This window comes from Coffea eugenioides, chromosome 8, assembly GCF_003713205.1.
Source record: "Coffea eugenioides isolate CCC68of chromosome 8, Ceug_1.0, whole genome shotgun sequence".
Lineage (NCBI taxonomy): Eukaryota > Viridiplantae > Streptophyta > Magnoliopsida > Gentianales > Rubiaceae > Coffea > Coffea eugenioides.
The window spans coordinates 33,184,744-33,256,832 of NC_040042.1; positions in this window are offsets into that span (position 1 = coordinate 33,184,744).

The window sequence follows — 72,089 nt, forward strand, 5'->3', positions numbered from 1 at the left end:
TTTCAAAACCAAGTAGGGTAAACATGCAATCAGGTAAGCCAAGCATGAATCAAGTCCATAGAGTTCAAGTAGCCATACACTTGACACTCACCAAGTAGAAGTAGTCTCAACCGAAATTTAAGCGTTCACCGTGGGATCCTCTCGAGGGTCCTCGTGTGCGCCTGAGCACATGATAGTGAAGTATCACTCATATATCCCAATTATCAAGGAAGATTGTACACTAGTACAATCTAAGGAAATTTCATGAAAACGAATCTCAATTACTCGTAAATCGAGGTTTAAATGGAGTTTCTTAAAGTACACGGTAATCGAGTTTTCATTTTGGGAAATCAAGTATAAAACGTTCAAGAAATATTGAAGGAATAAGGAGTACTTGAAAACTCCCTCCCCTTGGAATTTGGGAAAAAAATTCAGGTTTGATACGATACTTTGAAAAATCGTATCTCCCATTCTACAAGTCAGAAATTGGAAAACTGGGTGCCGTTGGAAACCTCTTTGAAAGTACTAAAAGTTCTTAGAATACATTTTTCTAAGATTCCAAATGGAAAACATTCAAAAATGAGCTCAAAGTTGCTGTTTTGGTTAATAAGGCAGATTTAAGTTGGTTTTTGGCCAACTTTGAAAATTCGTAAAATTCACTTGAGTGAAACTAGACTTTGAAATTTGCAACTCTAATAGTGTTGTAATCCAAGTTTACAACAAAACAAGCGGAACAAGAAACGGAGTTTCGAGCACCGAGATACAGCAGCTCAAAATTTGGGAAAATTCGAAACTGCTGAACAAATTTCCAGATTTGAGTTTCCGACTTTGGGACCTTAGTTGGGTATCGAAATGGACTTGGATTGGTACAAAATTTGGCAGTATAATACTCCTATATAAAGGGTATTTCTCTATCAACTTTCATGGAAAAATACCTTCGGGAAGGTAGTCGACCAAACACCCAAATTTTCGAAAATCCTAAGGCAGAACTGCCTTGAGCTTTTTGGTTTTCCATTCCAAACATTTGGTCAAGGAAAATCCTCCAAACATAGTTCATTAGTGTAGGAAAAGCCTAAGGAACATTCATGGTACATTTGGTAAGTGTTTAACACCCAAAAAATTCAATTAGCAAGTCTACACCAAGCCTTGCATCAAATCTGTCCAAAAGTTAGGGTTTTCAAGAGTAGGGCAGGTTCCATAATTTGATCACAAATCACTCAAATTAACTCAGAATTGAGCATGGTTTATAGCGTTGGAAAATAAATTCATAGAGCTATAATTTCACAGAAGAAATCATTTTGAAATTCGGCACACAACTAGCTCGAATTCGAGCCACAAGTTGCAGCCTCAGCATTTCGTTCCCGGAAAACAGAGAAACAGAACAGCCCAATTTAAATGGTTGGTTCGGCTCACATACAAGGAATCAGAACATTCATTTTATACCGTTGGAAAGGTGGGAATTTCTAGTTTCAAATGCCGCTGACGGCACTTGATTTTGACGTCGGAGCACAGAGTTATGGACGAAACAAGAAAGCTGGTCTGAGCATTACTGGAACAGTTTCCAGGTCTGCTACCTGCACGAAAATAATTCATTTAACCAACCAAAACTCAATATTTTTCAATGAAATTTTGTACACCATCTATACAACATATAAACATCATATACAAGCCATTAAACCCTCAAAATTCCGCAGAAATAGGTACGTTCAAAGTAGGGGCAGAATCGGAACTTTTTACTCCATGCACCCCTTGAAGTTTCTACTAATAATACACCATTAATCTACCATTTTGAGCACTAAACCAACATTAAATCCATCATCAAGCAAGAGATCAGTCCCCAAGACAAAGGTGGGAGTTCATAGAGCCCACCCATTTTATTTTACACCAAAAACAAGCTAACCAAAGGCATGCTAGAGCTTAATCATGCTATATGACTTCCAAAAGACAAGATTCTATGAGTTGATCATCACTTACTTTGGTTTGATGTTCAAGCAGAATTTCATCCCCCTTTACTCCAGCAAAACCGTGATTTTCAGCTCCCCTTTGCAGCTCAAAATGATCCTTAAGTGTAGAGCTAAGTGTGGGTTTAAGTTTGGTGTGAAATTGGATGAAAGATTTGTGCAAGATTTGAGATGGAGAAAATTGAGAAGTCTTGGGTTGTTTTTTGTAGCTTTGATGGCTGGGCTGAAATGGAGCAAATGAGAGAGGGAAGTGTGTTCAAATTTGGCTTCCTAAAGGAAGCTTTAACTTGTGTGGCTAAGAAATGGTGCATAAGTCACTCTTCTACGCGCGCACTCGCGCGCGTTTCGTGTCGATTCCTCTGCATTTGTTTCACTAGTGCACTACCTCTAGTACAACTTATATTCATACAAAATTATTCACTTCTTAATTGTTCCCAAAATAAGGGTCCTAAAGTCCTCAATTAAAATCGCGTGGCGTATGAACGCGGTAACCACCAATTTAGCCGGCGGATAACGCGAAAAACCTCCAAGAAATCCTTATAACGATAATACTAATAACTATCACTTGAGTATTTAATCGTTAAAATACCTAAATTAGGTCCATTGTATAAGTCTTTAATATTCCAAGCCTATTGTACTCTCAATCGGGTAAAATTTCCAAGCACTATTCACTGTTCTCACTAAACGCGCTCCCAGAAATTAATTTTTGAAACAAGTCACTTTAAAAATATAATGAAGCTATATTTCCACGTAATTAGGTTCAATAGGTCTAGAAAATAATACTCGGAATAAATGAACAAGTAAATAATTAAATAAGCTCAAAATAGGGCTTTAATAGGAGTTTTACGAGTCCTCACATGAGTCGAGTATTAACTCCTCAAATCTCCAATAAATTTGTATCCATGCGTCTTTTGGAAAACTATCCACGCGTGAGTAGTATATGCTCACTTAGAACTTATTCACCTTTAATTCTCGATTAACTTTTCTTAATCTGCTATTGTCCGTTCTTAATTTCCCCTGGATAATCATACTCTCGAATATAATATCACCTTGAAACACTCGTGTTCATTATTTCTCACCCAAACAATCCTCCGAAAATTGAAGTTGTTAACGGGACGTTTTAAAAGCATAATGAAGACATTATTCCATACCAATGGATTTAAAATGGTCGTAATAAATTATTTGGGGAAAACAGGTGGATAAATACTTAATTAAACCATTAATATTCGATAAAAATAAGAAATTTTTCGGGTCCTCACAGGTTGGCCAAAAAATGATGGTTTCTTCACCAAATGGCAAGAAAGAACCATGGGATAAAATGATGGATTTTTCCAAATGAAAAGAAATGTCAATGAGAATTGAGTGTAAAAATGGGTTAATAGTGGTTTTGCTAGGAGAAGATAATTACAGAGTATAAAATCTTCTCAAATGGGCAAATAAATGCCTAAAAATAAATGACCCCCTAAATAGATAAAATTAAAGCAAATGTCAAATATTAAAAAAATACGACAAAAATTTGGTCTAGAGTTTCTTCGAAACTCAAGACAAAGACGTAGACACCAAGTTGCTTACCTGTCTCTTCTAACTGCACCTGAACCAAAATAAGAAGCTAACACTCGGCTATAATTATTAAACAAAATGATGTAATGACATTGTAAAAGACGTGACCGAACTCATGTAGAGTTGCCTATGTATCACACCATGGGAATCAGGTCAAACGTAGTTCGAATAACAGTGAACCACAATAAAACAAGTGCATTGACCATCTGTGATCTTTGCAGAGTTAAAGAAGTCTGAACTCTCAGAACTCCTAAACATAAAACACAAAATGAATGAAAAAGAAAAATTGTTAATCAAAACAATCAAGAAAACTAAGTTGTCATAATTAGAAAAAAATGCATCGAGGGATGCGGTTACGCTCCAAGAAGGGGGATAGAAGGGTGTGCGGCGGACACTGAGATTCGCTAACAAAAAATTAAATTTGATTGTCAAGAAATGAGATAGAAGGGTGCGTGGCTGACGCTGAGACTCACCAACAGTAAATTAAATGAATGTCCTGAATCCAGACTATTCAATGGGATTGAACTCGAGCTCAAACAACTAGTGAAAATTTGAAAAATCACCTTAGAACTAGATTGTTCGGTGGGATCCAACTCAAACCCAAACAACTAATAAATTGGTGGGATAAAATCCGAATCCAATCAAATGATAGATTGGTGGAATAAAACCTGAACTCAATTAAATATCAGATTGGTGGGATAAGACCCGAATCCAATTAAATCATAGATTGGTAGGATAAAATTCGAACCCAATTAAATAACAGATTGGTGGGATACAACTCGAATCCAATTAAATACCAAACTGGTGGGATAAGACCCGAGCCCAATTAAATAATAGATTGGTGGGATAAAATTCGAATCCAATTAAATACCAGATTTGTGGGATAATACCCGAACCCAATTAAATCACAAATTCGTGGGATAAAATTCGAACCCAATTAACTGATAGACTTGTGAGATAAAATCCGAATCCAATTAAATACTAAATTGGTGGGATATGATTCAAAACTAATTAAATGACAGATTTGTGGGATAAAATTCGAACTCAATTAAATCACAAATTAGTGGGATAAGACCCGACCCCAATTAAATAATAGGTTGGTGGGATAAAATCTGAACCAATTAAATGACAGATTGGTGGGATAAAACTCGAACCCAATTAAATACCAAATTGGTGGAATAAGACCTGAATCCAATTAAATGACAAATTGGTGGGATAAAATCCGAACCTAATTAAATACCAAATTGATAGGATAAGATCCAAACCTAATTAAATAACAAATTGGAGGGATAAGACTTGAACCCAGTTAAATAACATATTAGTGGAATAAAATTCCAGTCCAATTAAATACCAGAAGAAATGAAAATGTAAGTGCTGTATTATCAAATTGGAAGATTAAAATGCATGTTGTTCAAGAATAATAAACAATAACAAACTTACTTGGTGGACTTACGATCCTCTTGAGTTTTAAACTCTAAAAGAAAAGGAATGATGATTTTTCTTTTCTTCTTTGGAAATAAGCAGTCAAACTTGGAGCTCAATCCTTTTACAATTTGCCCTAGTATGAATTATGCTAAACCAGTGTTGCATCATATAATTTCACTTGCAAAAGGGGAAAGGAAACAACTGTGATGCAAATACTGCCACCACCATGTGATCCCTTTGTCTTGAGAACTGTGTAAATTTGAGTTTCAATATTGACAATTAACTCCCTTAGATTTGGTCCGCAACCCTTCCAGGATCTCTACAACTTTCTAGCATCAACTGTCCATGCTTTATTATCATAGGATCTTCAATTTCATGAATCCTTTGGCATAAATTATGGGAATTGTCTTTTGAATGAGATCTAATAAATAAGGAATATAGTATTGAAAACAAATATATTATGCATCATGCAATGATTCGTATACAATATAAACAATAATATAAAATAAATAAATAGAATAGTAAATAGAATAGCAAAACAAAATTATCGAATTTATGAACACAGATACAAGGGTTAAATGTGACGGCCCGGTTTTCTCCTAAGGCATACCCTAGAAGTTAGCGGACCGCCCGCCTGGCTCTCGCCAGGACTCATTCACTAATATTAACTTCAGAGATAACATTATGGTATACTAAAATCACACGTTCAAAACTTTTACAATGCCAAGTTCAATACAAAAGCTATAGCCGTGGTATGATACTAGATAATTTATAATCACGAAAGTCTTCAGGTTAACTCCCTAAGATCCCTTGTTCGTTTCCCCGACCACCAACTCCTGTAAGGAAAACAAAACTAAAGGGCTGAGCTAAAGCTCAGTGAGGTTTGCCGAGCAAGTAACATTTAATAAACACTTAAATCAGTACAATTAAGCAAGTAGTGCACGTTTCACTGTACAATCACTTTCATTAAGCAATTGAGGAAACACTTCACTAAACAATCACTTTTAAAAGAATACGATGCTCACATTAGAGTCACTTCAATATCATTGAGCATTCATTTCAGTGTCAAGAGACACTCATTTCACTATCATTGTACATTCCTTTCAATATCATTACATATTCCGCCAATTCACCTCTTTATGTCCTCCAAAATAATAAACAATCCCCTACATTTAATAATCTCCCAACCTCATGGTAATACTCGAGTATGCCGAAATATTTACCCAAAGTTACCCGACCAATCCCTTTGCTGGCTCGAATAGTCCGTTGAACAGAGGGTTTTGGGGCCTAGTTCAGCCGATGCGGCGAGGCACACATACGGCTTACATTCATGCACACTTACAGTAACATTCAGTCAATTATCAATATTCAATCTCAACTAAGCCGAATGCGATAAAGAACACCATCGACTTAGAAGGCGAGGGACAATTGTACACTTTACAATGAATCACTTAGCAATAATTTATAATAAGCACATTTCGTCACATATTCATAATAAGCACATTTTGTCACATATTCATTATAAGCACACATAAACAGTTAACACATAATTTGGAAAACACTCACCAAATACCCAAATAAATTATTCTCAAGCCACGGGTTCGTTTCCTGGCTCACAGCTACTTCCTGAGACAATTTCATAATTCCAAAGTGAATATATAATTTGTAGATGTTCACTTATTACTTATTATCCTATTATTTGATCGATTAAAGTCAAGTTTGACTTTAAAATACAAAAAATAGTATTTAATATTTATTTTACATTTTATTTCAAAATTTATTAACTTTATTGTTTTGAACTAAGAATTATACATTTTTCCCAGGTTTGTATCGTTGTATAATATTTACATCAGGAATATATCTTTCTCAATTCAATATTCATTAATTACAGCTTTTTAAATCAACTGAACTTAACATTAACCTTTAATAAGGTGAATTTTAGAAGTAACTACCTTTAAGGTACTTTATTGTCCTATTATTGACGTTATTAAAATCAAGTTTGACTTTAAAATATAAAATATAATATATTCAATATTTATTCTATATGTCATTTCAACTTATTGACTTTATCATTTAAACCAAGGAATATACTTATTTTTCAAGTTTATAATTTATAAAATGTCTAAATTAAGAGTAGACTATTTTTCACTTAAGATTCCGAGATTAAAGTTTAGGAACGCTCCATTGGCCCCCGTTTTAACTAATTAACTTTAAGTCGTTCGTAATTTAAATGTTATTTCTTTACACTAGTTCTCTAAGTTCTGAAATAATATACAATTTATCATGTCTTCTTTAAATCACTTCAAATCATCAATAATCATCCAATTATCTTCTTAATTCACTCCAATTGATGATTGAATCATTAAACCTACAAAAACAAAAAGTTTTCAGGATTAAAATCCATAAAAATGCAAGTTTTACCATTTAAATCACAAAATGCATATTTTCACTAGAAACTTAGTTCATAAGCTATAAAAGTAAATAAAACACACCAAAACTAACTAATAAAACACACATAAAACATGTAAAATATGCACTTATCAAACTCACCCATATTTGAACCATTGCTTGTCCTCAAACAATTAAAAATACAAACCAACAATGATCCAAAATTTTGCAAATAAATATATGTGCACAATTCAACTTCATTTCTCAAAATAAGGTAAATAACCATTATACAATTAGTCAACTAAACTGAAGTACTCATAATATCAAGTAAAGAAGAGTCAATTATACCATAATTTTAACTAGTTCAACTCAATTTCTCATCCTTACCCAATTTTACAAGCAAGTAAGTCATATGGTCGATAAAATGATTCCTAAACCCATGATCATCTTCTTATTCAAACTTAAAGAGGGATTTATTCATATAACATAACTAAATATTACTCAAGTTGTGAAAGTGCCTTTTGACGTGAATATCGATTTTTTTAAATGAAAATCGCTGGTTACTTAACACTTCACATACTCGAGTTGCCTTGTATACTCTTAATTCAAGTACCGTTTTATGCAAACGTCAACATTTTTAAATGAAAACTCCCGATTACTAAGTACAAGAACCATTGGGGTAGAACAACATTTATTCTCTTTTTTCTTCTTTTTTTGTCTTTTCCTACTTTTTTCTTCAAAGCAAAGATAATAACATTCCCTCAAAAGAATAATCATGAGAAGAGTGTTACACTTATTGACCATAGTAATCACTTAACTATATAAAATCAAGTAAAGTGAATAAACTTCATTGAATTTATAAAATTTAGACATAATTTTCTCCACCTTACAAGATATATTTTGCTATAAATGTACAAATTATAATCACATAATAGTCATTTCCAAGTTAAATGAGAAAAGAAGTTTCAAATCACATATACTTATCTCAAAAGTAGAAAAAATTTGAGTTACTAATGGTATGGAACATGTTGCCCTTTGGATGAAATTGAAAAAATATGAAACTTTTTGGGGCAATTTTATAATTTTGGACAAGATTTGAAACTTTTTGGGGCAATTTTATAATTTTGGACAAAATTTTGAAAAAATGTTGACAGAGTTTTCCCTTAAAAATGGACAAAACTCCCTGCCAACAAATTCAAGATTGACAACATTTAAGTGTAATTTATATTCCATCATCGAGTTCAAGTCAATATAAGCACAAATACCATAAGTATCACATATTTCCTCCCACACACTTAAAATACGCATTGTACTCAATGTGTAGGGAAAGAAAAATAACAAAAGATAGAAAGAAATACTCCCCATTGCAATGGCTAAGATCCAAATCAACCATGATTCACGAACCTTCGCCAAAAGACACAAACATCTACTAACACTATCTAAAGATCAAATGTAAAAGAAAAATAAACGTCATCTACATAAGAAAAAAAAAAGAAAACTAAAGAACATAAAAGCAAAGCAAAATAGCAGCTCAAGGTGCTAGCCCAGTGCCTTCCTTACTAGCGGATCCTTGACCATCACCACTATCTCCAAGAGTAGGGTGAGGCTGAGGAGTGATGCCTAAATAATCCTCCATTCGACGCATCCTAACATCATAGAAATCTAGGCGAGCATCGATTCTATCAAGTCGTTTAATGACTTGAGTCTGATGGCAGTCTAGAATATCGAAGGGTAACTGCCTGTTGGAATGCTGTGAAGGTTGAGGAGGTGGCGGTAGCAATAGGGCGGAAGTAGAAGGCCTGACAGAAGTAGATGGCCCAGCGGATGTCGATGGACCGGTAGAAGTAGAGGGACCGGCTTCGCCTTACTCAGTGTGAGCAGCTTGTTTTGATCTATCTCTCTCTGGATGAGGTAAATTGTTCGTCGGATTACCCATGCCAATAAGAGTAGCAACATTTCACTCATCCATAGGTTGCACCAGAGTTTGCGGAATACCCTCCAAATTGACGCATTCCCTTTCGAAAGTTAAGGATAGGAGACGTGAAAATCCTAATCGATAGGAAGTCACACTCCTTCGGACAGCCATCCTTATGTTGCTAATGATTATATTCGGAAGTGGAATGCGAGCATAAGGAGTCTTCCGGTTGTGGAACATGTGATCCAAGAAGTATATATCACTATGTCGAATCTCTCCTTATCCACTCTTCTTGAGAATCACATTGTGTGCCATGACATAAATAATGAAGCGGTGTCGATAGTTGAACACCCGTGCAAGTATGGCCTCTTTTCTCGATGAACGAAATGGTTGGTATTGTAGATCAAACCTTGTCATGGCATGTGAAGGATCCTAATGCTTGTTGGGTGAAGTAAATCCCTTCTTCAAATCAATGACCGGTCCTTGATTATTGTACTCCAGAATTCGATCAATTGTGACTCTAGTGATGGTTAATCGCCTCCCTCGAACAAAGGAGTTAATCTCTACACCACTATGGCCCTTTTGGTTGTCAATATTGGTATAGAATTCTTGGACCAAATCAGGGTATATGTGGTGAGGGAGAGTAAAAATAGGCGCCCATCCCATAACTCAAAAGCCTCCGTAACGATATCAATGTCCGGAGTTATGAGCATCTCGTAGATAAATTTCATATGCTCATGCTCCTCGAACCAATCTTGATTATCCTTGAAAGTGAATAGCTCAACATCATAATTCGGAGGAAGTGGTCGCCTAGATGAGTTTCTTCGTGATCTCCTTTGTTGGGGCATCGAAGATGGTGTCCTCTCGACATCTTCTTCACTAGAAGATTCGCGAATAATAATTCATCCTCTTCTTACCATCATGTCTAAAAAAAATCGTTAAGTTTCTCATACACCTATCTAGAGTATAGTACATACTCACATTATTTATAAATGAATATTTCACATTGATTTCATTTGATAAAATGCAAGTTTCTGTTGTGTTTTTAGGGATTGATAGCCATGTTTAACCCTTTTTAATGCAAAATTTCTTCAAGTGTTATTTAGTAAATTAAATGTGCAAAATGAGTGGATTAATGCATAAATATGTGATACTTTGTAGGTAATTGGTGCATGAAACACTCTCTCTAGTTAAAGAAGATGCAATGCACTTCATGGAGAATAACTTGTACGTGGAACAAGAAGAGAAAATTGCGCGAAAACGGAAGAGGATTGAAGCTGGAAACAGGAGAGATAGATCGGAGCTCGAATCTATTCCCAAAGGCCACACATCTGAGCCCTCGTCTATGATTCTGGAGAAGTGGATCCAAGAGCAGAGGATCCAAGCTCGGATCCATATGGAATAGGCCTCGGATCTTGCTGTAAGAAAAGTGAAGGAAAATGGAAATTGGATCCGAGCTTGGATCTGTGTGGAAGCCCTTGAATTTAAGGCTTCGGATCTTTTTCTTTCCTCTGCAATTTGCAGAACAACTTGTGTACATTTTACACTTACTTTTTGACTCTTGTTTCACAATAATTTTCGGTTGGAAGCTGGCAAAACAGCTTGTACACTTGAAGAAGGAATATTGGAAATTCCAATGAAAGGCATTTTTGGAACAAGAAATAAAGAAACAAATAGAAAAGCACATTATTGAAGAGAGAGAAAGAGGGTGAAAAAGATAGAGAAGAGAAGATATAGAATTTTTTTTTTCTTTTCTCTCTAACTTAGCTTAGATATAGTTTTCATTTCTATTGAAGAACTTGAAGAACTCTTGATGTATTAAAGGATTTTTTATGCAAATGAGGATGATGGAGCTTGAAGATCATGTTTCTTCATTTGAATGAGTATTTTTTCTTCTTTATTCTCTTTATTTGTCTCACTAATACTTTGTTACATTTGAGATATGAGCTTTATTGTTAAATCTATCATGTTTAGCTAAATCTTCTTGTTCTAGAGATAGATGAAACTATTTGTGCCTTGATTATGGTTGAGTAGAGTTGATTATTGCTCTATCTTGTACTTGCTAGTTCATTTGTTCATGCTTTAACACTTGTGAATGTTTAGTCACCATTTACAAGTCATTTTAGTTGTTGTTAATCAATGAAAATAGTTGGCAATAATGAAAAATGAATGAATGGAATCTGAGTAGACACACGAAGTAGTGGTGCACTTAGGTGGATGTTTATGACATTTCTAGTGCTAGATCTAGTTTATACCTAAGATTTCACCATGAAAGTAGGGAAATCCTAGTGTAGACTAAGTTCAATTCATTAGCGAAAGCAAATTCCGATGGTTTGAGTGAAATGCATCCTTAGCAAGACAAGAGTATGAATGATAGTTAGCTAATTCATCCATGATTAGGTACTTTTAGTGGATTCTATACCCTAGAACATTAGTGTTCAGTTGAGTTACTTCAAGTTATTAATTTGCATTGCATTACTTTAGCATTTAGTTGATTAAACTAATTAAAATTTTTGATAAGTTTAGATAATAGAGTAAACAAAAAGTCTTAGTAATTCATAGCTGATTTTTTCATGGGATCGATCCTAATTTCGTTATATACTACAATTCACGGCCCGTGCACTTGCGGTTAACGAGGGATTTAGGTTAAAATTTAGAGCGCAGTTATAGTCCTCGTCAATTATTCAAGAATTAAATCCTATTAAACACCTAATAGAATAATCTTTTCATTTATAGTAGCCGTAAGCATTTTATAGAATTATAATTCATGTATAAAAATTAAAATTGACACAAATAACCACAAATGCACATCTCCATATTATAAAGAATTAATTAAATGTTTAACAATATCCGATATTATAATATAAGAGGCATGACATTAAAATTGTCCAAAATTTGTCAAAAATTGTCAAAATCATCAATTTTTTTAAAATAGGCAACAAATATGTCCCAATTAATGAAATTAGCAATAATTAAATTTATAGCAATCATTAATTAGCAACAATAATCCACATTTAGCTATAAATATGATTAAGCAAAAAATTATCCCAAAAATCACAAAATTCATCAAAAGTACTCTCTATACACAATACACATGTTAAAACATTATCAACCAACAATTTTTTAATCATAATCATCCATCAAAAGGGCTCAATAACAATCCAAACTAATTTCCTCATGTTATCCAAATATAGCAAATTAAAAATTTAAACAACTAATAATCCATCAATTTGCTACATTTGAACATGTAAACATGTTTAATCAACCTTAATAAGCATAATGGAGGTCAAAGACATCAATAAATATCATAAAAAATTTGAAATTAGAAGATGTCAGAAAATTCAGGAAATTAAAAAATATCAACTTCTAAAATATGAAGATTTGACGAAAAAACTTACCTCAATCAAGTAGAAGGATGTTTAGTGATATTAATGATGCAAAAAATCCTATGAAACACCTTCTAATTGACCTCCAATTGTTTGGATAAAAGTTGAGAAACGCTAACCTTCAATCTTCTTAAAACCCATTTTGAGGTGTTTTTGTTGAATTTTAATCGGTCAAAATAGGTCTATGAAGGTTAAATGATGTTGAATTGATGTTTGTTTGCAAATAAAGGGAGTAAAAGAGTGAATTTGTGAAGAGTGTGTGTGCGTGTGTGTAGAAAAAGCAGCTAAAAGAAAGGAAGAAGAAGAAGAACGAATAGTTGCGTTTTCTTTGTTTAAAATAGGAAGGAGAAAACGCATAGAGGAAACACGGGAGGGGGGGTGCGCATTCTTTGGGTGCGTTTTTTGTTTGAACTTTGCAAAATCGAAAACACATGGACTGAAAACGCGACCTTTGTCGCGTTTTCATTTGCCTGCATTTTACGTTTTTTGATCCAATCTTAAAATACGGGGCAAAACGCGAGCAAGGTCGCATTTTTGCCCACGTTTTCTTCGAATTTTCTTGAAGAACAACTGAAACATGACATAAAATGTAGGGATGGACCGCGTTTTAATGGGTGCATTTTGCAATTCTGCACTTTTAATGCAGAAATTTCTACAATTTTCTCAAAATCGTGCACTTGATCCCAATTTTCCAAAATACATCATAGATCATTTCTTTGTCAAAATAAACAATTTATGCACATGTAAAATGATCTAAACATGCATTCTAAGCTTCTTTAATGCATCAAAAATTACAATTATTCAATTTGAGGTGTTGAGATCATTGATCAAATTTCACCTTTTATTTCATTTGGTCACCTTTGCTTCTATTTTTCAATCCTACAAATGAAAAACAACAAAATAACTTAAACACATAATTTAAACATAAAATCAACATAAATTAACATAAATAACAAAAACATTGGGTTGTCTCCCAACAAGCGCTTTTGTTTATAGTCATTGGTTTGACTATTTTGCCTCATTTTTCAAGGAGGTTTTGATAATAAATAATCCACTATTTTAGGTCGTGGTGGATCATTAAAAGGTGGCTTAAGAATAAAAGTCACATGTTCTAATGATGTGAGAGATGGAAGTGGCTTACCTATCTCAAGTGTTTTATAGATATTATCTTGACTGTGTATCATTTGAGTACTCACCAAAGGAGATGCCATGAGGGTTTCTTGGGCAAAAATACTTTTAGAACCTATACTTTCAACACACTCCTCAAGAGGGGTGAAACATGAATCATTAATACTTATATCTTGAGATTCAAAATTAGTGCCAAAGGTATTATCATGTGAAATGGATATTCCTTCATTGAAAAACACATTAGATGTATCATTTTCATCAAAATGCAATTCATTTTCACATGCAACATTCCCATCATTCATGCTAAGGTCATTTTGCATATCATTAGAAGTAATAACTTCATACAATGCATGTAATTGTTCTTGTATTCTATCAAAGTAAGAAGTTAATTCAACTAACATTTCTTCAACCCTACCAAAACGATCGGTGGTTGCATTTGCTAGTTTTTCTATAGCTAATTTCCAAGATGATTTAGATTCATATTGGACACATTCGGATTGATAATCATATAAACATGGAGAAGCATTATATGCACATTGATTATCCCAACCATAAGCATAAGAATTACACCAACTAGGACCATATTGATCAAAATAAGGATTGTAATACCCAAATTCATCAAAATAATCCACATTTTGTGCTTGCTTACATATATGAGTAGTATGATAACTTCCACACAAGTCAGAAATCACATGATAAGAATTAAAATCATTAACATTCCTCTTTTGTTCAATCCCATGCATAATGGTGTCCAATTGAACTTTTAACATTATAACATCAAGTTTAACCTTTAAACTCCTTAAACCATTTTCAAACGACATACCTTCAGTAATTTCTTGGTTACCCCTATCCATGGAGATTTGCATGTGGTAACCATCCATTACGGATCTTCCATTTCTCATGCATTGTTCGCCCATATTTCTACTCTCTTTGAGCCCCAAAACAAGCTTTCAAAGTAACTCAAAAATACGTTGAGTCAAGAAGAATAGATGATTCTAAACATAAAAAAAAACATAAACAAAGACTCAAAAAGACACTAAATACAACAACAAGACACTGGACACAACAATAACAACAAGAAGTAAGTAAAATTGTCTAAATTAATAAAGTAATTCTTAGCACCGATATTGACAAATCTTCCCCAACAGTGGTGCCAAAAACATGACAAGCGTGGGTTATACACATATCAATTAACTCATCCACAATCAAATTTTACATTTATAAAATCCTAAATACCCTATACATGATTTTTCGAAAGTATACGAGTCGTTTATTGAGCATAGGGGTATTAGGTGTCGATCCCACAAGAAAGATTTTCAATTATCGGTGGTTTTCAAATTCCTTTATTATTTAGACTATCACAAGTACAAGGAATTAAATCTACACTATAAAAGTAATAAAAATACAATAGAAAACTCCTAGAGGTATGGAATTCCTTACTACTCTTGCAAATGACATTACTGGTTAAATGAATGATATTATCTTGGCTAGTTATGGCGTAATTTTCTAATGTATGTGAAACTTACTCTCGTAGTGAATCAACTATACTTGTAATTAAATCATACCTACTCTCGTTGTCATCAAATTAACTATAAACTCATTTCTTCTATAAAATTACATGAAACAAGTCACTAAAGCCACAAAGGTGCATCTCTACTCTCGTGAGTGTACTCCTTAAGTTTATCACTTCCTTAAACTAGTGTTAAATTTCAATTCTTATTACAAACTTACCACATTAAAATTATCCCAATTAATGACCAGTTAATCATGGTGAGAAAAGCAAAAGTGATAAATAACTTGTTCAAAATAATATCATCAAATAATTAAATAAACATCACTAACAAGTTATAGAAAGTTTATCCATAACTCTAGGCATAAACTTTAACTAAACATGAAGAAAAATAAATCCAAACTTGTATTATAGCTAAACATGAAATCAAATACAAAAGCGAAAGTGATAGGAGAAAAATCACCCTTGTCACATGAGTTTCAAACTCTCCATCTTTGCTCTTCAAATCATCATCCAAATCTAACTACAAATACAAGAAGGATAAACTATACTAACTATATTAATCTACTCTAACTAATGAACTAAGAAAATTCTAATGAATGCTACATTTTTTTTAGAGTTTCTCTAGACTTCCAAAGTTGTGAACACGTCCTCCAAGGCTACTATTTACAGAAGATTTAAGAGTCAAATGAGTTGTTTCTAGTTGTCATTTTTTACTCTTGAAACTCTCAAAGATTGCTTTTCAAAGTTTCCATACTCATCTGATCATTTCCAGCCTGAATCTTTGCAGAAAAAGTGGTAAAAAAGGTTGTGTGAACGGAGCACAAGTTGCGTAGCAAGTTGCAGCCAAAATTCACTTAAACACGGGTAGAAAACGCGGTCTATGCCCGCGTTTTGACCCTCCGTTTTATTCTTTTTGCAGGTTTGCACTTTTTGGGCAGAATTCATCCTTGCTCTGTTTTTTATCCAATTTCAACAGATATTTTCTCAATATTAGAGACTGAACTGCTCTTGTGTGTAAAATACAAAAGTTGTAGCCCTTTGAATTAGCTTTCAAAATGCATCAATAATCATCCAATTTGGAGTTCTGTGGACCAATAAATGACCAAAATACCCTCAACTAGTCAGAATCTTGTTTCAGCTTTCAACCATGAACATGTACTTCTGTATTTCAACTTTTTGATAATGAAAACGACTAAACTAGACTTCAATGTCTTCATACCAAATGTAGATATATCTTTTATCTTCAAAATGGTATAAGAATCACCTCAATCTGATACTTATAACTCAAGATATAGCCGAAATACCACAAGGTGTCAAAGCTATCTAATTTGCAATTTATCCTTTGCATATTTTGCACTTCATGTCTTCTTTAAATCACTTCAAATCATTAATAATCATCCAATTATCTTCTCAATTTATTCCAATTGATGATTAAATCATTAAATCTAAAAAATAAAAAGTTTCACCATTAAAATATTAGATTCATGAGTAAAGGGTTATGTCTCACATTGATTCGAGAGATAGAGAAAGAACAGTTAACATGTAAGTAAGGGCTAAAGACCTAATAACTTAAGCTTTTTGATCAGAATTGGATTCGTGACTTACATATTGGGCTCTTTGACAGACTCTCTCGAGGTGTTTTCTCCTTAACAAATTGGTATCAGAACCAGGTTGTGAGACTGGACTACTCATGGGCAAGTGGATTCTTCTCAGAGTTGGATCAGTGAAAAATTCTCTTTTTGATGGTGGACCCAAGTGCCAAAGAGTTTGGTTGGTTTGGATCAGGTGTGCCATGGGTTTGGCAGGGGGTCCAGTTGATGTTAGACCAAGGGGTCAAAGGTTGGCAGGAATCCAGAATGCAATTTGGATGTTTGAAAAGAGTGGGTCCATGTTTGGGAGAAGATATAACTTTGGTGATAAAGGTGGGTTTGCATTGAGTATTAAAGTGAGTTCGAAAAATAGATTGTAAATTTAGAATTAATGTGGGAATTACTCATAAAGGGGAGATTTGTTAGGTTTACTCATCTCCCCCTTCATGAGTAAAGGGTTGTGTTCCACATTGGTCCGAGAGATGGAGAAAGAGCGGTTAATATGTAAGTAAGGACCCAAGACCTAATAGGTTAAATTTTCGTATCAGAATTGGGTTTCTGACTTACATATTGGGCTCTTTGCTAAGCTCTTTCAAGGTGTTTTCTCCCTGACAAATTGATACCACTTGTTAAGATCCAATCGCGGAATAAACAACTATTAAAATATCTAGTACACAATAATTTAATGATAAACAAGCTACAAGTATGAAAGATAGACGACACACAATATTTAACGTGATTCGACTCCACCATTGAACCTACATCCATGGAGAGAAATTCGTTCTTTATTATGAGAGAAAAATCCTATACAAAAATACAACTTGAATCCAAATTCAACCCTTGTATACTATCTCTCATCTTCCAAAAACCCTCTCTCACCACCCCATGTATAAGGTTACATGTCGCCCTTGTGTGTCTCTTTGTAGTATGTCAACCCACCTATTTATAAAGAATATTATTTAGCCAAAATACCAAATAACAATAGGAAACCAATTCTAATTTCTAGACTTGCATAGAATAGGAAATAACTTCTAATTCTAAACAAAATAGATAACTCCTTGCCTGCTACTTCAAGTAACTAAAACCAATCAGAAAACTAGTTACTTTCACACAAAACAAGAAATCTATTTAAAAAAAATTAAACCAATTTCCTAATACATCTCCACCTTGGCGAAAATTTTTTTTAACAACCATTTGCCTTCAACTACTAAATAATATGGTACCGAACTACACATCCGAATCAATACAGTCCTGACATCAAATTGATTCAATCGGCAAATGAATATGTGTAGTTACTCCGAGTCCAACCTCCAGTTGACTCGTGAGAAGGTGCCTCAATTCACCATCTTTCTTTGCAGGATTTCTTCTCACCACCAGTTGCAATCTGGGATCCCCTTCTGTGAGCTCTAACCCTAACCATTGAGACAACCAAGTGGTAAAATCACCATATTTCTTCCCATCTTCAGGACTTTCTCGCCATGTGTGATTTTTAAGATTTCACCTAAAACGAAAAACTCATAATTATCAGAGTCTTATAGTGCATGAAAATTAGATCTCCTTGTTTCTTTAGGACACGTGTCATACTACCCAAAAAACATAATTGAAATCTAAAATCCACTAGGATGAAATATCAACCATTGGAGGTATGAGAAACTCTTCACCGATTCACATCCAAAATCAACAGTGGACTCCACCTTTTTCTTGACATTTGAATCACCTCTCTAGATTTACCGTCAAGTATCTCCATGCTTTTCGACTTCCCATCCTTCACCATCAATGCTTTTTGCCAAGCCATTGAAACAAGAAAATCACTCATTAAATTGTTCAATTAGTAACAACTACCAATCCACTTGATCTCAATAGTTAACCAGGATCCAACCACGAATTTTGCTCTATTGTCCAGTCTCGCAATCTGAAACTCTGATACCACTTGTTAGGATCCAGGCACAGAATAAATAACTATTGAGTTATCAAGTACATAACAATTTAATGATAAGCAAACCACAAGCATGAAAAATAAACGACACACAATATTTAATGTGGTTCGGTTCCACCATTGAACCTACATCTACGGAGAGAAATCCGTTCTTTATTATGAGAGGAAAACCCTATACAAGAATACAACTTGAATCCAAACCCAACCCTTATATATCATCTCTCATCTCTCAAAAACCCTTTTTCACCTCCCCATGTATAAGGCTACATGTCGCCCTTGTGTGTTCTTGTGTGTCTCTTTGTAGTATGCCAACCCACCTATTTATAGAGAATATTATTTGACCAAAATACCAAATAACAATAGGAAATCAATTCTAATTCCTAGACTTGCATAGAATAAGAAATAACTTCTAATTCTAAACAAAATAGAAAACTCCTTGGTTACTACTTCAAGTAACTAAAACTAATTCGAAAACTGGTTACTTCCACACAAAACAAGAAACCTACCTAAAGAAATTAGGCCAATTTCCTAACATAAAATCCATAGAAATGCAATTTTTACCACTTAAACCACAAAATGCATATTTTCACTAGAAATTTAGTTCATAAGCTATAAAAGTAAATAAAACACACTAAAACTAACTAATAAAACACACTTAAAACATGTAAAATATGCACTTATCACTCATCGATCGTATAATCCTTCCTCAAAGCTAATCACATAGCTTGCACTGTATGCCAAACTCTATAAGTGACTTGCACCTAAAAAACAAGTGATCCATGGTTTCCCCAGCTTCATAAAAGAAGATACAATCGCCATCATCCCCAACAGACATACCCCATTCCTTCAATCAATCAAAAGTTGTATTCAATTGGAGTAAGTTACATATGGTAAATTGACAAAATTCATTTCATAACATAAGCTTTGGTATTGCACCAAATAGAGGACGAATTTGGACTAAAGAAAAGTAAATATAATTCACTACTTGAAGCCAACCTCTTGTAATTCATCACAAGTTTATGTTCCTCTAAAATTGAAGTTTAAAATCTGAAATTTGAAATCTGAATCCATTAAGTTATTGAATTGTTAAGTATTAAATCTAATACATTTGAATGCATATCACATTCAGTGATAAGTGAATAGTTTATCACTTAATTTTGAGAGCAGGTTTTGTTTAGGAAATTAAGTGCCACTTAATTAATTCAGATATTTAATTTTTTGTTATCAAACGGTTTGAATATGTTAAAATCTAAATTCATTAAATTTAAGTGTTGAACTGGATTATCAAATATGGCTTAACAATCTTTAGGCTAAATTTACACAAACTTGTGCTGGCAAGTTTGTTGAAGGAGTTGGCTCTAAACAATGTGAAAATAGATCAAGTTGATGAAGAAACTAGAAGGGAAAATGCCGGTTTTCATCCCCAAACTTTGGGATAAGGACACATTTCGTCCCCCAACTTTTAGGCACGACACATTTGATGTCTGAATTAATAATTTTTTACCAATGTCATTCTCGAACGGCAATTTAGCCAATTTTTAACGGAATTGGTCACGTGAAAATCACATGACCATTAAGTAAACTTAAATCACATTTTTAACAAAACCTGCCAGTTTCTTGAATGCAATCAGTCAACTTTTGGCAATTTTGACTAAGCATCCATCAATAAACACTTGCGTCCCGTATGTAAGGGGGGAAAAAGCTAAAAATAAGGATAAAATAAAAAATAGGCAAGAAAAGAAATAATCAGCATGAAAAATGAAAAGGGATAATTTCACAAACATCCCTTGAGATTTTTAATAGTTACAAAAAGCTTCCCCCAAAATTTAAAAATTACATATACTTTGCATACTTTTACTATTTATATAAGAGCAAATTATTTGAGCAGCCATTGAACTATTTGAATAGTAAAAATTTGGCCCTTCAATTACTCATAACATATTTTTACCCATTGAACTATTAAAAGTATAAACTTTGAGTTATTCATAACATATTTTTACCCATTGAACTAGTATGTTTTGTATTTAACATAAATTAAATATGTGAAAGTTAAAAAAAATAATAATAAATTGCCCATAACATACCAGCTCTTTATGAAAAACTGGCAGGTTTTGTAGTATGTTTTGTACCAACTCTTTATAGGAAAAATTGGTTAAATAGCGCCCAAAGGAAAACTGGTATGTTTTGTATTTAACATAAATTAAATATGTGAAAGTTAAAAAATAAATAAATTGTCCATAACATACCAGCTCTTTATGGGAAACTGGCAGGTTTTGTAGTATGTTTTGTACAAATTCTTTATGGGAAACATACCAACTCTTTATAGGAAAAATTGGTTAAATAGCGCCCAAAGGAAAACTGGTATGTTTTGTATTTAACATAAATTAAATATGTGAAATTTAAAAAAAAATAAATTGCCCATAACATACCAGCTCTTTATAGGAAACTGGCAGGTTTTGTAGTATATTTTGTACCAGCTCTTTATGGGAAATATACCAGCTCTTTATAGGAAAAATTAGTTAAATAGAGCCCAAAGGAAAACTAGTATGTTTTGTATTTAACATAAATTAAATATGTGAAAGTTAAAAAAAAAAAAATTGCCCATAACATACCAGCTCTTTATGGGAAACTGGCGGATTTTGTAGTATGTTTTGTACCAGCTCTTTATGGGAAATATACCAACTCTTTATAGGAAAAATTAGTTAAATAGAGCCCAAAGGAAAACTAGTATGTTTTGTATTTAACATAAATTAAATATGTGAAAGTTAAAAAAAAAAATACATTGCGCATAACATACCAGCTCTTTATGGGAAACTGGCGGATTTTGTAGTATGTTTTGTACCAGCCCTTTATGGGAAACATACCAGCTCTTTATAAGAAAAATTGGTTAAATAGCGCCCAAAGGAACACTAGTATGTTTTGTATTTAACATAAATTAAATATGTGAAAATTAAAAAAATAAATAAATTGCGCATAACATACCAGCTCTTTATGGGAAACTGGCAGGTTTTGTTCCAACTCTTTATGGGAAACATACCAACTCTTTATAGGAAAAATTGGTTAAATAGCGCTCAAAGGAAAACTAGTATGTTTTGTATTTAACATAAATTAAATATGTGAAAGTTAAAAAAAATAATAAATTGCCCATAACATACCAGCTCTTTATGGGAAAGTGGCAGGTTTTGTTAAAAATGTGATTTAAGTTTACTTAACGGTCATGTGATTTTCACGTGACTAGTTCCGTTAAAAATTGGCTAAATTGCCGTTTGAGATTGACATTGATAAAAAATTATTAATTCAGACATCAAATGTGTCGTGCCCAAAAGTTGAGGGACGAAATGTGTCCGTACCCCAAAGTTTGGGGATGAAAACCGGCATTTTCCCAAAACTAGAAAGGACGGCAATGAACTTGCTTTCTTGACATGGAGACGGTTGTTATTCAAACATGGCGCAAAGGTATGTTCATGACATCTTTAAAGGTTTGTCTTATCTTTTTACAAACGTGCCACCATGTTGCTTGTGTGAAACAATTACAAGGAGTCAAATTAGTGATAGATCCATGAAGGACCCACGGGAGGAAATTTACATGTAAAAAAGTTGTTGGCAATTTTTATTTTCAATTATGGTAATGTAATTGATGTGATGTCCATGTTGAATTCTCAATTATGGTTTTGTAATTGATGTGAAGCACATATTATGGAATGATATCCTGAGTGCTACATTACCGATCACGTATTTTGACTAGAATAAAATTGTTGCAAAATTTTCAAAGTTTATCCAGGCAAGATCTGTGCCTGGTTTGCTTTGCCTCTGCTTCATGGATCAGATTCTAGGATCAAACAGGTTTTCTTGTGTCAGGATCTGCTAGCAGATCATGTTGGATCCATGGACCAGATCCATAATCCGGGCACGGATCGGGTCAAGAAGGAATCGGATCAGAAAGTCAGATTCTGGTCAGTAAGTGGTATAAGTCTGCCAAAGTGGATCTGTGGACAGGCCCTTGGTATCTGATGGATCCGCCAGCGTTTCCAGTAGGATCGGTCAGAAAATTTAGATTTCCTGTATTGACATTTTAGGTGGTTAAACACCACCCAAATGGTGCCTAAACTTCTGATAACTTTCTGAACACTTGAGTTAGAGTAGAGATACCTCTTGAATGATACAATTGATGAAAAGACCATGGAATCGTTTGACAAATATTACAAATCTTTATATATATATATATATATATATATCAATCATATTTGATTTTTCTTTAGTTCGGTTCTTGGGTTCAAAGGTTAACCTTGTTAAATGACTACACGAAACGCAAGCTCGAATTGAATGAGTAATGTAATACTTCTTTATTGAGCCAAAAGTATGAGAACCATAGTAAGAAAAATTCTTGATCCGGATTCCCTTTGTAAAGTCTTCATAAAGAAGATTTTAGAGAATCTTTGAATGCAAACTTGGACTACAATATAAGTTTGCAGAACATGACTTCATGAACATTGGATGAATATTCCAAGACTTGTGTCTTTTGTTTATGAGGGTATGTGTTTTAAAAACATACATGTAACTTTCTAGACACATTTCTTGAATTATAAGAAAATCATTTGTGTGCTATCGACTTTCTTTCATGATTAATATGGTGCAAGAAATACCGTATAGTATGGCACCAAGATTTATATGATTTTGTAATGGGGAAAATATACTTTCAAGAGTGTATAGTCAAGTTGACAACGACAAACTGGACATGATGTTGTGCATATCAAAAGAGATGCTATTCAAGCTCAAAATTTTTATCATTAATGGTGGAATCTCATTTTAACCTAAATACAATATCCAATATTGAATTCAATGAGTGAATTATATCATTGTAGTGATTAGTGCACTATCTTCAATATGAACATCCCATGATAGAAATAGTGCATATTATTCTCAGCACTACAAGGTAAGGTTGAGTTGTTGAATTCTTAACAGATCTTGAAAATATTATAAATGGTGGCACACTATGAATTTGCCTATATGAATATAAGTTTTGCAAATTAAAAAGTTTAAGGGCTTAACTTTGAAACATTTATGAAAGGATACGGATACAAGGTCTATAAATGTATCATTTAATAAAACTAGTATTTGTGTACAAAATTTGTGTGCTGTGTTTATGTGACTTATCTAATATACAATTGATTCAAAGTTAGTCTACTATTTTGTATTGACTTGTTACAAAGAACCTTCACTATGGTTGTGGCTCAATGGAAAGACACTATTATTTATACATATGATTTTCAAAATTATCTATGGCTTTTAAGTACATTTTAAAATTGAAAATGGTGGGGATTGTTGGAGATTTTGAAAAGAAATAAAAGGTTACAAGGTTACTGTTCATTCAACTGTGAAGTACTGCAATCACTCTAGCTCTCTCACAATAAAAATAACGACTTTGGTAGTCAAAGGTCAGCACTTGGATGATTGCTACCATTATGTGACATCCTCTGGTTTTTTAAACAGTCAATTGAGGGATGAATCATCCCGTCAATACTAGATATTATGTGAAGAAAAAAGAGGAGATATTAAACACTTCTTCTTTGGGGTCTTGAACACTAGTGCAATTCATTTTATCCTAAAAGGAATTCGTCTATGGTATCGCATTAAATATAGAATGAATTAGTCCAAATGAAAATGAATCTAATTCATTTTGAAGCCAACTTCTTGTAATTCATCACAAGTTTACGTTCCTTTAATTTGCACCAACAATTCCAACCTTAACGGATTGGTGAATACATATGTTCAATCTATTAGGAACTAACTCCCAACGATGAGCCATCATTCCTTCTCAAATTTATTTCCTTGCTTTTTTTTTTTAAAGATTTTCATTATTTGTTCCTTTCTTTTTTCAGTGCAACAATCATGCATGGTGTATCTTGGCTTCACTCCGGTTAACAAACTCCAGTCTGTCGGACACGTAATAACCAACTTCCAGCAGTGCTTATCTTTATTGTCAATTACGTGATAATCACCAGTCTCCCATTAGCTGACAACATTTGCCCTCAAGGATAAATAGAGGTTCCATTATTGCGATGGGACTTGGAGTTTTAATACAAGTTCTTCTTACAGCACTATGATGTTAATACAAGTTCTTGGCATTTAAAGAAAACAACTGAATAATTAATTAATTCAAATTTTGGATCAAAATTTGGAACCTTAATCCCTTGCCAATTGTTTTCCAACTTTATTTTATTTACCTTGATTTTTTAATTTCTTTCTTAGCTAGTTATTAAAAATCCATTGAATTTAAATCTCGCTATTTGCTAGAATAATTAAAGAAGGGGAAATTAACTTGTTCTTGTGGGATCAACCCTAAAATACTCTGGGTGATTTATTAATACAATAGACTCTGTATAGTTGCAAAAATTGTCTATCAACTCGAAATATATTATATTTTTGACAAAAAAAAATGAAATATATTATATTCCTACGGTAAACAAATGTGCTTGTCTTTATTGTCAATTATGTGATAATGACCAGTCTCCCATCAACTGATAACATTTGCTTTCAAGAATACATAGACGTTCCATTATTGTGATGAGACTCGGAGTTTACCATGCATTAGACTGCGTTCATTACAGAAGTTTCAATATGGTGGAGCCTCAATGTCACTACTTGCCGGGATATAATGACAACTTTCTGAAACTGGATAAGAATCTGAGTTGTTACACGTTTCCCAGCAGCAAACAATCCTTCAATAGTTTATGATAGATTTTTTCAGTCATTGACCTTAAGACGGTGGACGTCCATAAATAAATCTGTGCAACAAATTTTAACGTCAAAATGAGTGACCCAATTAAACACTTTAGTTAGTGGATGTGACGTGGGTGCGTTTGAATCACTCATATATACTCATTTAAAATTAACTGTAGATTCAAAATAAATTATTAATGGGTGCTAAATGAATTCCAACATTTGCAAGGCATATTTATTGTTCTGTTCTTTTTCTTCAGTTTTTCATTATCTTTTTTTTTTCTTTACCCTTCTTCCTCCCTCCCCTCCAAGAATCTAGCAAACTCTTTAAATTTTTTGTTAACTAACTTCTTGTATTAATACCTGAATTATGTTCAAATACTTGTAAAAGTGACATCATTTGACACTTGCCAAAATCACTATTTTGGTTACTTTGTGCAATTTTTATTTTTTTTAGTTTTCCTTTTTGTTTGGGTAAAAATATTTATTTAATGACTTTTTATGTTTCTGCTCTTTTTTATTGCAATGATATATTATTTTTCTTGCTAAACAAAACGTTGAAGAAAAAGTAAGTAAAACATTAAACAAGTCATAAATAGTTAATAAACTGGCTCATGGCCATCTAAGACTCTACCAATTTAATAAATATATATGAGTTGATCAATTTATACTCATCACCCAATCATGACTTACCCAATTCTCCTTAGTCATTTGGCTATGTGTTTGTTGTTTCTTAACATGAGCTATGATAAATTTGGGAAGCACCTGTACAAACCAAGACAAAATGGATGGTGATACTTCTATATCTGAATAACATGCCAAAGCCTGTGTCAACTTCTCTAATTATTTTGTTGTCTGCTAATAATCAATTCATTGGAAAATTCACAAAAGCCAACTAGCAAGTGTAAAGCCAATTTCCTGTTATGTTTTGTCATTGCCAATTTTTCCCAAGTCACGACGGCATTCCGTACTTCATCTACTATAGCTGCTAGCACGCCAGAGCCTATAGATTGTTATCGCAAATAACAATTGTCTTAAAACGATCGGAAAAAGGTATGTGTTTTGCAGCGATGAGCGATCCATTCCAATTCCTCATCCAACGTAGAATCCTCTGTAAAGGCCAATCACATTGCCTGCACCTTATGCCAAACTCTGCCAGTGACTTGCACCTAATAAACAAGTGATCCATGGTTTCCTCAGCTTCAGAACAGAAGATACAATCGCCATTCCCTACAGCCATACCTCACTTCCTCAATCAATCAGAAGTAGTATTCAGTTAGAGCCGTTACATATGGTAAAATGACAAATTTCATTTCATAATATAAGCATGCACGCACATATACATGTGTTAGTGAGTCGCAGTCTAATACAATTTTCAAAACAATCGATTCAACACAATTCAATGTAAATACAATAACTAAACTAGTTCAAGGGTCCAAGATCTTCAATCTTGGGTAGCCAACTGTACCTATTATATTCTGCTATGAGGGTTCAAACATTCAAAAATTCCTGTTGGAGATTTTCAGGAGGAATGAAAGGTTACAAGGTGACTGGTATTCAAGCGTAAAGTGTTGCAATCAAGCTAGCAATCTCACAATAGAATTAACTACTTTAGTAGTGAAAGGTCATCACTTGGATGGTTGTAACCGATTTATGGTATCCTCTAGTCTATAAAAGATCAATAGAGAGCTGATTTGCTACAGAAAATCATCCCATCAATACTAGAAATTCTGTCAAAGTACACCAAATACTTCTTTTTTGGGGGTCTTGAACACTAATGCATAGTGTTAATAAGACATATTTCATTTTATCCTAAAGGGAATTCGTCTATAGTATTGCACTAAATAGAGGACGAATTTAATCCAAAGAAAAGTTGATCTAATTTACAACTTAAGTTTAAGTTCCTCTAATTTGCACCAATAGTCTTTAGGCAAAATTTCCACAAAACCTGTGTTGGCAAGTTTGTTGAAGGAGTTGGTTCTCAACAGTGTGAAGATGGATCAAGTTCATGACATAGAACGGTTGCTTTCACAAAGAAACTAGACACGATGGCAATGAAGTTGCTTTCATGACGTAGAGGCGGTTGCTATTCAAACATGGCACAACGGTTTGTTCATCACATATTTAAAGGTATGTCTTACCTTTCTACATATGTGCCACTATGTCACTTATGTGAAATAATTATAAGGGGTCAAATTGGTAATAAATCCATGAAGGCCCATGAGAGGAAATTTACCAGTAATAAAGTTGTTGGTGTTCGTGTTTTCAATTATGGTAGTAGTAATTGACGTGAAGTCCGTGTTGAATTCTCAATGATGCTTCTATAATTGATGTGAAGTATATATTACGAAATGATATCTTGAGTGCTAGATTGCGATCATGTATTTTGATTTTTAATCGACTTGAATAAAATTGTTGCAAAATTTTCAAAGTTTATTCAGGCAAGATTCATGCCTTATCTACTTTGGATTCGCTTCGCAGATCAGATTCTAGGATCAAAGAGGTTTTTCACTCAAGATTCTCTAGCGGATCATGTTGGATCCATGGACCGGATCCATACGCAGATCAAGTCAAGGAGGAACCAGAACAAAAGGCCGGATTTTGGTCCGTAAGTGGTGTCATTTTGCCAAAGTGCATCCACGGATGGCTCTCTTAGGATCCGATGATGGATCCTTAGTAGCTGATGGATCTATTGGTATTTCAGTAGGATCCGCATGCAAATTCTTGAATTCGACAAGTGAAAGTACATTATTCTAGTGATTGGTGCACTATAATAAATAAAAAAATCCTACGGTAGAAATAGTGCATATTATTCTCACCAGTACAATTTAAAGTTGAATTGTTGAACTCTTAACAAATCTTGAAGGTGTTACAAATGGTGGGGCAATAAGAGTTTGCCTATATTATTGTATGTTTGGCAAAGTACAAAGTTTAAACGCTTGATTTTGAAACATTCATGAAAGAATGTGGATATATGATCTATAAATGTATCATTTCATAAAACTAGCATTTGTGTATAAAATCTATGTGTGTTTTATTTATGTGGATTGTCTCGTATACAAGTAGTTCAAATGTAGTCTGCCATCTTGTATTGACTTGTTAAAAAGAACCTTTATTATGGTAATAGTTCAATCAAAAGACACCATTATTTGTGCATAAGATTTTTATAATTATCTGCAACCTTAAGTACAATTTCAATTTTGTAAAATGGTTACAAGGTAACTGTTCATTTAAGTGTAAAGTATTACAATCATTATAGTATTCTCACAATAGAAGTAATTATTTTAGAAGTGAAAAATCATCATTTGGATGTGTGACATCCTCTAATATATAAAGAGATCAAATGAGAGTTGATTTGCCGTAGAAAATCATCCCATCAATACTAGATATTCCGTAAAAGTATACTAAACACTTCATTAGGGTCCTAAACACTGGTACAATTCATTTTATCATAAAGGGAATTTGTCTGTGGTATTGTACTAAATACAGGACGAATTTAGACTAAAGGAAAGTGAATCTAATCCATGACTTGAAACCAACTTCTTGTAATTCATAACAAGTTTACGTCCTCTAATTTGCACCAGCAGTTCCAACCTTAAACGATTGGTGAATCCATACGTTCAATAAACTAGGGAACTGACTCCCACCGATGAGATATCCGTTGATGCCATGGTGACTAGTTCCAGTTGATTCCTTCTCAAATTTATTTCCTTGCGTTTTTTTCTTTATAGATTTCATTAGCTGTTCCTTTCTTGTTTCCGTGCAACAATCATGTATGGTGTACCTTGGCTTCACTCGGGATAACAAACTCCAGTCTGTCGGACACAAAATGACCAAAACATTAGGCTACTCGGTCCATGTCACATCTATATCCTTTTTGGTTTAAATATCCCTTCTATAGTTCTATCCTAGATTCATTGTAAAATATCCTTTACGTGGTTTTGACAAATTCTTAACAAATGACTTATCCTTAGAATTCTTGTAAACATATTTGCTATGATCTTATGAACGAAATTTCAACACAAACAGTGTTAAGACTGCCTTTTACCCCTTCTGCTAATTCTTAACGTGAGTTTCTCTCTCACCTTTCTCTTAATCAGCTAAAACGATGACTTAAAAGAGTTTATGATCCTATTTAAGTAAACTTTGAATTTGGCTCACAAGTTTTGTTAATATTATTTTAAGTCCTTAACTTTAGTTATATACACAGTAACCTATTCTAGTATATGAAGGACCAAATCACAAAGGTTGTTTGATGCTGAAGATGAAGATTTAATGATCTAGGATCCTAGCATATTTGTTCCTCTTGATAAACTCGTAGAAGACAAATGAGCAAAACATTAATTTCATCATAAATGGGTAATAAACACCCACATTTATCTACTATCCCCATTTATGACTCAATTAATTTCGACCCATTAAATAACTATATATGGAAATGGATTGACATATTTATACTCATCACTCAATTATAATTTTTATAGATCCACCTAATCACCTATTTTTAAAACTCTAGTCATGGATATGTACCTGTTCTTTTCTGTCAATATAAGTGAGTTTTTTAATTTTAACTTGTATGTCATTTGGAAATTTCTTATATCATCATAGTGACTAAAAACTTTTCTTGCCATGTGTATAATGAATTGCCATACAGATAAACTGAAAATCTTTAGAGATAAACTAACCTTAGTGTTAATTCTAATGCTAATTATGACTTGCTTAGATTCTCTGTGATGGGTCAAAAAATGCGAGACTTTTTTTTCACTTCTCTTTCCATTTAAAATGGAACTTTTATAGTTCACACTAAACTATGATCATTATCTTGGAATACTTACTAGTGTGTCATACAATCAAATTTTCAAAATTTTCTTGAAATGTATAAAGTGAAGATTTCACCGTGGATGAAATTGCATGTAACAACAAATAAAGAAAGAAACTTGTGATCTAACATCAAGAATAATGCTAAGAAGGAATAGTGGCAACAAAAGAACATAAGCCAGATATAGCCGAAAGATAGATATATATGTAACATGGGTTTGCAATCTGGTGCGGTGATACTATAAGAGTACACAATAGTGAGTCTAACATTATTGTTTCCATGAAAGGATAAATTTCTTCTGCAAAATTGCTGCAATCCAAGAAATAGTTGATAATTTTAAAGCATTAATTAATATGGATTTATTTTCCTTTTATTTTGCCTACCGAACGCGTGTGGAGCACCAAATAGGAAACAAAAAGCTTGTAATATAAAAAAAAATAATTACAAGTGATTCTTTTCTTTTAATCGGATCCTATGTGGCAATGAATGAATTCATGAGGGAATAAAAATTGAAAGAGAATTACTTTGGGATTATTTTTCAAGAAGTAGATTGTTTTGGTCAAAAACTCAGAGCCAAAGTTTAAGCATGATTAGTTTTCCATATTTAAAGTCCACAATCTAGCAAATATATTAACAAGGGAATAAATTTTGAAATTGCATTAGTTTGAAAATATTTTTAAGAGGAAGATCATAATGGCAATAAACTCCAATATAAGTTATGCAATTTGAGAAGCATCTTTACAAATCAAGACAAAATGGATGGTGATAAATCTATATCAGATCATGTCAAAGACTGTATGCTTAGATCTCTCTAATTTGTTGTCTGCTAATTATTAAGTTGGAAAGTTCACAAAATCCAACTAGCTTAGTGTAAAGTCAAATAAGTTGGCAATTGAACAGCTATTGTCAAATCTTTTGGAAATTTCCAACCTATGGACTCAATTGGGGTCAAATGACCTCACTTAATTTCTATAATAGTATATATAATTATATATTACGCAATGTGTTACTATTTGACCTTCACAAAAAATAATATATTAGAGTTAAAATCCAATTAACAAGTCTAAAGGAACTAAATGTTCAAACTAGAACTCAAAAAAAGATAGCTGTCTGGCAGAGATAGAACTTAATAGTATGATAATTATCTCCAATAAATCAACTAAAAGCAATTTAATTCTCCCATTGATGCTTTGCTGCTTTCTCTCATTAAAGCTTTGCTTAGCGTTGCACGGATCTTTGTATTAATTTTCATTTTTTGCTTTTTTTTTTGTTTTTGATATAGTTTCATCGCTTGCTTACTTTCTTCTATTAAAGCTGGTTTTTTTGGTTCTTTTTTATGGTATGTCTTTGTTCATTTACTTTGTCAATTAGATATTCTGTAACTATATTAGAAATTATGAATATGTTTCTCAATTCTAAAAATGGAATAGGTTGAACTCTAACTGAGGATCATTGTACATACCTGAATATGAAATGGGTTGAATAATTAATTCTGACATGGAATAGGAATAATAAAATAATAAAAAGTTAGTTTTGCTACCGCCATTATAATTTACATGCACCTTTAAATGGGAAAATATGTTCAAGAATTCTTCAGACTACATAAATGCTCTACCATTAAATGCATTAGTAGGTGAATTTTGGACCTCACAAACAAAGTTTAAACGAATTTTGATCATACATTTATTTGTTAGTGTATATGTTTATGCTCAATCTTAAAATTATATTTCCAATTGGAGTCCAAAGTTTTAGTTATAATGCGAAATTAAGTTATTATAATTTTTCATCTATAATAAACTACGGATAAATTTCTTAAAAGAAAAATTGTAGAAGATCAAGTTGATCATAGTTCACAAAATATTATAAAAAATTCTAGAGCTCCATAACTTACATTAAGAAAGAAATATTTAACGAAATTGACAATGAATTGATTTTGCAATGCCTTCAAAAGATAAACACTCGTTGGGGACAATTATTATTCATATGTCACGTTAGTAGTTTTTACTTTCTTTTGTTTATGTATTTTTTTTTATAAAACCAACTTTTTTATTTAGAAGTAATACAAGAGTAAAATGTTACATAGACCTAATTTTCCGAATTGAAGGCACTCCTAGCCTATCAAGGCGAATTGCTCCACGAGCCAATGTTGGAAACGTATTAAATGTCTCGTATATCTTGATTTGCTAGTCTCGATACGCCCACATTGGATAACACATCAGCCACCTTGTTCGCTTCCCTGTAACAATGTGAAAAACGATCCGAATCTTCCATAAACTGCCAAATCTGCTTGATCACCCGTCGGTTGTGCCAGGGACATTGAATGCGATGCTGAAGAATTTCAATTAATACCAAAGAATCCGATTGCACATAGATATTCTGAAAACTCCTCTATGCACATGTTTGAAGACCAATAAGGAGGGCACGAGCCTCTGTACGAAGACATGTAGTTTCCCCAAAATATGCCAAAAAACCAATCAAAGGTAGGCCATTTGAATCCCGAAGAACTCCACCACCTCCACCCACTCCTGGATTACCCTTAAAACATCCATCTGTATTAAGTGTGACCCGTCCAGTTTCCTTCGTTTCCCATCGAATAAGTTTGTATGTGATCCCAACATCAGATGAGTTCAGCCAATCATACAAATGATAAAATGACTGTACTCGTACCACTTGTTTGAAATGTATCTCCACAATGGATTGGATTTCTGAGAAAATGGCTTGACAAATGACATTCGACCGCATCTGGACATCCTCAAACATTGCTTTATTTCTTGCCTTCCAAATTTGCCAACATACTACAGTAGGAAGTAGTCGTCCAATAAACCGTCTTATATCAGAATCATATGATTTCAACCACCAACCCACTATGCGAGGTCTCAAATATGACCCTGATACTTGGAGTCCACATGAAGACCCAAAATAATTCCAAACTGTTAATGCTATATTGCCATTGGAGAATAAATGTTCGATTGACTTCTCAGATGCCGATTGGCAGCAAAAACACTTTGAGGGTAAATGAAAACCAAAGTTTCGTAACCTATCCGGTATCGGCAACCTACCCAGCAACAATCGCAACATGAAGAATGAGGCTTTCAAAGGAAGACGGGGATGCCAGATTCTATCAAACACCATTGATGTGTTTCGGGCTTGCCTAATTTCCCGAAAAGCTGAAGCTACAGAGAAATTTCCAGAAGTTGTGGGAATCCATATGACTTCAGCTTCGCCCCTCTCTTCCGGGAGCGGGTGGTTCAAAATGGAGTTAACCATTTCGCGTGGCAGATACTGATATAACCGATTCGCATCCCATTGCCCATTAGTGATGAAATTGCCAAACGACAAGTTTGGGACTACCGTAGTTCGTAAGAACAACGCAGCACCCCCCAACCAATTGTCATACCAAAAATGACATGCTCCGTCTTTGGCAACCCATAACATAGAAAGTTCCACTTGTCGACTCACATTCACCATCCTTCTCCAGATTGCCGAGTCCATTGTTCTGATCTCTACCTGACAGGGATGTAGTCATCTACAATATTTTGCTTTCATAAACTTAGCCCATAACGACAATCCCTTTCTAAAGTTCCACCACAACTTGAATGAAAAGGCTGTATAGACATCCTTTAACCTTCGAAATCCGACTCCTCCTTCCTCTACTGGATAGCACATTTGAGACCAATGTATCCAGTGAAACTTGGTATCCTCGGGTGATGATCTCCATAGGAAATTCGAGAAGGCATTTTCTATAGTTCTAAATACCTTTGCCGAGATAATCGCTGCTATAGCAGATGCACTGGCATTGATGCTAATACATGTTTGATTAGAACTATCTTGCCTCCAAATGACAACATCCTTGATTTCCATGACATAATGCTCCCTAGAATAGACTGACACACTTCCCCAAAATATGATGATTTACACCTTCCGAAGTAAAGTGGGAATCCTAGATAACGTATTGGAAAAGAATGCCAGGTAAAACCAGTGATACGTTCAATAACCCTTCGTCTCGCCGGTGATAACGATGGATGAACCAAATAACAGCTTTTTTGCACATTTATCATCTGCCCCGAACACCTTTGATACAACTGTATCACCTGCATGATAGTCTTTAAAGAATATGAAGATCCATTTGCAAATATGAGAACATCGTCCGCAAATGCCAAATGTGTTATAGAAGGACATGCGTATGGAATTTTGAAACCCACAAAATGTGACGCCCCCACATCTCCCTAAGGCGAACCAAAGGGTATCCGCGGGACGCCTGCCCAACTCTCGCCAGGACTCAAGCAATTCCATTCCACTTAAAACCAAACTGAACATTTCGAAGAGAGTAACATGAATACAAATAATGCGGAAGCGTTCAACTTAACAAGTCACTTAACATGTAACCAGTACATCGGGTAAACATAATACGACTTAAATTCTAATTACACGTCAAGGCCCAAATTTTACATTTCAATTCCAAAAGTACAGTCCAAACCAGGGCCTAGCCAAAATATAGAAGAAATCCTAAACAAAAGTACAACGAAGGGTTTCTCCATACTTCTCCGAGATTCGGTCCTGTTAAGGAAAACAAAACTATGGGGTGAGCTAAACGCTCGTGAGGCCAAGAACACACATTCAAGCACATTGTTCAAATAGCAATCCCAAATTTATTAAATAAAACCGTGATATTTCAATAATCAACCATTCGAGCAGGAAAAGTAATCAGAAACAATTCAAGGATATAGTAGCTCTCAGGAGCTAAGTTCCACTCGCTCTGCCGATGTCATTCGTATACCTTCCCGCGATGACCCTCCGTCAACCGGGTCGGTATTTTCATTTCCGTAGATCACCACTTACTTCCCTCCGTCCACCGTACACCTCCAGGGCCCACAAGTCATTTATAAGGCGATACTCCACGAGTATGCCAAGCAAGACCTCTCATTAGGTCGAGCTTATATATCTCATGGCTCGCCCAGGTTCCCGACCAAGCCCATTGCCGGCTCGAGTCCAAGGTCGGCCTATGAGTTTTGGGCGTTCCCTATTCATTTGAAAGTCGAGAGAGACGTATGTAGTTATAACATACCATTGCATTTCATTCATTCATTCAATACATTTCATTCATTCATTTGAAATTAGAACGAGTGTGATAAAGTACACACCCGCCCTTATTTTTAAAATCTCCAACAATTACCACAAATAAGCAAGTATCAAGGATTCACACACTTGACACTCACCGAGCAATTCAATAAGAATTATTTTCTGGAAGTTCAAGTGTCCACTGTAAGATCCTCTTGAAGGTCTCCTTGTGCGCCTGGCAATTAATAGTGGATAATCACTCAAATATCCCAATTATCAAGGAAGATTGTACACTAGTACAATCTAAAGAATATTTCACAAAAATGAACCTCAATTACTCGCAAATCGAGGTTCAACTTGCATTTTATTAAGTACAATATTATTTGAGTTTTTATCATGAAAATCGAGGGCAAAACGTTTGAATAATACTAAGAGAATTAAGGGGGCGTTTGGTAAGAGGGTATCGGATTCGGGGAATGGAATGAACCCCATAAATGGTGTTTGGTTCACTGGAATGGGAATTGAAATCTTGGAATGATTTCTAAAAATTTGGTGTTTCTCCATTCCCAAGTATTTTGGTGGGTTTTGTCCGATTCCCAAGTTTGATTCCAAGAAACAAATCCAATTACATATTATAATTATACAATGATATAATTAATATTTATATATATTATATATATTATATATTATAATATATACATATATATAATATATTATAATTATAATATTAGTACATTATATAAATATATATTATAATTATTTAGTTAAATATAATTATATTTATATAATATATATTATAAATTTATTAATATTATATAATAATATATATTATAATATATATGTATATCTATAAATGTATATTATATGTGCATATAATTAAAATAAATACATGTATATAATATTAATAAATTATATAATTATATTATATTTATTATTTTAAATATAATAATATATAATAACTATATCTAATTAATATGCATTATATTTATATAAAATATTAGTACAATTAATATTTATATATTATATAATTATAATTATATATTTATATTATAACTTTCATATAATTATAATTAATTATATATAATATTTAATTTAATTAGTTACAAACTTATAATAATGATATTATTATATTATATAATTATATATTATAATTATTTAGTTAAATATAATTATACTTATATAATATATATTATAAATTTATTAATATTATATAATAATATATTTATAATATATATGTATATTTATAAATGTATATACATGTATGTAATATTAATAAATTATATAATTATTATTATTATTATTATTTTAAATATAATAATATATAATAACAACTATATTTAATATGTAATATATATTACATTTATATAAAATATTTGTATAATTAATATTTGTATATATTATATAATTATAATTGTATATTTATATTATAATATTTGTATATTTATATTTAATTATATATCTATAATATTTAATTTAATTAGTTACAAACTTATAATAATAATAATATTAGTTATATATATTATATAATGTATATTAATTTGTGTAATATAATTAATATTATCAATTATACTAATAATTATACATGTTTACTAATAGAAATTATTAATCAGTTAGACTAAATTTACTAATACATTTATACTAATATATTTAATTAGTAAAAATTTCTTATATCTCATTTACAAAGAGCCAATAACTATCATTTACAATGTGATTTATAATATATTTATTATATTCCATTCCGAAAGAGTCGACGAACCAAACATCAACTATAGTAATGATACACATTCGAGGTACTTGAACCAAACAAATGTATTGGAATGAATGACCTCATTCCAAACCCAAGATATCCGATTCCGAATCCGAATCCAATTCCGATGTGCGAACCAAACGCCACCTAAGAGTTTTGGAAACACTCCTTTGCCTTGAAAATTGAAAAATTTCAGTTTTATTATAAATCTTTGAAAATTCGTATCTCTCTCGATATAAGTCCAAAATTGGAAAACTTTATACCGTTGGAAACCTTTTGGAAAGTGTTAAAAGTTCTTAGAAGACACTTTTCCATGAATTTAAGTGGAAAGTACTTAAAAATGAGCTTGAAATCACTGTTCCAGAATGTTCAGGATTGAGCTAAGGTTGGTTTTTTTCGTTAACTTTGGAAATTTGGCAGAATTCACTCGTTGCAAGCTAGCCCTTGAAATTTATAAATCAATTAGAGGTGTAAGTAAGGTTTAGGGCAGAACAAGCGGATTGAGAATTGGAGTTTCGAGCACCGAGATACGGTAGCTCGAAGTTGGGAAAATTCAAGTCTGGTGAACAATTTCCAGATTTGAGTTTCCAAAAATTGGAACCTTAGCTAAGTGTCAAAACGAACTTGGATTGGTATAAGATTTTGCAGTATGTTACTCCTATATGAAAGGTATCTCTCTATCAAATTTCAGGGAAAAATACCTTCGGAAAGATAGTTAATTAATCATCCAAAGTTCAGGAAAATTTCTAAGGCAACCTGTCTTTTGACTTCATTTCCCAATTCAAATCGTTTAATCAAGAAAGCTATCCAACCATGGTTCATTTGTGAAATAAAGGTCTAAGATACATCCATGATACCTTTGGTAGGTGTTTAGCATCAAGAACTTCAATTAATAAGATCACTCCCAGGTTTTGTCCCAAACCAGTCCAAGTATTACGGTTTTTCCAAAACAGGGCAGTCCTCTTGTTTTGGTCACAACTCAGTCAATTTAACTCAGAATCGAGCATGGTTTATGTCGTTGAAAAATACATTCATAGGGCTATAATATCACAGAAGAAATTATTTCAAAATTTGGCGCCCAACTAGTTCAAAATCGGGCATCAATTTGCTGCCTTATCACTTCATTCCAGTTGAACAGAGCAACAGGACAGCGATCTTAAAACGTTTGGTTCGGCTCACTCACAAAGAATCAGAACGTGCATTTTATCTCAAATTAAATCCTGAAATGTCTAGTTTCCAACGCCACCAACGGCACGTGATTTCGACATCCGAGGACGGAGTTATGGCCGAAACACCACCGCTGGTCAGAGCCATACGTGAACAGTTTCCAGATTTGCTAGTTTCACAAAAAAAATTCGTTTGCCCAACCAAACCTCATTATTTTTCAATGAAATTTTTCACACATCTAATACGTCATATAAACATCAAATTCAAGCCATTAGATCATTAAAAATTGGCCTTAAAATGGCCGAACAAGGCAGGGGCAAAATCGGAAACTTTTGCTTCTTGCACCCAATGAAGTTTCTATCAATTTCACACCATTAATCCATCATTTTAACCACTAAACCAACAATATATCCACCATCAATCATCAAATCAGCAACAACCCAAGAGTGGGAGTTCATAGAGCCCACTTTCACATTTTTCCAACAATATCAAGTCATCTACTTACATGCAAGTACTTAGAGATGCATATCTACTACTATAAATCAAGTTTAAGGTGATGGATCATGTTATACCTTCTTAATGTACTAGATCAGAATTTTGGCCCTTGAAATGCTCCAAGAAACCGTGATTTCCAGCACCCTTTTTGCAGCTCAAAATGATCTCCTAGTGTTAAGCTAAGTGTGGTGCAAGTTTGGTTGAATTTGGAGATGTTTTGGTGGTGGTTTGAGTAAGCTTTGTGAAGTAAAATGAAGAACAATGAAGCTTAAGAGAGAGAGAGAGCTGGTCGGCAGTCTTGAGAAGGAAGAGAGAGAGAGTGATCAGATTTTTAAGCTTCCAAGAGAAGATACTAACTTGTGGCCACAAATCACCCATTAGTCAACTCACATTAGGGGGCGTTTGGCGCGATTAGGGCTCGTTTTCACGCGCGTTTGGTTCACTAGTGCACTAAGCCTCCAATGCACTTATTTTCATGTAAATATTATTCACTCTTAATTGTCCCGAAATAAGGGTCTAAAGTCCCTCAAATAAAGTCGCGCGTATGAAAACGCGTACCGTCAATTTTAATGCTATAACGCGAAACCTCCGAGAAATTCTTATAACGACCGTACTACTAACTATCACTCGAGTATTTATTCATAAGATTACCTATTTAGGACCATATTACGAGTCTCCAATATTCCAAGCTTATTGTGCTCCCACGCGGTAAAATCTCCGAGCACTGTTCACTATTTTTACTAAACGCACTCCAGGAAATTAATTTTTGAAACGAGTCACTTTAAAAATATAACGAAGTTATATTATCATGTATTTAGGTCTAATAAGACTAGAAAATATTCCTCGTGGTAAAAATCCAATTAAATAATTTATTAAGCCATAAGTTAGGCTAAAAAAAAATAAAAATAATTTTTACGAGTCCTCACACAAAACCCAATTGCATGACGAGGTTAGTTAAACCTCTAGATAAAACCTCAGCCCCTATAATGAATAAAGCAGGCGATAATGGGTCACCCTGACGAAGTCCTTTCGAATACTTAAAGAAACCATATGATGACCCATTTATAATTACCAAAAACCAGACATTAGAGATCAATCTCCAAACAAGATCAATGAATCTTTCCCCGAAGCCAAATCTCCTCAGTACGCCAATAATATGATCCCATGCCACTTGATCATTTGCCTTAGACATGTCTAGCTTCATAACCACATTGCCACTCTTTTTTCCAATACTCGATATTATCTCCTGAGCTAGCAGAAAGTTTTCTGTTATATTACGACCCTTTACAAAGCCTGTCTGCTGGGGGGAAATAATTTTTGGCAATACATTAGCCACTCTGTCTGCTAAGATCCGAGATATCAACTTGTTAAAGAAATTATACAGACTCATTGGCCTAAATTGTGAAAATTCTTGAGGATTTGACATTTTGGGAATTAGCACAATAGAGGTAGAGGTGATGAATCGAGGTAACTCTGCCCCACAGAAAAAGCTGAGTATTGCATTATAGACATCTTGGGCGACCACTTCCCATGCAAATGTAAAGAATTTTCCAGTGAATCCATCTGGGCCCGCAGCACTGTCTCCATCCATTGACCTCACAACTCGATAGACCTCCTCAATTGAAGGAAATTCCTCCAATTTGTCATTGTCTTCTTCCGAGATAATGGGCGGAATTAGATTCAGCATATCAGAAGAAGATTCCAAAGAGCCCGTGAAAAGATCTGAGAAATATGTTATTGCCTCATCTGCTATATCAGCATTCGTGTCCACCCAAACACCGTTAGGTTTTTTGATGCGGTGTATCATTCTTTGAGCTCGTCTCTGCCTAACTACCGCATGAAAGTACCTTGAGTTACGATCTCCTTGTGTAAGCTATTTTATTCTGGCCTTTTGGCTCCAGAATTGCTCTTCAATTGACAGTGCATGCCGTAGTTCCGCCTGAGCCTTGCTAAGATGAACATGAAATTCCTCCGAGTCATCTTGATCCACAGCTTGCTCTGCTCGTTGAACTGCCATTTCCGCAGATCGCACAGCATCAAATATATTTCCAAAATGATGTTTATTCCAAGTTTGAATAGCCTTCCTCGTTGCCAATAATTTGGAACACAAAATACGCAAAGGAGAACCAACCACATGTTGATTCCAAGCCTGACGAATAACTTGCAAGAGTTCGAGTTTGGTGGTCCAGAGATTCAAAAATCGGAAAGGCCGCGGCTTATTATCTGATTGAGCCGCAAAAGAAATTTTTAACGGTGAATGATCCGAAGGATGTCTTGCCAGGTGAATCATAGAAATTTTATCTGAAATATCCAAACACTCCCCATTAATTAGAAACCTATCCAACCTCTTTGAAACCCTGGCTCTACCTCTCCTATTATTCGACCAGGTGGAGCTAGCTCCTGAGAAGCCTATATCAAAAACCCCAGCCCCCTCCATGAAAGACATGAAATCCAACCCCTCTGCTATAGCAAATGGACGGCCACCACTTTTTTCATGAGGTGCTAAAATAACATTAAAGTCCCTCCCAATACACCAAGGAAGAGAGATTGGCTTATCATTTAATAATTTGCACCATAGTTCTCTGCACTCCTCCACTGAACACTTTGCATGAACAAAAGACATGATAATTGGACTAGATAGCAACATACTCTGAACATGTATAGAAATATGCTAGTCCGAATTCCCACAATGGAACATACAAAAGGACTACTATAAAATACCCAAATATCACCCGAGTGATTAACAAAGACATAATCAAATGATAATCGTAGACGGATAGACTCCAATTTAGATACGTCTAATTTTGGTTCACAAATCACAACAAACTGAACATGGTGAATACGTACTAATTTAATCAATCTTCTTAGATTAGGGGCTTTAGATACCCCTCTAATATTCCAAAATATTCCACTAATCATAAGAAAGAGCCTGGAATGAGTTTTGGTGTGATGTTGTTGACCTTAACTGTCTGTCGGTTGGCACATTAACCTGTACACCTTTACCCCTCGCTTGTCGGCAATTCCTCTCAACGGCTATAGATTGGTCAATATTTAAAGGATGTACTGATGAATCCAGGGACTTGTCACGTGGTACAACCATTCGTGGAGATAAGTTTCCTGTATTAGTTGGCAAAACAACTTCATGAGCTGTATTTGATGTGGATTTTTGAGGCTCACCCCCACGCAACTCGACATAAATATTGTTAAGTTCAGTGGTGTCGGCAATGTGATGATGCTCGCCTCCAACAATTTGCTTTGCAATTGCTTTGGACCCCTTACCCTCATGGCTGATGTCATTATAAACCTTTTGCTTTAGCTTGTTTGATGTGTCGGCCATTTGCTTGGGGTCGATGATTTGCTGCTGGACATCTCCAAAATTGTGCTCCACTACCATCTGGGACCCTTCACAATCATGGTCATGGTGAGCGTTCAGATTAGCTGGAGTTTGCATGCCATCATCCGAAGCAGGTTGTCCATGTGCACCATCATCCAAATTTCTTGTTTGTCGTCCCGCATCAGCATTGCATTCTTCGGCAACAATTGTTTGTCCTTCGTTGGATGGCTGAGCAGGTCGATCAGGATTCTCAATTGCAGCTGTTGTGTTACCTTCATCCTCATCCGTATCAGATAATAGCATATTCTCAGAATCTTTCCCATTAATGAAAGTGTTGCTCATAGATATGCCAGCTGCCATGATGTCATTGTTCTCATTAGATGCTTCTATTTGTAAAACCACAGTAGCGTATAATGGTTTCCCTTCGTTGTCTAGCTGAGCAGATCGAGCACTCTTTGCCCATGCACCTTTTGAGGTTCCTTCTTCATCAATCACACCAGGTAATGGCACTTCGTCAGGAACTTTCCCATTAGACTGGGTGTTACGCACAGTTTTACTGTCTGCCATGCGGTCAGTGTTGCTGTGTAACTGGAAACCATGTTGTAGACGCTTGGATTGAAGATTTTCCATCTCAGTCAAGTTCTTGTTGAAATCCACAGTCAAATGACCCAATCTCCAGCAACAAGAACAATAAGGTGATATATTTTCTGGTACAATTTTTTGCCAAAAACCTGATTCCCCTTCAACAGCTACCCAGATCCGTGGTACAACATGCTTGGATACGTCAATCTCCACACACACCCTGGCCAGACTAGGGCGTGTCCCAGCCGCCGTTGCCGAATCCAAGAACAATGGTCTCCCTACTGGAGAAAGAATGGAGAACAAAGAATGTTTATCGAAATAATGAATAGGTAAATTTGGAAGATCCACCCAAACTGGTACCAGAGATGACTCTCTATGCACATGAAACTCCCTGGTCCATCGAAATACACGCATCGGATATTTGCCCAATTGCCAGATCCCTCTCGTCCAAATCCTGTTAAAGTCTACTTCAGCAGTGCACTTAATCAAAACATGTCTATAATCCATTAATCCAATGGAAACTTGGTCTTTCAGATTTAATGAAGCAAAGAACTTGCGAGTATCCTCCAACGAAGGTCTCCCATGAGAAAATTTTCCAACCAAAGCCCATCGAAATGGTGCCACAAGTTTGTCCGCATCTTCTCTAGAGAAAATGATTGCAACTTCACCCTTATAAACAGACGCCTGCCGAATTTGGATAGGCAATGTTAAAGGCTGTGAAAAGAGTTGGGAAAAAGATTTTTTTTCTATGGGAGACCCTTGCCCCTCAGCCGACGGCTGAAGGGCAGCCATTCAAAAACCTAAGATATTTCACGGAAAAACCAATCTTTTAGACAGAAGGTTTTAGAGAGAAGGAGGAGGAGTTTACAATTACTGAATTTAATAAAAAAATTTTATATCTAAACCACAATGTTTTAGCTGTTTATGTATTTTAATTTTTCTTTGTCAAAATTTTACTATACTACCAAAAAAAAGTTTTATTGTGCTAAAATTTGACCATAGTTACTATGCAGTCTGGTTCTGCCTTGATGGACTAGTCCTTTAAATGACTAAGGCAAGTAGTTACTAAAATGTAGGTGGTCCGGAAAGCCAACATGATAAATGATACTTACTAAGAGCCTATTTGGGAGTGCAATATTTTTTTTTTTAAAAATATATTTAAATTATAAAAATACTTTTATGTTTGGTGAGTATCATTTGATAAATTTGGATTAGAATTTTTGGTTTTAAAAGCATTTTTTGTAAAAGTTCAAGGTACTTTTAAAATAGCTTTTGTATTTAAAAAAAAATAAAACATAAATGTTACGAGAGATAGATTGAAGAAATCATAATATTTACGAAAGCTATTCTGTATTTTAAACTAGCGGATAGAGTAAAGGACATTTGTAAGTTAGGTGATTGACCATATTCTAAATGACTTACGGTTTCTTGTAGCATCACGCGACAGCGCGGTAACAGGTTATTTGCGATTCAAAATAATCAATGTTATGAGGGATACTTTTTTAATCTCCCCCTTACGAGAATTACAGTTAGCTCCCTTAGGTTTCAAAAGTTATACGTATCTCTCTTGAACAGTAGTTTTATATTTCATTTGACTCACCGGCAAAATCAGGATTTTTACTTCGGGTGGAAGGGGGCAAATTTATCATTTAAAAGAAAAGTGTCTTAAGAAATTTGGATTAATTTTCTTCGTACAGACGTTATATACCCTATTATCTTGGATGCATAACAACTTACTTCAACTTGAATTTAAAATTTAAATCGTATATATGTGTCATATATCCAACATGATAGTACATACATTACTGATGTATACAAGATTCACTCTCCTAAAAAAAAAAAAAGGTATACAAGGTTAACTCAAGAAAATCAGAGCTATAGACTCCAGAATAAGCCGTCAAAAGATTATAAGTTTTCCCTCGATGAGATAATGAGTCCCTTAATAAAGATGGCCCAGTATCAAGGAAGCTAAACAAATTTCCCAGATATTGGCAAACATAGTAGCCAGATGATAATACTCATTGGTTATCTGGATAGGCTTAGAGCAAAAGATATATCAGTTAAGGAAGAAATATAGAAAATAGCTCTGTTTCTGTTCTACCCGGTTCTTTCTTGCTCTTCCATTAAAAGGCGAAAAATGAAACCACCTTCACAAAGCGGTGCTTTAGTGGGTGGATTTCTTTCTTATTAGAAGCCTTCAAGAATGGGCCATTTAAGTTTTGTTTCTTAACCAAAAAAAAAAAAAAAATCATCCTAAAGTGTTCATAATGGAAGGAATCATCAGCTTCGTAGCCTTCGGAAGAAGGACTTCTTGATATATTAAAAAAAAAGTGTGTTTCTAATTATATGTGGCCTGAGAAACAAAATTGGAGTGGGGTTAAGTTTTGAAACTCCATGAAGTTTATCTTGATTGAAGGTATCATCAACGGGAATAAATGTTTACCCCAGATGCAAAGGGTCATCAGGGATTTCTCAGGTAATGGAGCTCGCTAGCCTGAATTTTTCAATGCTTCCGAAATAGCTGGAGAAGAATTGAGAGAAACTCTGATAATTTGTGGCGACGAAATAGAAAAGAGCCACCATTTGAATGTGAGAAAAATTCCAATGGTTTCACTTATGGGTTGGACCAAGTTCAAGCATTTGCTGGTGCTTAAAAGTTAAATATATTGGATAAAAGGCCCAAAGAGGGAAGCCTAGTACTTGATGATTAAGACAAGGCTAAGGTAGGAAATTGTGAATCCTCTATAGATAGAAGATGGATTGAGGTCCAAATGGTTTTTGTCGCTCAAGGAGGGCAAGAGATCGAAGCCCAGTTGACGGCAAACGCTCGGGATTTTCAATGTAAAAGAGAGAGAATTACTTGCGAAGAACACCGGCATTCGGCGAAAGTCCAAGCAAATCATTTTTCAACTTAGAGTTACATTTTCATATGTATACACTAGGCGGCGCGGGTGTTTAATGCCTGTGATTAAAGAGAATTTTTTAGTGGTTGAAGTGAATCTTATTTCCATATTAACCAAGAAGTTATTTTTGATCAAGAACCTATCGGTACATATCATCCATATTGTTGCAAGGTGAGCAAGTGAATAAAGATAAGAGTAGGATAACAATGCATATTAAGTAATATTAATAAAATTATTGTAGATAATAATGCATATTAACCGAATCCTACTTAATATGAGTAGAAGGAAATGCATGGATAATGGAGTAGTTTAGAGGGCATTAAACCTAATCCTGGAAGCCGAAAAGGGACCAAAAGGAAGAATGTGAAAGAGGAGACATCGGAACAATCATAATCGATACTTAGACATTAAATCATCAACATACCTATGTTTTTGGCTGTTTAATTGAGATGTAAATAGTGGTATATTGCTGATATGGAAGCTGTTTCAAAGATAGGGGCTTCAGACATGGGAACTCATGCATTGGTATTATTATGAGTTGTTTCACATAATTGAATGAATAGCTCCAAGTCTCTTTATTTTAATTGCACTATGACACCATTTCAGTAAATTACACCAATACATATGCTTATATTAGTTGTACCCAATGCACTAACGATTGCAAAATATTCCCTCAGTCCAAAAATACCCAGATGTCCTTATGCTATATAAGAATGAGTTTTGGTCAAATTTGTCAAATGCTACTGTATGATAACATCTAAAAATCATTTCATTTGGTGCAATAGCTAATAAATTAAGTAGGTAAAGATTTTACAAATTATTAGAAGTTGAAGTTATTAACTTGTATAAATTAAGATCCACTTTTAACTACTTTGGGAGCTTTATTTTTGTTAAAATTGTAATAAAGTATTTACAAGGATCTTCAAAAGATAAGAATATGTTTGTCCGTATAATTTTTCGGTAGTACTAAATTTGCTATAGTTTCAGTCAATTGGTGATAAAACAACTCCAACTTCAATCGAATTTTGAACTATTTATCTGGCATAATTTGTGGTGTAATACTAATAAAGTATGTATCTAAATTTAGGTTAAATTCTAATGCTTTGTGAAGGAGGTCAGGAATGAAAGCTTTAATGAATTCTATTCAACCACTATGGACTACTCAATTACTATAAGTTTAGCAAAATATAAGAGAAAATAAACATATTATCAAACATAAGTTTAAGACAAGTCAAAAGTTTCATAGCAGAACATCAAACTACCAAAATCAATTATCACATGATTAGATAGATGAATCAACTTTATCACCATAGCAAATCAGTAGTACAAAAGGTCAAACTACCACCAAATGAATCAAGTATTCCCAGAAATTAGACAGTCATATATATAACCAAATACATAAATGAACGAGCTCTGTCACCAAACTAAATCAGTATCACTAAGTACACACTAACACCAAAATCAATTCCAGAACTAACTAAATGTATATCAAAAGAATTTAAAAGATTCAGTAGGAAGGATAAAATTTTGGTTACCTTATTCCAAATATTCCCTACAAAACTTTTCCTCACACACATGAGGCTGACATTGTTAATGCATTAGTATGACCTAATTAAATATATTAGCATGTGCATAGAAAGTAGTTATACACATATCACAAGTTATTTGCAAATTATTACAAATTTCAATGTAAAAAATACAGCTTCAACATACCTTGGCTTGGAGATTCTGATTAGGAGATGTAAGTATGTAACACTCTTCCTATGCATCCTGTTCCTACCACAAATACAAGCAACGCAAAAAAATACAATTCAAAAAACTAAAAGTCAATTGATTGTTATGATTTGTCTTCAAATGGATGAGAGATGGTTCCAAACAACAATACCTTTGTTAAGCAAACCCAAAAACTGAGAAAAGGGAATGAACAGATGTCCAACGCTTGATACTTTAAATTTTCCAATAATTAGCATTAATTTTGTCTTAACCATCCTGGTCCTAGAATGGTTGGAAACGGTAAAGACCGTAAGCCAAAATACATGAAGTTGAAGCAGCAGAATTTGAATAGTAACACCTATCTAGCCAACTTCTGCCAATTATCCCTAATGATTGTGTCTAATAAATCATTTGCAATAAACCCATGCAATGAATGGAATTTAGCCAGTCGAGAAGTCTAATCAGTTACATCAAACTATGTTCTCCAACCTTTAACTCACCATCTTTATGTAATTATACCAAGACAAAAGCTATTATGAGTTGTACCAACTGTTAAAAAGAGCAGTACAACAAACTCGCATTCCCAAAATACCCTTCCCTCATTAACCTTTCACTAATTACCTACTAAACCACATTCTCCCCAATTTAATTAGAGACTAAGGACATTTAACTAATTACAACCACACAACGGCTATTATCACTTGTACCCACAGATAAAAAGATAACCAAAATAATCATACATTCCCAAAATACCCATAAAAAGACACAATCCCATTTTTGGAAATGTATGACAAAAGAATTCACCATAAATTGTACTCTACCTACAATACAAACTTTAAATATACAATATGAGGGCATCTCTGTAAACATACCCAAACACATGTTGCCATGAGTTGTACAAAAAACTTTAAAAAAGCAACACATTATTTCACATTTCCAAAATACCCCTACCCATGCGGTTGAAATTCAAAGTTCGCTTTGACCAAAACTCATTCTTATATAGTATAATGATATACATACAAGAAATGCATGTATGTAGGTATATATATATGTATTCTCATATATATGTATCTCGCTAGTACATTCACCATATTACATATTAAGAGTGTCAATGTGACTTAGTAATTTAGTGGTTTCGTTTTTCTTGTCAACAATATTCTTACGATTAAATAATGAGGACAACATTAAGTCTCATATTATAGCTCATGCAAAACATTATTGATATGTATTATTGATATTTATGTGAGACCAATATTGATGACTTAAGAAGATCTCTTTTTTTTTTCCCTTTGGGCAAAATTTTATTTATTTCATAAAATCAGCAATTAATAGTGTGACAGCCCCACTTTCCCCTAAGGCGAACCAAAGGGGTTAGCGGACTGCCTGCCCAGCTCTCGCCAGGACTACGGTACAGTTTACGTCGATCTATAACGTTCCGGAACATCCCATTGCACGTAAACAAGTCAAAAGAGTCAAAATAAAAAAAAACGAAAAATTTGCCGAAGATGAATAGTGCAGGCCACGTCAGAATCCGGCCGGAATCTGGCCGGATTACCGGCCGGATTCTTGGCCGGATACTGTCCAGTGAGCAAACTTCACGGATTCAAAATTTCTCAAACAATCCGGCCGACAATCCGGCCAGTTTCTGGCCGGATTCCTGGCCGGATTCAGTCCAGTGAGCTTCTGCCAAATTTTTTTCTTTTGCCGTTTGAAAGCCGAATCGTTCCGAAGTTCATCCAAACATCAATTTAACATATAAACATGGAAATCCAACATTTACAACCATAGTGTCATGCCAAAAACCATCTATCATGAATATACATACTCGGTTTGCCAATCAAAGAAAATGAACCCAATACACAATAGGGTTTCATTCGACAAGCTAAACAAAAGCCATTTACACTAGCTCAACTTGGCAATTGACTATCCAAATCAGTCCCAAAAGTAATTATATCCCTGTAAGGAAAACAAATGGAACGGGATGAGCTAAAGCCCAGTGAGTTACTACCACATAAGCAACTAAGAGCATATAGCATAACCTTTCATTTCAAGTACACAATTAAGGAATGAAACACATCGATAAAAGGATACGGACGGCTCTCAAGAGCCCATTTCCACGCTTCCAGTCTTGATCCAACCTCATTGACCCTCCGTCAATGTTGAAGAGTAACCAACCGTAGACTCCTCTTCTCTCCCATTCCTTCCACCAAACATCCCCCTACCGGGCCCGCACTCCAAACACTTGCACTGTGGTATTACTCGATTATACCGGAATCAAGAGTCTCTCATACTACAAGATTCCTTATAACTTTACCCAAGGCTCATTAATTGTCACGACCAAACCCTTGTCGGCTCGATTCAATCAACTACCAATGGGGTTGAGCTCAATGATAACATTTGTAGTCGTTGGATACTTGTCCAATCGATACCAAGTCATGTATTTCATTTCATATATCAGTTCATATAACTTTCCAATAACTTTCCAATAACTTTTCAATAACATGTGAAACAATAAGTGAGAGTGATAAAGTACACTCTCACATCAATCCATTAACATACAACATCTCAAGTTCAAATATCAAAGCCATATAATAGCACACAAGTGAGTAGTACACTCACCAATCAATTAAGTGCTATTTCATGCACTTCCGTCAGGAGAATGTCGTGAGCTATCGTCACGCCCTAGAACATGTAAACAAATACCATAAGACTCGATAACGAGTCATAAAGTCAAACCAATTATCGCCCAATAGGGTTTCATGCATGGAAATTCAAGGGTTCAATACTTAACCTTTACTCAAGTCGAGAATATAGTTTTCTAAATCTCGAGAAAAAAATGCGGGCAGCATGCCCTTTGTGTTTACCAAATTTTCCAGCCATAAGGCTTCATTATTTTTCTTCAATCACAACCCAACAACACACATATAAGCATTTCATGTCAAGAGCCGTTCCATAGGCTCACAATATCATAAAACAAGAAACCATACCGAGCCATAAACAACACCAATTCACAACCCCAATAGGGTTTTATAAACATATACAAGCATGAAAGCAAACCAGAAATTAAGAAAGGCTTCAATGTTGGCCTTGATAAGAAAACCGGTTTTGACGTCATAATGCGGTAATGGCACAACTCTCACTACAATGATCGGTTGGGGGTGTAAGACCCACCGTTTCGAAGCTATGAAACAGGGATACAACAATGTAGAAGGCCTCTCAGTCCAAATCCTAGCACAACTAGGTCAAAAGTGCCAAATACCAAACCAGAATTACCAAAACAGATTTGCAAAACACAGAAAACTGTAATCGGTATATCTCAGTCCATACAAGTCTAAATGCCGAAATTCCAAAGGCATAAGTTATTTAAGACATCCAGCTACATTTCATCAGAAGACACCAACTCCAAAATCCAAACCAATTCCAGTCAAAACAGGCAATTACTATCGCAGTTCGGACATTCTGTGCACCAAAAACAGCAACAGTAAAAACGGCATAACTCACTCTACACTTGTCCAATTGCCCTGAAATTTTGCAGGCACACTAAACTCAGCAATACCTACAACTTTCATGTTTTGAGCAAAGTCCAATTCGGCCTCTAGCCCTATGATCAAAAACCGGACAGAATTGGAGAATTAAGAACCCTAACTTTCCATTTTCACACCAAATCCAAAATTGATTGCATTTAACCACATTTCACATCCACTAGAGCCATTATAGTCCATTGCCCATCATCACAAACAATCACACCATCATAATCCAATTAAACCAGAAAAATTCCCAATAAATTAAAAACTTCACCAAAACAAGCCAAATCAAGGGGTAAATCACATATTCCTTCACTCATGCCCCCATTAAGCACAAAATAAGCATTATTAGAGGTAGTAGGGTGTTTCAAGCTTCACTTACCAAGAACCAAGAGAGAGGAAGATGTTGGCCACCTTAGAGCTTCAAACAAAGTTCACCAAACAACTTACTATCACTAGAAGATAAGGTTTTATGGAGTAGAATCTAGTCTAAGCCTTTGTTCATGGAAGATTAAAGCTTATGGAAGCTTGAAAGTTAGGAAATTGTCTTCTTCTTTGAGAGAGAGAGAGCCGGCCATCAAGGGTGCAAAAATGGTGAATTTTGTGCAATTTTTTGAGATGTTTAACCTTTGGTCAAAAAAGTCAAAATTGTGAATAGTAATTCTTAAAAGGCATCAAATGAGAAGGTGACACTTGTTACCTCCTTAAATGCATTCCTATCTTTCTTTTCTCTCTTACCTCAATCACTTCACACACACTACTTATCTCTTAACACCCGATAAATTTTTCACAGTATCCGAAACTTAACCTTATTGGCCGAATTTTTCCGAACTTTTCGCACTAGTGGGTCCCACATCCAATATATATTCTTAATTTTCCAAAAATTCTCCAATGCTAGAAAAATCATCTAAAAACTATAATTACTCAATAAAATTCATCAGGAAAATTTCCTAAGCCAGAAAACGCAGAAAACATGCCATTAAGAGGAAATAAACCCTAGGAAAATAATTAGGGTTTTACGGGTTCTCACAAATAGTGTACAAGGGGTAAAAGACCCCAATTACATAAGGGAATACCTAAACTAATAAAAGACAGAAATCAAGTTAGAAGCACAAACAAAGCTACGTATCCACAACCAGTCGACCAATAATGCATCTATAATCTATACCCCACTCTAGAACCAATTTCCAATTCTCATGTCCAAGGAACACCTCTCTAGGTATTAACCGTTGGAGTGAGTTATAGAGATCTATTTTAAATTTTAATTTGTATATCAATTAGAGATCTGATAATGATAGAATAAATTAGTTACCATTAATTAGGATAGAATAAGTTAGTTATCATTTTATTTTTTGTCTAGATTCATTGTACCTTATTGTTTTGTATACCTATATATAGGCTATATATCATTGTAATTAGTGTGTGAAAAAATAGAGAATATTTCCTCCAAACTCTTTTCTTCTTAACATGGTATCAGAGTAAGGATTTTAGGATTTCACTCGAAATACAACTCTGATAGAAAAATAAATATAAACTATGGCAGAATCATCCAAGATTGTTAAAAGGTGGGAAAGGCTAGACTAACACTATACTTGAAGTCTTGGTTGCAAGAATGTTGGAAGCCTTGAATAGATGTCAAAAATCTACACCGAGTAATAATTCGTTCATGGCTTAGATTGCGCAACGGATCTTCTGTCCCACACCCTGTGCCACTCTTTGTCCCATTTTTTATTATATTGTTATTTCTCCTACACAAACATCATGTTTTAATTCTTTTTTGTTTCCTTAAGATTCAATAACTATTAATTAAGTAAAAAATAAATACAACAGCTTCAAAAAAGTAATATATAATAGAAAATTAAAAATACAGCAGAAAATTCATAAAAAATCTCATTTATTATGCATTTTGATTTTTTGAGTTTGTTAAATTTTGTGTATTACTCAATTAATAGTTATTGGATTTTAAGGAAACAAAAAAGAATTAAAACATGATATTTATGTAGGAGAAATAGCAATATAATAAAAAGTGGAGCAGAGAGTGACACAGGGTGTGGGGCAGAAGATCCGTTGGACTTAGATTGGCATCAAGTCAAATGACGCCAACTATGCCCTTTGGTCCTTAGTTGTCGAGATGTATAGCTTTGACAAAGATAAGTTGGGACATATTAATGGTGATCTTCCTCAACTTCCATCGACAGATACTACATACCAACAGTGGCAGATTGAGAATTTGATCGTAAAAGGATGGTTAATAAACAACATGGATTCATCATTGATCAGTAACTTCAATCATTTCCCTAATGCGGAAGCGTTATAGGATGCAGTTGCTATAGCACATTATGATGGGGTTGATATTTCCCAATTGTATGATCTGCAAAGGAAAGTGACCAATATGAGATAATCTATAGAGGGCCGATTGAGAAGTATTACAAAGACTTTCAAGACCTTTAGAGAGAAATTGATTTCTGTCTACCAAATTCGATAGTGTGCTACTGATATTGGCAAGTATAACTCTCTCATATAGGAAGAAAGAATATACACCTTTCTTGATAGACTAAACGACCAATTGGACAAAATTCGCAGTGACGTATTGTGACTGAACCCACTTCTTATGATAGAGTAGACATGTACCTATGTTGGACATGAGGAAACCAAGCAATCGATGATGCTGACAATAGGAGACAACACAACAACTAGGGCTATTACGACCTGTAAGGAAGTTTAAAAGATGTTGATTACTCTATCACAAACAAATATTCATCTTGGACGAGATAGGTGTACCTATTGCAAGAACAAAAAACACAACTATGATGCTTCAAGTTGCTCGGATATCCAAGCTGGTGGAAGGAATGTAAAACAAAAAATCGACACCCAAATCGATCAAGCATAGCTGACAAAGATAGAGATACTGATAAAGCAATTATGGTGATTACTGATATTAGGAAGAATGCCGATATCAACTCAAGATCTTCTTCCACTGCTTATAATATTGCTCAAGTGTCTTCTACTCTTGCTGATAAATCTCCAGGAGCCTATTGTCACTAAGGTAATATCTCCTATGTTGCTCAGTCGAGATGATCAATGATCTTCAATGCCAATGGAGTTAAAAATCTGGTTACAGAGGTTGAACAGTTATTTTATCATCATCTTTCTCTTTATCTAATACTTTATTAATTCTCTCTCTCCTAAATAAATTGCTTTCCATAAGCTAAATCACAGCTAATCTCCATTGTGTAGCATTGATGTATCCAACTTTATATCTTTTTTAGGATATTCTTATTAAGGAGAAGGTGTCTATATTACATGAATAATTTCATCATGGTAGAGAATTAGATGAAAAGCATCGAAAATGTCAAGGAACGAGCTAGACATCCATCATTTGTGTATATGAAACTATTGTTCCCTAATTTATTTTCAGCTGCTCATACTACCAATTTGAAACGTGATACATATATTCTCACCAAGAGTCATAGAGTTCCTTATCTAGTTAGTGTGACTTGGTTGCATTTGTTGAGACATAAGAGTGAAATGCTTAATATTTTTAAATCATTTGTATCAATGATTCAGACATAGTTTTTAGCTACAATTTAGGTTTTATGATTCAATAATAGCGGTGATTATGGCAATCAATTATTTCAGGAATTTGTCAATACTTATGGACTCATACATGATACATCTTGCACTCAAACACCATAACAGAATGCAGTGATTGAGAGGAAAAATTGGTACATACTAGAAACAACACATGCCTTACTAATTGATGTGAATGTTCTTCGCCGATATTGGCCTAATGCAGTCACCACAGCAATACATTTTCTAAATAAGATGCCCTCAAAAACCATAAATTTTTAAGACTCCGGTATGAGATCTCTCTACACATTTTGCTCTATCATTGATGCTAAGATTCCACCATGAGTGTTTGACCATGTGGCTTTCCTCCATTTACACAAGAATCAACGAAGTAAATTAGATCTTCGTGTTATCCAATGTATTTTCTTAGATATGCTGTGCATAAAAAAAGGTTATGTGTGTTATGATTCAACCACCAAAAAGATGTATAAAATAATGGACATTACTTTCTTGGAATTAGATACATTTTTTTCATTATTGGTATCCAATTTTTCACTTTTTGGGGACATAAAAGATAAAAAAAAGTAGAATTGGCCAAAATTGGCATTGCGATTATGACCAAATACCAATATAATCGGTGCTGGTTTGCATGCTGATGCTGATTTGCCAACAACCAATGATGACAATACTAATTTACCCATGACTAAGGATGAAAAAATTTCTAGGGCTGAGATACTCCTAACAAATTTTAGCAAGTTGTTGCTGGTATGTCCTCTGAAGAAACTGATACAGAAGTTGATGTGAATGATAGTAACTAGAGTAAACAATGATAATGTACAATAATGTAAGGAAAATTAATGAGATTGTAAGAAACTCAACTAAATGCAAATGTTCTAGGATATAGAATCCACTAAATGTACTTAACTATGGATGAACTTGTCAATTCTCACTACTGTTCTTGTTTTGCTATAAGGATGCATTCACTCGAGTAATTAGAACTTGCTTTTGCAAATGAACCAAATATAGCCAACACCATAGTCTCCGAATTTTTGTGGCAAAATCACAAGTGATGACTTAATTAAGCACATGAAACATTAAGATAATCCACCTAAGTGTATCTCTACTTTCATGTGTTTATTATTTAGGTTCCACCTATTCCTTTTCTATCATTATCAACTGCTTTCATATATTAACAACAACTAGCATGGATTGCAAATAGTAATCAAGCATTCACTAGTAGAAAAAAATAGTGAACTAGAAAATGCAAGATATAACAACAATCAACAACATTCAACCATAATCAAAGCACAAATAGTTTTATCTATCCCTAGAACAAAGCGGACATAGTCATACTTGATAGATGTAAAAAGAAAACTCAAGTCTTCAATGTACCTAAGCCTATGTCAAACAATAAAGAGAGTAGTGATGAAGAAAATTCTTATTTGAATGAAGAAACAAGATTTCTAAGTTTCATTATTTTCATTCCCATCAAAATGTTGTTGTTATACCAAGAGTTCTTTAATGGGTTTTCAAGAAGATGAAGAACAAAAGCTAAAACTAAGAACTAGAGAGAAAAGTTGTTCTACTTACTAAAAACTAAGAACTAACTAATGATAGATGTTTCTTGTAGCTAAAAAGTCAAAAAATGCAAGCTTATCAAGCCCCCAAATGTAGCTGCACATCATCCCATCTTGTCTTGTCAAGCAAAAAGATGAAAAGAGCAACTTGTGCAAGTTGCACATGCTAAATTGTTATATAATTTGTGCCAATTATCCTTTCATTTTAGTAGATTATTTCATTATTGTGTGGATGCTACTTAAGTTTTGTGTTTTATTGGTATTTTAGGAGTTTGGAATAAAAGAGCTTAAAAAGAGTTGCTGAGAAAATTATTTGATATTAAGCATGAGTGCATCTTAAAGAAGGTTCCAGAATTCAAAAGTGCGCGACTTGGGATTAATATCAAAGATCGATTATTCTCTGCAGTTTCAGGAAAAGACCAAGAGTCCTATCTGTCTTCGGAAAACTCTATTTTTATTTAAGATAATTAGTTAGGATTATTATTCTAGCTTTAACTTTATCAGAAGAGAAGAATTTATTTTTATCTGGATAATTTCTAGGTAATTAGGGAATATCTTTTTGAGTGGGAACATCGATATATTCCCAACTCAATCTCATGGGAGAGATCATCAGAAGTAGTAGTTTGTTTTTCTCTTCTCTTTCCCTAGAAAATAACATCGATGTTTTTCTCCTTTACTACATCTTCACTATAAGAAGCAACTAATTTCCTCTTTCTAGTCAAGGGACAACTGAAAATTTGGTTCAACTACAACTGTGAGATCGAATTGAATTTATTAGTTTCTTTTATTCATTGATATTTGTATGCTTCCTGATTTTATTTCTCATGGTTGTTTTATTGTTTGAATATCAAGGGTCCGATATTTAATTCAACCTAATAACCTATTACCAGTTGAGACAGTTAAATCCGTAATTGTTTAACTGTCTTAAATTAATAATAAATGATATGATTGAGTTTGTGTCAGGGAAACATACAATTTAATTTAAATAAACCTTCGCAAAGTGTTTATTGGTTAGAGTAGGATTTTTCTAGTTTCTAAGGAAATTAGGAAATTGAATCTTACGATCGTACCTAGGGTTATTTTTTTATTAGAAAAATAGTTAACGATCGTACTTTAATTATCGACATGGTAAGAAAAAGTTGATTGTCAGAGTTTGTTGGCAATTATAATCTACTTATTAATGAATAGATGAAATTATTATTGTATCAATGAGTAGTTGCGTGAGCCACTTGTAAAGTTTTTCTTTGGCTAGAGCCCTTCTTATTATTGATTAATTTTAATTTACTTTCGTTATTTAATTTTATTTATTTAAGTGTGTTTAATTAAGTGAATTGGTTATTTATTATACTTGTTGGTGGCTGTCAAACTACCAAAAATAAAATTTATATCAATACCGAGTCTCAAAACTAAATGAGTACAGTGGTGAGTAGAGTCGTCTTCTCAGAGAACTAACAGATTTATTACACAGATAATTTGGGGGGTATTAGGAAAGGAGATATAAAGAACAAATTAAAGATGTAAATGTACTGAATTTCTACTTCGCAAATAGTGCAGTCGCTAAAGGATATAATAAACAATTAATTGACCCAATCTAGTCAAGGAAATAATTTCGGCACCGACTCACGCAATTGATCATAGATACTTGGATTAATTCACACGTTCGTAAGTAAATTGGTTCTAGCAATTCAGCAACCGCCAAACTACCAATCTCTCCTTAGTTATATGGTAGTTCAGAGATACTCTTAAACTACTCTCTTGTAAAATAGATAACCCCAGAGACGCTCGTAGGATTTAATCTATTCACAGATTTAGGAATTTGAAAGACCCAATTCTAGATAACAAACACACATGCAGGTTCATTTAAACTAAATTAACCATTCCTACGACACAGATTAAATTACTTGTGAGGCAATTAAATTGTGTCGTTTGCCACAAATTTTAAGACAATCAAGTGATACGCACCATCGTCCTAATTGGCATAATACGATTCAGACAATTGAACAACTGGCCACATTAATCTAATAAATCCAAACAATAATAGCCCATTAAAACAAAGAATAATTAATACCCACTAATGCAGAATTTAAAATAGCGCAGAACAATTAAAAAGATCTTACAATTGTCCGTGCACCGGGTTTTGATTATTTCTCAACTAGATAAAGGAACCTAACCTTGCCTCATAATGATGATGCAATCCCAGGCTTTAATGTACTTTAGTTGATGAAAAAGTAAAGAATACAGCCGCTAATCTCTAACTTACGTTTAGAAGGGAAGAAAAGATGGATAACTGCTAGTCTCTTGCTACCCTACTTAAAGTTGTCCGCTGTCCTCACTTGTTTTGCCAATCACGTATCTTTATCTATAAGGGATATCTTCCCTTATTTTTCTCCTTGATTTGTTGCCAAAATATCCTTTGAAAATGTCTCCTAATCCAACGCAACTTTAAAACACCTCCCAAGAATAGTGGCAAGCGTCCAGGGATAAGCCCCGCGGTCCGTCTTTTTGGATGTCACTCTGCGGTCTCTGGCATGGGTACACTTTGGAATGAATAGTCTTCTAGAAATTCACCTCTTTTCACCACTTTTGATACCAATCGCCTGCAACTGATACAAATACCAGTTATGAGCAGAAACCCATTACTTTGCATAATAAGTGGCCAAAATTAAGAGCACATACCATCAAATAAAATGCACAACTGTCTCACTATCAAATCCCCCCACATCAAGACAATGCTTGTCCTTAAGTATCTCAAAGCTCAGCGATACAATTACAGCTACACACGTGGTAGTCCAACATACGAGCACAAGTGTCTCATCCTCCTAACAATGTAATCAAATTTAGAAATTTCAAGACTTAACCCTCTCTTATAGAATGGTATATGACTACTTACCACTCCGACATGAGGTACAAAGGGTCACTCTCACCACATGATAAAATGATATTACCATATGCTTGCCAATATATTACATCGCCACCACTAAAACAGTTGATGTACTTTCTTTTGGTGATTTTCCAGTGAAGGGAATTTCAAGATGAGCAAAGATAGGAGTCAAAAATTTTCCATAGGAAAGTTTCCTACAGCTATCAGTGCTGATTTTGAGCAACAATTTACACATAACAAAGCCAAAATCAATTCTGATTTTTTCAAGAAAGCAATAGAACAGGTAAAGCTCCATGTTGTTGGCATCAGTCCTATGACCATCAGTAGGGACCAACAGATTTGAAATTATGGAAAAGATGATCAGATTTTGAGGACTGAGATCCTTCAGTCTTGCCTCAGCAGGAGTATTAAAATGAGTTTGAAAATAAGTCATCAACTTAGCAACATGAAAATGATGATAGGCAGAAGAAAATTCTTCATATGAAAAGAAGTTTACAATTTTTCCTTTAAAACCATCTTCAATTTTGGTTTCCAGAATAGTGTTGACAATGTCAGGGTTCAACTCTATATCAACAGAATTGACACGTGAGATTAGATCAGTGTGTGATCGACCCTTTCTAAGGTTGGCAAAGAATTAATGAAGCATGTCAGGATAGTATGTGTTTGAAATGGTCAGAAGATGAGTCCATTTTTGGAATTCAAAAAGCATAAGAACTGGTTCAAGGTCAAGCTTACGAAATTCGTAGGGGATGATAGTCCTCTGAGTGATGAACCCTTTCTACGAGATCCATTCAAACCTCTCCCTGGCATCATCATCAATGAACTTGGGTAAGGGGGTAGGTTCCTCTGCAGTTTGAGCCTCAGGTTGCTCTTTGGCAGGACGCTTTCTCTTTCCACTGCGTTGAGCGGTTGGCACAGTGTACTGCACACCAGACCTTGTCTTTGATGACTTCCTGGTAGAAGGTTCAGTAGCTTGCTGTTCCCCAGCATTTTGCTCTTCAGTTTGATGCTACTCCATCTGCTCAACAGATGGCTCACCAGTTTGCACATTCTGCTTCTTCTTTGCAGACTGCTTCGTCTTTTCACCACGAGTTCCAGTTCCCTTTTTGGGTGATTTGGCGAAGGGTTCGACAACCTCAACATCTTCATCTCTAAGCCTGAATATGCTTCTGGCCCTAACAAATTCGCCTCTCACTCTCACCATGATGCAATGCAGTGTGTTTTTGTTGTAGAGTATAATGCATCTATGTAATGAATTGAACTTTGAGTGCAAATGAACTACAATGAATACTTGAAACATCCACAGAGAGTGAATTTTGATGTTAGGGTTTCGGGTGAGAATTGGAATTTTTGGAGTAGTTGGCAGTTAGAGGGAGTTATGAGGGGTAATGAACGGGCAATAGGAATATAATGGTGTTGGACAACCTAATTTCTTGGAACTTATTTCAGAAGAGAGATGAATTTAAATTTTGAAAGTGGGAGAAGATGAAGAGTTGCCTCCGAGACAACAGTAAGAATTATGAACTGAATAAAGCAGAGGACTTCCTTATAAGAGGCAATTTTTGAGTGTCAGACGGCCGAATGAAGTGAAGCGTTCGACACAACCGTCCAAATCAGAACTTTCTGGAAAAATGATCAAAAACACTGTCGGACGTCCGTCCTAATACATCGGATGTCCGATAAAGAGTGACCAAAGAATTTTTAGAATATTTTTTCTGAAATGCCCAATTTTGTTCTCAAAGATACAAATTGATCCAGTGATAAGGCTTTTGTGAGAATATCAGCAATTTGATCTTTTGAACAGATATATTGAACACAAATTTACCCTTATGGACAAGATCGCTAATGAAATGATACTTTATGTCTATGTGTTTTGTCCTAAAATGTTGAATGAAATTTTTTGTCAAATTTATGGCACTAGTGTTATCACAAAATATAGGCACACAATTATACATTAATCCAAAATCATTCAATGTATTTTTCATTCACAATAATTGAGCACAACAAACTCCGGCAGCAACATATTCCGCTTCGGTTATAGACAACGAAATAGCATTTTGTTTCTTGCTAAATCAAGATACTAAATAATTTCCAAGAAAGTTACATATACCCGTTGTACTCTTTCTATCTATCCTACAACCACCAAAATCAACATCCGAGAATCCACATAAAGGAAATTCATGACACTTAGGATACCATAGGCCAAAATTCAAAGTTCCTTTTAGGTATCTAAGAATTTTTTTTACCGCATTCAAGTGAGATTCCTTTGGACAAAACTGAAAACGAGCACACAAGCACATAGCAAATATAATATCAGGTCTACTAGCAGTTAAGTAAAGTAAACTACCAATCATACCTCTATACTTCTTTTCATTAACTTTTGTACCTTCTTCATCCTTGTCAAACTTGGTAGATATGCACATAGTGTGTTCCAACTTGTTTTGAATCTTCCATTTCAAATCTTTTAAGCAGCTCCTTAGTGTATTTTGCTTGATTAATGAACGTTCTTTCCCGGGTTTGAACCACTTGGACCCCAAGAAAGAAATTTAATTCTTCCATCATGCTCATCTCAAACTCTTTTTGCATAATTGTGAAAAAATTATTGCACAAGCTCTCATTAGTAGTACCAAATATAATATCATCCACATATATTTACACAATTAAAAGATCACTTGAACTATGTTTAGTGAAAAGAGTGGTATCAACAATGCCTCTTTTAAAATCATTTGCAACCAAAAAATCACTTAAACGCTCATATCATACTCTTAGAACTTGTTTTAATCCATACAAAACTTTTGAGAGTTTAAACACATGTTTTGAAAAAGTTTCATTTTCAAAACCAGGAGGTTGATCAACATATACTTTTTGATCAATAAAGCCATTTAAGAAAGCACTTTTAACATCCATTTGAAATAGTTTAAAGTTCTTGAAACATGCAAAGGCCAAAAACATCCTAATTGATTCTAGCCTAACCACGGGTGCAAATGTTTCATCAAAATCTATTCCTTCTTCTTGAGCATATCCCTTAACTACAAGTCTGGCCTTATTCCTTGCTACCTCACCTTTGTCATTCATTTTGTTTCTAAAAATCCACTTTGTGCTAATGATAGGATGATCTTGAGGTCTTTCAACTAATGTCCAAATCTTGTTTCTTTCAAATTGATTTAGTTGTTCTTCCATAGCTAAAATCCAGTTTTCATCTTTCAAGGTATCAACAACATTTTTGGGTTCAAAATGTGAGACTAATGTAAAATTATCCATCAATTGTTTAGAGGAGGAGCGAGTTCTGACCTTATCGGATGGATCACCAATGATGAGCTCCTTAGGATGGTTTTGAACAAATTTTCAGACTCTTGGAAGATCGTTAGGTGTACTAACATCCCTGTCATTGTCTTTCAGTGCTGTACTATCTTGAGATTCATCTTCATTTGAATCATTTTCTAGTGAAATAGAGCCTTGGTCATTGATTGTGAGTTTCTTTATTTCTTCTTGAACACCTGCATCATCATCTTCACCACAACTTTTGGAAATATCACCATTAGATTCATCAAAAGTAATGTGTATAGCTTCCTCTATAACCAGAGTCATTTGATTATAAACTCTAAAACCTCTTTTATTTTCACAATACCCCAAGAAGATTCTTTCATCAGATTTTTTATCAAACATTTCAAGATGTTCCTTGATATTTAAAATGAAGCATTTGCAACCAAAAACTTTGAAGTAACCAACAACAGGCTTTTTATCAAACATCAACTCATAAGAGGTTTTGTTCAAGATTGATTTTAAAAAAACTCTATTCATAGTATAGCAAGCTGTATTTATGACTTCAGCCCAAAAATATTTTGATAAATTGCATTCACTTAACATGGTTCTACAGCCTCTTGAAGGTTTCTATTCTTTCTTTCAACAGCTCCATTTTGTTGAGGAACTCTTGCAATAGAGAATTCATGTGTAATTCCATTGTTATCACAAAATTTTGAAAAATCACAAAAATGAAATTCTGAGTCATTGTCACTTTTGATTTTAATGATTTTCAATCCAATCAGATTTTGAACATTTGCAAATAATGAAACAAAATTTTTGAAAGCATCATCTTTATGTGCAAGAAATATCACCCAAGTGTATCTAGAATAATCATCAGCAACAACAAAGTAATATTTTTTGCCACCTAAACTAGCAGTTTGAGTAGGACCAAATAAATCAAGATGCAAAAATTTCAAGGGTTTTGTGGTAGAAACATATTTCTTGGGTTTAAAAGAAACTTTGATTTGTTTTCCAAATTGACAAGTATCACAGATTTTGTCCTTTTTAAATTTGATTTTTGGCAAACCTCTAACAAGTTCTTTTTTGAAAATCTCTTTAGCAAATTCATATTGAAATGACAAAATCTTCTGTGCCACAACCAAGGGTCTTCATTTGTTACTTTAAGACATTTAAAGTTAGAATAATCAATATTTTCCAGAATGACTACATAAATGTCATTAACTCTTTTTCCTTTGAAGATAGTGTTGAATTTTGAATCAAGAACAAGACATTTATGCTTTTTAAATAATACAAACAGATTTCTATCACACAATTGGCTAAAATTTAACAAGTTATAGCTCAATTATCAACTAAGAGAACATTGTGAACAAAGGTTTGACCATTCTTACCAACATCACCAATTCCAACAGTTTTGGCTTTGTTACTGTCTCCAAAGGTTACGTTTTCGCTTGCTTTTGGCTTGAACTTGATAAATTGTGATGGATCACCAGTCATATGTCTTGAGCATCCACTATCTATGAACCATTTTGATTCCTTAATAATATTCATCAAGTTCACCTACACAAAAGTTCACAAGATAATATTTTGTACCTTTTACTTTTTGGGTCCTTGAGAGTTAGCATTATGCCTAACTATCCATATGCATTTCATACCATTTCTCATATTCTTCTTAACATAGCAGTAACTCATCATGTGACCAATTTGACAACAAAAACTGCACATAGTCAGTGAATTACTCGCATGGACAGGTTTAACAAATTTGATTTGCCTTCTCTTATAAATGGTAAATTCGTTTGCATTGGAATTCAATCTTTTCTCATGAATGCCAAAATGAGGTTTTGTATTATTCTTTTGAAAATAGTTTTGTTTCTTGTTTTGAAGTAGTTGATTAAGATCATCCATTCTTCTTTTCAAACTCTTGTTCATTTTTGAGCATGTCACAGAAGTCTGTTTTTCTATCAAGTTCAGCATGTAGATTATTTTCAATCCTTTTCAAGTTTTCATTTTCATTTTTCAGACTCTTCTTTTGTCGAAAAAGATTTGTATTATCTTGAATCAGAAAATTGATCTTTTGTTTTAGTTCCTTATTTCTAACATAGAATTCTTTCAAGTTATTATGCATTCTCTCCAGAAAAGAATTTACATCATCATCAGATTCATCATCACAGTCAAGTTGAGAGTTGCAAGTAGTTACCTCTTCATCACCAATGGCCATGAAAGCCATTTGGGCAGATTCCTCTTCTTCTTCGACTTTACCTTTTGAGTTGTAGTCATTTCAAGTGATCTAAAAGTTGTTAAACTTTGGTTTACATTCAATTTTTCCTTCTTTCTTTTTCATTATTGGCCATTCGCTCACATAATATCCAGGTTGGTTGCATTCAAAGCATTTATCAGTTTGCTTTTTATTGAACTCTTGCTTCCCTTTGTTTCTTGAGTTGTTGAATTCGTTTGGAAATGAATTGCTAGGTCCTCCTTTTCTGAATCCCCTCTTGTTGAGAATCCTCTTGAAACTTCTTGTGATAAGTGCAATATCACTGTCATCAACTTCCACATCCTCTCCATCCAAGGAAGCTGAGTCATCTTCATCTTGCCAGACTTTTAGAGCAATACTCTTTCTTACCTTTGCATCTTCTTCCTCCTGCACCTTGGACTTGAGTTTCAATTCATAAGAAATTAGAGAATTAATAAGAGATTCAATAGACATGAAATTTAGATCTCTAACTTCTTTAATGGCAGTCACTTTGCTCTCCCAATTCTTGGATAAAGTATTCAAAATTTTTCTATTTTTCTCGCCTAGAGAATATTCCTTTTCCATCACTTCTAAATCTTTAATGAGATCATTGAATTTACAATATATCTTATCATTGTTTTCATGAGATTTCATCTTAAAAGATTCATACTTAGTGACTAGAATAGATTTTTTTGTTCTCTCACATTCTCACTCCCTTCATGAATTTCTCTAAATTTATCCCAAGTCTCTTTTGCAGATCTACAGCCTTTGACTCTAATAGACTCATTTAAATCTAGAGTACTGTATAACACATTCATAGCCTTGGCATTCAAAGTGAGGTGGGTTCTATCATCGCCAGTCAACTCATTTCTAGTTTTAGATTTTGGTCTATGAGTGACTTCATCAACTATAGAGGCATCATATGGATCTTCATTGACAATAAATCACAGGTCGATATCAATAGATTGTAAGAAAATAATCATCATTTCCTTCCAACTCACATAATTTGATCTATTGAACATTGGGGGTCTAGCGACGGATTGTCCTTCAAAGAACATGGTATTGTTGGTTGTCATTTTTACTCCAAAGTCGATTAAGCTTAATCTCTAGGAGACCAAACTCTGATACCAATTGTAAGGATCGAAAACAACATAAGAGAGGGGTGAATTAGGTAGTTTAAAAAATTGACCAAGTTGTGAATTACTTTTTGAGTACTTGCCCTCTTTTTCTAAAAGACCACACAATGGAGCAATTAATGAGAAAGCACAAGTGCTTGTGAGTAGAAGAAATGAACAATTTATATAGCAAGGCAGTAAGTAAAAGAGATAGAATATCAAATCAAATACCAAACTTCTCTTGAGTTTGAATATCACTTTAGTGAGTAAGTTTCTTCAAGTTGATCAACTTACAACCAATCTTTGTGTACAAAGGAAGGATCACTTCCTCCTTTCCCCAATCCACACTTGGTCAAACAAGGAAGTTTTACTATCACTCGGATAACCCTCATAAAGCTACACTATTGAAATAATTGAATCACACGAGAAAAGCTTATCGAAATTTACACAACTAAGATTACAAGTTTTCTTTGAAGAGTATTTTCCTACCAAAATCACTCTTGATCTGATGCAGTCTCAATGTGCAAAAGTTGCTTTGAAATAGTTGACTTTGTTCTATTTATATGGGACCAAAAAGTTTCTCAATTAATACTTCCAACGGATAGAAGGCAGTTGAAGAGTCAACTAGCCGTTGGTAGTATCGGACGTCCAGTAGACCAATTTCTTGCGTCCAAACGTAGGCAGTGAGTTCAAAAAATTTTCTTGAATTATTTCGGACGTCCGGTACCTTCAATGTATGCATCCGAAAGTAGGAGGTGAAATTAAAAATTCTTCTTCAATTCTTTTTGGATGTCCGGTGCTTCCAAAACTTTGCGTCCGAAGTGTTGCAATGTTTGTCGGACGTCCGGTGCTCTGATAATGTGCGTCCGATCGAGGTCAGTGAGCTTAGAAGGAATGACTCAATATCTTCGGACGTCCGAGGGTGAAGTTCTTCATGCGTCCGAAGTTGCGCAAAGGTTGTCGGACGTCCGATCCAGTCTCTTGTGCGTCCGACAGTAGTTTCAGTATCCTTTGTGCTTAATCTTTGAACCTATTTTGCTTCATTTGTGAAAAGATCTATTGAGAGATCATTAGTTACATCCATTTATTTTGTAATCATCAAAAACTTCAATCATCCCCTTTATCATAATTTGAAATCATCATGCACTGAAATCAAGGCATTCCTTTGACACGGAGTAAAAATAAAAAGAGTTCAAACGCAATGGGTTTAAGGGTGACAAAATGAGCAATTAAACAAAGAAAAGGTCTAGCCTCAACCATGATCAATTAGGGGAGATATAATTAGGGTCGGTGTTTAGAAAATCCAAAATGGTTAAGCTAAGTGCTCTTATCATTTTAATGCATTAAATTCAAGAATGTGGTCTTGACAAGCATAACAAAGCAAGTTCTAGAACAATCAAATCATGTGTAGTATCACTCAATGAAAGAACATAGAGCAGTTATCAATACAACGCTCATTGGCTCGACAGCTCACAATAGGACATTAATTGTCAAGTCTTGCAAAATTCATCATTCAATTCCATTATTAAGAAGAAAAGATATTTAACCACATAATAACACTACTCATGCTTGTAGAGTAATTGCAATCATTATCATAGCATCAAGTTCTAACAATTTCCAACTGTAGCCAAACGAATTCATCAAATACATATTTTTGGATTTTCTGTTTCCTCTTTTTCTCTTTTTTTTCCTATCAAACCAAAAAGAGCTAGAACTAAAGAGCTAACAAACAAAAAGAGTTAAACTACACCCCCCACACCAGAAATCTACATTGTCCTCAATGGAGCAAAGAAAAACAGTAAGCACAAAAGATAGGAAAAAGAGCTTTTCTGAAGGCCAACGAGAGCACAATATGTGACGACCCCTCCTCCTCCTAAGGAGAACCAAAGGGTTCGGCGAATCGCCTGCCCAACTCTCGCTAGAACTCATTCACTTATCACTCCAATAGCAAGTAAAGATGTGCCAATCAAACTTAACGTATGTACAAACATTAACACAGATATACAATCCTCAAGATTAGGTACAAAAGTTCAGGATCCAACCAACTACTAATACTATCACTATTACACAACAAAAGTTCTAGTCAAAAGTTTAATCATCCTCTAACCATTCGTCCTTGCTCTCAAACCCTGTAAGGAAACAAATGTAACGGAATAGAGGGGTGAACTAAAACTCAGTGAGGTTCCGATACACATAATCAAACAATTGAAACAATGACATTAGTCATTTAATAACAATCAATCGAGAAAACATTCACAATATAAAAGCAATGAGAACACACTCATTAAAAGGACACATGCTCACGTGGAGCCATTCGTTCATTTTGTCAATCATTCTCCTTCATTCAATCATTCATCTCTTCCCTTTACTTTAACATTTCAATTCATTCATTTCATTTCCCGCCACTAGCCAATTCACTGGCCAGTTCTCCATCAACCTTCATAGTCATATTCGAGTATACCAAAACACTGTCTTAGGGTCACTAGCCGTACAACTGAGTCCAATTTTGGCTCGAGTCAACTGGCAACGAAGGGTAAGGGTCCAGTTCAGCCAAAAGGCTTACATTTATGCACAAGTAGTATTCAATCATTGAAAATTCACTTTGGCTTGGGTCGAGTGCGATAAAGTACACACTCGCCCATCGAAAATCCATTCAGCAATCCTTGTAAAGCATTCAACATTCAAGCAAACATTCACAAATAGTCACATAGTCACTTATTGTACAAACACACAAGGAACACTCACCCTAAACAAGTCATGTTTTATCAAAATTCAGTTCAAGGCTGGTACCTTGACCACTCTCGAAATCTGCAGTCAAATATTGTCCACAAAGAGCCAATCATACACAAGTGCAAGCTGCATAACTTATATTTCTATATCAAAGGAAAAAAGTATGAAAAGTATAGTAAGTCATATAAGCAAGGTGCACGTATGATTTGAAAAAGAAAATAATCAAAACGATTAAGTTCAAAGCCAATATATGCAACTAAAAATCATGTTTTGAATACTTGTTTAGAATGTTAGAAATCAGATTTAGAACACTTGAGAAGTATATGTTAAGTCAGACCAAGAAAATGGAAAATAAAAGAAAGGCAACACGAAACAATGAAGATGGCAATTTTGCCATTCTTTGGTGTTTTGATCACAACAGAAGCTACACTTATCGGATTGAGACAAATTTTATAGCATTTCAAAATTAAGACATAGACCTATTTTTCCTATGAAAACCTCCAAAGCCAAATCATGCATTTTCATAGTCAAAAATTGAAATCTCAGAGAAAACAGAAAGCTGTCAGTTAAACAGGGCATTTGGGTAGTTAGGGGTATTTTAGTCATTTCGCAAGCTACAGTACTCCGATTGAGCTGAAATTTTTTGGTAAAAAACTAACTAAAATCCCTACAACTTTTATGTTTTGTCCAAAAACTGATTCAACCTAAAATATGAAAAAATTTGCAGTCTAAATTGAGTCCAAAAATAGGACAGAACTGAAATTCACCACCAAATGCTGGAATTTTGCATATCAACCCTAAAACTACTCATCAAAACTAGAAATTCATCTTTTGAAGCTTAAAAATCACAAGCATGCTACTAATCACCTCACAAATCCATATCAAAGCTCAATACCAGCATATTAGAGATAAACATCATAAATCAAAGCTGAAAAATCAAAAATCCTAGCTGAAATTCGCTAATTTTCACCAAAACTAAAGTATCATCCAACATAATTCAAGATTCAAGACATCTATCTCATACTTTGCTAAAATAAGAAAGGAAAAGGGAGTTTTAGACTTATACCTTCCAAAACATTTGAACAAAGTTAAGGACCAAGTTATTTCTCTCCAAACAACTCTACAACAAACTTCCTTAGCTCCTTAGTGCTAGTTGAATCGGTTTAGTTTTGTGGTTTCAACTCAAACAAGGCAAAATTCAAAGTTGGAGTTGAAGGTTTTCTCTCTTGTTTTTCTCTCCCAATTTTCGGCCAACACAATAAGAGAATGAAGAAAAATGAACCAAGAAGAAAGATAAGAAGAAAGAAAACTTATTTGGTCAACCAACCCTTAGATCTTTGACACTTGTCAAAGCCAAGCTTTCTCTCCTTTTTTTTTCTTTTCTTTCATTTTCCTTAGTCAAAAAAGATGGCTAGATTAAGGGGTAATTTAGGGAGGATTAGGTGAAATAAAAACAAGAAGATTAGGGTAAGAAAGTATTGGTCAAGTAGAGTACTCAACCGGTAACAAACGGTGCACGTCGGTTCAAGCCTATTTTCCTTAACTCTCGTGTACTTGTGTTTTAACTATGATTCACTAACTTATTAATAGTACTTCTAATCACACACTTTCTCTTATCTAAAACTCACTCTTAACCACCAAATTTAATACACACACCTCACCAAGTAATTACACGGTCAAAATGCACCAAAAACACGCCAAAAACCCTAGTATGCACTATTTCTTTGGAAAACTCATAACTTGAATTATAAATATCAAAAATTCATACAACTTGACCTGTTAAAAACTAGATTTCAAATACTAATAATCTTTATAAGACACCTCAAAGAGATTCAATTCATAAGTTGGTCCAAATTAAGCCCTAAACTACTACAACATTTCTATTTTTACTTTGCAGGGCAGAATTTTCAGTCAACTTTGCCAATTTTCTGAAATTTATAGAGATTGACTCAAACTCTAAATTTTATACCTTAAGAAGCCCTATGAGTCTAATTTCAAACGCAACAAACAGAACTCAATTATGACTTTTCGAAGTTATAGCCAATTTCCAAAACTGCGCAGAGCCTCCTACGAAAATTTTTAGATTTTCTAACAACTTGAGATTATGAAACTTTTCTTAACAAAATTCACTTTTTTGGCTCAAATTCAACCATTAAAACAACCAAGAATTTAAGGCAAGTAAATTCAAATAAGAGTTATAAAGACAAGTAAAATTTCGGAGTCTCACACGATAGCACTAAGGGGGAGGATGATGAGGCGGCTGCGTGCACGGGAAGGAAGTGAGCAGTGGCAGAAGGTGGTGATCGCACGGGAGAGAGAGTCGGGGGTGAGCGGCAGTGGTGGTGGCGTGCGGCGATATGTGTGGAGTCGGCAGTTGAGCAGCGACGATGGTGACGGAGGTTGAAGTTAAGATGTGCGAAGACCAGGGAAGACCAAAAAGAGAAAAGGAATAGAAAAGAAAAAGAAAATTAGAAAAATAGGGTTGAGAGTGAGTTACTGGTTGCATTGGTTGGAAGGTGTGGGCATGCTTACGAAGCGTAAGTCGTTTGCCTCCCTCATTGTGACAGGCCGATGCGAGCCGTTGTGCGATTTGGGCACGCCTTGGAAGCGTAAGTCCTCTATTCATCACTCTTTAAAAACGTCCATGTGCACTTGACACAAGGCGTGGGCACGCCTTGGAACAGAAAGTCTTCTACCCACGAATTTGTGCCTCTATCCCAAAATAAAACTGCTCAGAACACACCCATGACCGACAATAAGGATTTGTTGTCAATAGAAACCTAAAACAACCTGATCTTGAACACACACAAATATGAACTAAAACACAAAAATAACAAAAAATTGAAACTCTTGGATTGCCTTCCAAGGAGTGCCTCTATTTAATGTCTGTGGCCAGACCAAAAGTACTTTAACAAATTAATTAGAATCGGGGTCGAGCAGCTGGACCTCCTCCACAGTGCTAATTTCTGAAACATCTATAAACGGTTTGAGACAATGACCATTAACTTTAAAACTTTTGTTAGTCTCAAAACTTCTAATTTCAACTGCACCATTGGAAAAAACGTTGACAACAACATAAGATCCAATCCATCGGGAACGCAAATTACCTGGCATGAATTTCAATCGAGAGTTGAACAAAAATACCGTTTGACCTATCGAGAATTGCTTATTACGCAATAGTCTATCATGGATGGACTTTGTACGTTCTTTGTAAAGTTGGGCATTATCGTAAGTCTCCAAGCAGATTTCTTCCAACTCTTGAAGTTGGAGTTTCCTTTCCTTGCCATCTCTATCCACGTTCAAATTACACTGCTTAACTGCCCAAAACGCATGGTGCTCAATTGCAACAGTTAAATTACACATCTTACCATAAACGAACCGGTATGGAGACATTCCGATTGATGTTTTATACGCCGTGCGATATGCCCACAAGGCATCATCCAATCGGGTACCCCAATCCTTGTAATTTGGGTTGATTGTTTTCTCCAAAATACTTTTGACCTCTCGATTAGAGACCTCAACTTGCCCGTTGATCTGCGGGTGGTAGGTAGTACCGACTCGATGGTAAACTCTATACTTACGCATCAGTGCTTCAATGGTGCGATTGCAGAAATGAGTATCTTGATAACTGATAATCGCTCTTGGCACACCAAACCTGCTAAAAATGTTGGATTTAAGAAATCTTGCAACAACTCATGAATCATTAGTTCGGGTAGCCTTTGCTTTTACCCATTTCGACACATAGTCTACAGTTAACAGAATATAATGACAACCAAAAGAACTGGAAAACGGTCCCATGAAATTCATACTTCAGACATCAAAAATTTCACAAAATAACATGGGAACTTGGAGCATTTCATCCCGGTGAGATAAACTCCCA